This window comes from Triturus cristatus, chromosome 5_1 (assembly GCF_964204655.1).
Source record: "Triturus cristatus chromosome 5_1, aTriCri1.1, whole genome shotgun sequence".
Lineage (NCBI taxonomy): Eukaryota > Metazoa > Chordata > Amphibia > Caudata > Salamandridae > Triturus > Triturus cristatus.
This window is the reverse complement of record NC_140587.1, coordinates 96,382,430-96,454,518: the sequence shown is the minus strand read 5'-3', so window position 1 is coordinate 96,454,518 and position 72,089 is coordinate 96,382,430. Positions and strand designations below refer to the sequence as shown.

The window sequence follows — 72,089 nt, the reverse complement described above, 5'->3', positions numbered from 1 at the left end:
GCGCATAATATCTGTGATATCCTCCAATTTCTCATATGTGGGGACCCCTTTGGATCTAAAATAAACTTTTTTATGGTTGTTGCATGAAACAAACAATTCTCTGCAAATAGTAATAGACTCTCTCACATCAATCACATAAAAAAGAAATGAAACACAACGGTATTTACAAGAATCTGTTTAGGAATTATTCCAGGCAAACAGGGCAAAAACAGAGCTGTCTCTATCAAGGGGCCCCTGAAAGGCTGAATTGCAGTGCATGTAAATGTGTTCTTTTGTAATTTAGGACAAAAACCTTGATGGGGCACGACATGCTCATACTTGTGTACAGGGGCGCAACTAGACCCGAACTTCAGGTGGGGGCTAACACTCCCAGCCAGGGCAGGTCCTAGCACTGGTCGCACACAGTGCAACAGTCTTTTTTGGCGCCCCCTCCCCTATTTCCTCCTTCTCCATGAATTTCCTCACTACCACTCACCAACAATACACCTAATCTCTCTATAGCACCTTTCGGGCAAACATTTCATTTTTTTATACCACTACTCATTGTTCATTCACATTCAGTTCTTTGATCTGCATGGTACACATTCTTTGTAGCAGGCACATTAACCCTCTGCGCTGTGTGGGTGGTAGGAGTACCCATGTGAGTGCAGGGTGAGCCATGCGACAGTTTGAGAGTAGGGTAAGAGGAGTGACTGCAGGGTGCGTGAGGTGACCATATGAATTTGCAAGTGCAGAGTGGGACGAATGAATGGATGGGCTTATTTGAGTGAGACTGCAGATAAAGCAGTGAGGGGGACAGGTGAGTGAAGTGCCACATGAGTGCAGATTGAGTAGTGTGCTTGTGTGACTGCAGGGTGAGGTACAGGGTGAACAGCGCAAGTGCATTGTGAGTGCAGAGTGATCACTGAGTGCAGGGTGAGCGGGTGAATGGTGTGAGTGTATGGGGATCAGTGTGAGTGCAATGTGATCGCTGTGAGTGCAGGGTGAACGTGAAAGTGAAGGGCGAGACTGAGGAGTGAGTTGTCTGAATGCAGGGTGCATTCCCAGACACTTGAAGTAACTCAGCTTTTTACTGACGGCAGCGTAGGGTTTCAGATATGTTAAACTATTGCTATTATGGCATTAACCAGGGATCGAGGGTGGAGGAAATAAATGTGCTGATCTTGCAACAAACTTCCAGTTTTATGATTAGGGTTGCCAGCTCATTATTTTGATGTCCCAGGCCGTACAAATATAAGCAGTCACCTAAAGCTGTATTGTCAGCACTTGTCTGTGCATACTTCGAACAGCAAATATAAATAGAAAGCACTTTTAATTGTGTTCTAGGGCAGCCTGAATGACCCATGACTGATAATAAAAGGGAAGCCCCAAACCTGCCAGCATCTCATGATTTTGCTTTATCTATATAGCTCAAGTTGAGCCCACCCCGAGTATATAAAACCCATAACGTTTTTCCAGAACACATCCATACTGGATTTAGCTCCCCATGTGATCTGTATTGTGCAACTTTCATAACATTCTTAACTCAACGACTCCTTCCTTTTCTCCCCTGCCCATGCTCGAGTTGATGCCACAGATGATCCTTCCTTTTTAGCTACACTGACTAAAGGCACCTATTAATAATTCAAAAATCCCACTTTTTTAGTCACACAAACAATAAGTACATATTAATGTTTATTATATTTGTTCCAGTGTTTCTTTGTGCATATTTTATTTGTTTCAACGTCTCACTGGTTATATTGTACACCATTCATTATTAATTCGTAGAGCTGAAATGCTTCAGCTGCAGTGGGAGGCAAGGAGTCTCCTCTGCTATGAAATCGAACACAAATGAACAGGACTGTCTGTTCGTTTGCTTTCGGTTTTAGCAGAGGAGAGAGACTTCCTGCCTCCCACTGCAGCTGAAGCATTTCAGCTATACAAATTAACCCCCTCCTGGGACGATTAATGCGTCTACTCTTAACATAACATAAGCACGGGCATGTAGTGCCTCTTCAATTTACCCTCCCTCCCGCCTCCAACCCTCTGTTACCGGCGTTCTACAAGAAAAAGAAACCCCATTTGAAATGGGTGAAGACTTGCGAGGCGTGACAGTGAGGCGAACAAAAGTAAGATTTTAGGGTGAAGTGTGTGCCCCCTGAGATGGTGTTGCGCCCCCCCCGGGTGGGGGGGTACGCCCCACAGATTGAAGACCTCTGCTCTAGGCTCTACCTAAAAAGGAACCTGCGTGTAGCACAAAAAATGCATTGGAAATATATTGCTTTTTACTTGGATATGTTGTGGGATACTGGGAAATAAATGCTACTAGTCACCATTGACATAGAATCATTATACACCAGCATCCCCCAGGAAGCAACACTGGTGGCAGTAGCTCGCGCCCTGGGGGAATGCGAATGGTTCTATGATGTCCCACAAACTTTTGTCCAGCAGTGTATAGAATCGGCCTTAACGGTAAATATTTTTGCTTATAAGGACCAGATGTATTTGCAGGTGTCCGGGACTTCAATGGGGGCTACTTTGGCCCCAGTCTGGCCTGCACTTATATGTGGGCCAGTTTGAAGCAAACCACATCAATCATACCACTAATCTCTTCCAGGGGAACATTGTCCTCTGGAAGAGATATATTGATGATGTGCTGTGCATTTGGTCAGGCTCTGAAATTGACCTCAATAGGTTTTTGAATTGGCTGAATAACCTTGATGACTGTCTCAAGTTTACTTGGACTGTAAACAGGTCAACAGCAACATACCTGGACCTGGACATCAAGGCGGTGAATCACAAACTAATCACCAATGTTCATCAAAAACCTACGGATAAGAACTCGCTTTTTCATTACAGGTCTTACCACCCCAGAGCCCTCAGGGACAATTTACCTGTAGGTCAATTCTTGCGATATCGTAGGAATTGTTCCTCAACTGAGGCATATGTGGAGCAAGCAGATGCTCTGTCTCGCAAACTGGAAGAGCGAGCATATCCTAGAAAGGTCATTAAACAAGCAAAGAAGAGAGCCCTTAACACTCCACGAGCTGCATTGCTCGAAAGAACATCTAAGACCAACGGGGATTGTATTCCTGTGGTCACCACATTTGGACCTTTATCAACGAAAATCAGACAAATAATCAGAAAACACTGGCACCTGTTGAACACCCCTACCATGACCATGACCATGCCTCAACCCAGATTTGCCTTTAAGCGATCAACCAACTTGCGAGACCGGTTGGTGCATTCACGACCCAAACAGGAGATCAGAGACACAGGGATCCCTTTCGGGACACTATCAATGTGGGGGGTGCACAGTATGTGAGCTCACTGCACCGGTTAAAAGTGTTACCTTGGTGGGAGGCAAGACATGGTATCTTACTGAGAAAATATATATAGGAAACAATTATTAAAATGAATGTGGCGATGTACCAGTAGATCAAATTCCAGAGTCAAGTATAACTATCACACTTGAAAGTTCAATTTACAATTCATTCTTTAATATTTTTGTGAAGTTATATACTTTTTTTTGGCTTTTCTTTTTCCTTATTTATCTAACACAATGCTCATGTACGTGACATTATGACATCCTAACATGATATAGCAGATTTATACAGGATTAATTCATGATTTACAATTTATCAGACATTAATTTTTTCTGCTTTCAATTGTGTTGCAAAAATATCAAACAAAATTAAATTAATACATAATAAACATGGCTATTTTTGTCTATTCCAGTCTACGCGCGTTTCGGCGATCAGCCTTCCTCAGGCAGCCATGATATTCAAGAATTCCTAAAACATAATCAAGAAAAAGAATAATCTATGACCAATTGTACATCTACCGCATATTCAAGTGCAATTTATATTAAAAATGGCCCTATATCGACCCTATACATATATACATTTATACATTTATATACATTTCGATCTCATCTTCCTATTTACACATAGATGTTTAAGATAATAATCATCTCAGATCAAAAAACCAAGTGTGTCTCAATCGAACATTTCTACAGCTGTAATCCATTCCCATGGCTTATGCTAACGACAAAAATATTACACCCATAGCAGCTAGTGACCCAGTACACCTAGTATACCTCGATTGAGCATTACTGCAGTTTTAGTCTATTCTCTTGGTTGGTACTGACGTCAGAAGTGTTGCGTTCATGGCAACTAATGACCCATCAATCGCTTCATATGCCTCAAAACTACTAGAGACTTCAACATAACTTATAAACCAAACTAACTGTTAGCTTCGTACTTGGCTGTCAGTGTTACCTGTTAAGTATTCAATGTGTCTGCTATCAAGGTTCCCTCTGCGTAGCAGATGTTCTTCGCTATATTTTTGGTGGCGTTTTGAATAACCGCGTACTATATATCCATGTGTTTTTGTCGTGGTTATTCTACTGAAAAATAACCGATAAAACAAATTGGTATAGTATTTAACACCAGAATGAAACCTAAGGTTATCTATCTGGATAACTTAAAAGCACTTACTTAAGGCAACCAAGTTGTTGTACGCGTCTTATCGTGTTGTTCTGGGTTCAGCCGAGTAAATACTGTTGGAGTTGCTCCCTTCAGAACTTGCAGCGTGTATACGCGGGTTCTATTCAGGGAAATATAACAAGCGATGTGTTTTCGTGCATTATCGTCTAACCTTGTTGCTATAGTGTACACCTGTGCACACGCGTTAATCTTCTCTTACCCGGTCAAGTCGGTTGTTTTTATTTTGCGCCGCTAGTGTCGTCTTAGAAGTTCAGTCTTCCAGCAACGTATATAAAGTTTAGCGATCGTGTTCCGCCAGACCTAGGAGCATATAATTGATGTTAATTAATGTGCTCCACTTCTGAAGGTTTTAGTGTGTTGCGTTAAGCTCAAAAAACGCACAGCTAACTCCCCGTGGTAGACGCGTAACACTCACCTCGTCCTCAGAGTCCTTTCTCCCCGTTGCCAGCCAATCATTAAGGTAGAGAGGGGACTGGTGATTGTAACGCTGCATATATACTCAGACATGCTCAGCCATTGGTCAGTTTACTATGACAGTTGCAATCTGATCGGTTGGCAATCAAACCTCCATTTAGCCAACTACAAGGCTTGGGAATGGTCTATGCAGATAGCAGCGGATTTTTAATGCGTTCATGGCACTATTGTAGTACATAAAACGCTCAATTTAAAGTCTCTAGTTATATGAGTGAATGAACCCATCGTTCGCCGCTGTTTATTTGAACCACAATCGACATCAAAGGTTACAAGATGTTCACTGGCTAAAACAACACTAGTTGTTATATCGTATGGCTTGACTCCATGGTATCTCACTGTTCAATCCTCTCTTATAGGCGTCCAGTGAGAATATCCAAAACACTTCTCTCCTTTTTCGGATCTCAGTGCCTTGTGTTCCGCTCATGTTGATTTTTTCGAGGATCAGCCATCGTATATCTTTTTTAGTGTGTCTATGTTCGATAAAGTGTTGGACCAATGGCGCTTGTACCTTCTTGTTTTTAATTGCTGACCTGTGTTCCGTCAAGCGAGTTGCCATCGACCTTGATGTCTCCCCTACATATGGTTTTTCGCAAGGGCACAGAATGGCATAGATGATGTTAGTAGATTTGCAATTGGTTAGACATTGTAAGTTTATTTTAACTCCATTTATGGAGTATTGTCTAACTTCCAGAGCTGACTCACAAGCTAAACACGACCTGCATTTGAAATTTCCTTTGACAGGCGGTAGGCCATCAATTGTGGTCTGGATGGTTGTAGAAATCCGTTTTGGCATTCGTGATCTTGTTACTAGATCTTTAAGATTTTTATTTTTGCGATATGCAAACATTGGCCTCGGTAACTGTTCTGATTCTGCTCTTGTCGCATTTAAAATATGCCAGTTAGCATTGATGATCTGGCATATACTGCCATTCATTGTGCTATGCCGTGTCACCATTACAAGTCGGTTCTGCTCTTTGGGGGTTTTTTTTCTCAATAAGCTTTGGCGATCATAGTATCGAGCTCTTTTGTAAGAGTCTCGTACTAGTCTTTTGGGATATCCTCTAAATATGAATTTTGCTTTCATTATTTCTGACTGTTGGTCATAGTCACTAATGCTAGTACAATTCCTCCGAAGACGGAGGAACTGTCCAAACGGAATAGTTGTTTTCTGCATACTTGGGTGGTAGCTTGAAAAATGTAACAATGTGTTACGAGCTGTGGGTTTACTGAATAAATCCACTGATAACATTTGTCCTTCAAGTTTAATGTTAACATCTAAAAATTCAATATTCGACTTGTCACTTTTTGCTACAAACTTGATATTTGTATCACACAAGTTAAGCCATAATACAAATTGTGTTAAGTCTTCCTCAGTACCATTCCAGATATAAAAGACATCATCAATGAACCTAGACCAGCTTGTGGTAGATTCACTAAATGGGGCCACTTCATTGTAGATGTATCTCTCTTCATAGTGTGCCATGAAGATATTGGCCACCGTTGGCGCACACGAAGCCCCCATACTTACTCCTTGGGTTTGCTGAAATAGCGACCCATTAAACTCGAAAGTATTCTCTTTGAGCACTATTTCTAGACATTCTAGTATGAATTGGGCTGGGCATTCTATATTGTAGGTGTCAATGAACCACCTTACGGCTTCCAATGCTCCCACCTGGGGGATATTGCTATAGAGGGCCTCAATGTCCATTGTAACAAGAAGCTGAGTACTCTGGTTAAAATGGATTTGTTCAACTTTGTTGATGATGTCGGTGGTATCCCTTACATATGATCTTATTTTAGGGACATGTGGGCGCAGCAGAGCGTCAACATATTTTGATAGCGCTTCTGTTGTAGATCCGATAGTGGTAACAATAGGCCTATAGGGGGGGTCTGTAGTGTTTTTATGTATTTTTGGAATTCCATATATTGAGGCCATTTTTGGTTTGGCCACGTTCAAAAAAATACATTCTTTCTCGCAGATGACCCCTTCTTCCAAGGCTCGGGTAGTCAGATCCTTGATCATTTTTGTTACCCTTTTGGTGGGATCTATTCGTATGGGTATGTAGTGTTCCTCATCCGATAACATAGTCGTCATTTTTGCTACATATTGGTCCGTGTTCATGAGCACTATACCACCACCTTTGTCGCAGCCCTTGATTGTAATATCTTTATTATTCTTGAGGGTGGACAGAGCTTGATATTCCTCCCTAGAAAGATTATACTTGGGTGTTGGAATAAATTTTGTGGCTGCCATCATTTTGTTGAATACCACATGCTCGAAAATAGCGATCTCGGGTCCTACTTGTTCTAATGTCGGGACAAAAGTGGATGGAAGTGCCAAGCCTGATCTATTGGGGACAAGGGATTCTTGCTGCACCCGTCCTTCAAAAAACGCACGTAGTCTTATCTTGCGAAAAAATGAGATTAAATCTTGGAACAGTTCAAATTTGTTGGCTTTTGTGTGTGGGACGAAAGAAAGACCTTTTGTTAATAGCGATTCTGTCTGGAGATCAATCTCATAACTACTGAGGTTAAAGATTGGTATTTGGTTTACTCGCGCCAATATGTTACATAAGACATGGTATCTTAACATGTTTAGTAACTGCAATACATCTAATGTCATCTACAGACTCACATGTCCATGTGGACTCCACTATATTGGTCACACTACACGCAAGGTTAAGATCAGGGTGCAGGAACATCTTAGCACCCTACGAATAGGCAAATTGACCACGAAACTGGTGCAACATTTTCGCATAGCCAAACAGTCCGAAAGACTTGCGATGGGTTGTGCTGGAAAGACTGATGGGTGATCAATATAATATGGAGACAAGACTGATTACGAAAGAAGCACGTTGGATCTACCAGGAGAAGGTGGACCAACAGGGGCTGAATGATTACATTGAATGGCATACGGTTGTGGCTCGTTGAATCTCTATAGAATTTTAGCCCTTTGACATCAGCGTAGAGCTCCATTGTCTGTCCCGGATTGTGATTAGGGTTGACAGGAGAGGTACAGGACCTATTGCCTCTTGTTTCATAGCAATGTATATAGTATACCATTATTCGTGAAAATAGACTGTATGAGAAAAAAGATAACAGGGAATATGAATAATGTGTATGACCAGCATCCGCGACATGAGAACAGATCTAGCCACTTATACGCAAATGGAACAAACTGCAGATATAGGCACATACCTTCTTGTTTTCAACATAGGGATTCTCTTATAAACAAAACTTTGTAACTTTTCCATAATAATAATGTGTTTAAATTGTTTTCAAATATTATCTCGAGTGATCCAATCCAATTGACCCTCACAGCAATTAGTAAACGGGAGAATAGTTATTCAGCCCGGCACATACATTAAAACTTACACAACATGGCCGCTGAGTCCCTCAATAGAAGTACAAGTTAACAAGCTTCTGCGCATGCGCCAATGCGCCGCGCACATAAAAAACGAGGGTGTTCAGCTGTACTACGAGGCTGAATTCTATCCGTGGCTACAGGCTGGCGAGGTGAGCGTATGATGGAGAAAGAGAGGAAGTTGGGTCCTTTTCCGCCTTTTTGTAAATTAGGTGGACTTAGTGTTTTTAATACGCTCAGGGAAGGGGAATAGCGCTATGTACACACGCGCCGTTCCCGGTGTCTTAGAGATGGATGTAGCGGTAGCAATCTCTAGGGCGATAGAAAGGCAAACCCCAACAGTTAGGATAATGGCATCAACTGATACTAATGGGAGGTTGAGTAATTGACCACTGAACGGTGTGGTGGCTAAGATCTGATAAAGATGGGTATGATGGGCTATTAACAGTTACACCCAACAAGCAGATGATATGGATCTGGTCACGCTGTTTACTCATTGATATCGATGTATACGTTTTGATATTTTGATGTTTGCCCTTTAGATTACACACCCGCAGCTATCAGGCGGCCAATAACTGAGTGGACGAGTACACTCTTATACAACAGATACCCACCAGTAAGAGGGGTAAAGGTATGCAACAGACGAGCGACCACATGGTAAATATTCTAGTTTGTTACAGGCACCAGGTTTTAAAAGCACAAGTTAAATGCGATGGAGATGGCTGATTGCGTGTTGTTGATTGTGTCTCCCTTAGGTGCAGATAAAAAGCAAACTGGTCTAACCAAAGGGTGCAGTGTGGCCAGTCGACCCTAGCCCTGATGAAATTGCCGCAAGTTTTGAGGCAATGAAACATGTTGGTTTTTAAGTGAGCAAACACACAGCATGGAATAAATACTAGACAGCTAGTGGTGTTTAGCTCGGTTTTAATGCGGATTGATGAGGGTTTTGATCAGACCCCGTCTCTCCTTCAAGGGTTGATATTGTTCTGAGCTCGGATACACATACCGTAGCCTAGCGTTCACACACAACACTATATGTTGTTTTCATTTTCAGTGGGTTTTTGACATTGTTTTCTGGGTGGCAGCTGCTAATGATGAGAACGTGAGGTAGCAGGCGAGAACCTGTCTGCGTATCCTCCATGGTGTTACTTCCGTGAGGCACTGCCATCCTTTTTCATTAGATATTGTTTGCACACGGTTTTTCCTTCTTACACACAACAGGTAGAGGGAAAGTGGGGGAGACACTTCATACAGACACAAAAAGGTTTTTTAAAGATTTGAGTGATACAGGACCCTATCTATGGACGGCATAAAAGATGGCCGCCTTATGATTATTTGAAACAAAGGTGTTTTGAATGTGGAAGGGGTACTGATGAAAGTTTCTCACTTGATACATCCATGAGCAGGTCCTCTTTTGTAACTAGTTGATGAGTGGGGGCGACCTGCCCATTTACCCCCTAAGCTCCTTATTGTTGATGGTTCTTTCTTAACGGACCTTCCCTCAGGTGTTCTCCTTATTGGCGGGGACACGAACGCAGTCATGAACCCGGAACTGGATCGTGCCAGTTCTCAGATGGGCCAGCATGGAGAGCGAGGCCTGGTGGACTTTGTCACAGCTCTGGGACTGTGTGATTCATGGCGGGCACACAACCCCTCGCTCACGCAGTACACGTTTTACTCGGCACGCCATGGGTCCTTTTCTAGGATAGACCATTTCCTCACCCGCAACGACCAAATAGGAGATTTCATCAACACCAAACATTTGGCATGGGGGATTTCAGATCATTCCCCCATATGCATCGCTCTCAGAGGTCCGGTGGTTAACAGAGCGACATTCCAGAGGATAGACCGTTGGCGCCTCCGAGCAACAGGGGAAAAGCTTCGAGAGGGTTCGAAGCTATATTTTGAAGAAAATCAGGGGTCTGTGGAGTCACATATTACAATGTGGGAAGCCTACAAGACGGTGCTGAGGGGACTGGCGCAGGCGCAGATTGGTGTGCAGAAAAAAGGAATCTATGCAGATCCGACGGCTAGAACTAGAGACTGACCAGCTCGAAGGGGATAGTGCGACGGCCTCGTCTGTGGATTTACACCACAGACTGACGTTGAAACAGAGGGACCTTAGGGCCCTGGCAAAAGGCGAGGCGCGGGTGTATGCGTTGGCCACGCAATACGGCATATACGATGTTGGCGACAAGGCACTGACACTCCTGGCATGGCTGGAACGCCGCGATAGATCGCTCGTGAGTGACTGAAGTGAGAGACGCATCTGGGTCTCTCCACTCGACAAGCATGGATATAGCAGAGGCCTTCGCAGTGCACTTTGAGCAGGTATACTCTCCAGTATGCACTAGGACAAAGGACGACTGTGTGGAATTCCTGCGAGACTTACCTCTACCCACGTTGTCCTCAGAGGCGTGTGAATGGCTTGAAGTGTCGCATGGAGGAGCTCGGCAACGCTCTGGGCTCCCTCAAATCCGGGAAAGCATTCGGGCCCAATGGGCTCCCAATAGGGATCTATACAAGGAAGGCCTCGATTGTAATAGCTCCACTTCTTAAGATGTTGACTGAGGAGAGCAAAACCGGGAGGCTCTCCCCCGATCAGAGGGAGGCTATGATTGTAGTGATCCACAAAGCTGGAAAGCCGCCCAACCAGTGTAACTCGTATCATCCTATTTCTCTCATCAACGTGGAAGCCAAGGTCCTCGCTAAAGTATTGGCGGATAGGCTGGTGTCCGTCATAGCGGAGCTGGTGCACGTGGACCAGTCCGGGTTTATGCCCCGTAGAAGTACCCGCCATAATCTACGACAACTATATGGTGTGCTGTATATGACAGAGGATGCTGGGAGTTCACAGACGGCATTGATGGCGCTGGACGCCTCAATGGTCTTTGACAGCATCGAGTGGCCCTATTTGTTTATGGTTCCCCAGAGGCTGGGTTTTGGTCAGAATTTCTGCAACTGGGTTAGACTCTTGTATGAACTACCCACGGCCCGAGTGCATGTCAACGGGGCAATATCCAGATCTTACCCCTTGCGCAGAGGTACCAGGTAGGGCTGTCCCCTGTCTCCTCTCCTTTTCGCTCTCGCGTTGGAACCACTGGATCCGGAGGGACCCCATGATTTGGGGCATTGCGGCGCCGGGGGTTTGGGAAGAGCGCATCTCCCTCTACGCTGACGATATTGATTTGTATCTAGCGCGAACATATTACTCAATAGCCCGAGTGCTGCATATTTTCGAACTGTTTGGTAGTTACTCCAGTTATAATATTAACTGGTTGAAGTCCGTGATTTTTCCACTGTCAGGTCGCCCCCCAGGACTCCATCTCGGTGCTCGGCCCCGGTAGTATTAGGGGGCAGTAAATATTTATGTGTTTACGTCACGCGAGACAAGAAGGTGTTTCTTGATAGGAATCTCGAGTCCCAACTGAGCCGCCTGGGAGCGGACGTGAGCCATTGGTGAACCCTCCCACTTTCCCTCATAGGTAGGTCGGCATTATTTAAAATGCTGACACTACCGAGACTCCTCAACATTCTACAGAATACGCCATACCCTGCCCCCCCCCCCCCGGCGTTTTCAAACGAATAGCACAGGCGGTAAGAACATTATTGTGGGAGGAAGGGCCCCCCGAGGTCATATTCGACCCTTGCATGCCTTACGAACACATATACATAGAGATACGTCTATTCTGGAATACTCCCCGCTGGAGGATAGGTTGTTGCTCGACCCCATCACAGAGAAACAAAATAAAATACAGTAGTATATACAAATACATTAGTATGTTTTATTAAACAAATTAAAAAACAGTTGTGTAGTTAAGTAGAATGTTGAAGCCATTTCATAACAAAAGGGGCATTTAAAAAAGCAAGCAAACATCAACACTTTTTATGCACTGAATGGCATTATTCTGACTTTTTATTGCTTAAAAACATCTTTAACACAAAGTAATGGGAATGTAACATATCTCCAATTTTCTTGTCTAAAGCCTCCTCTTCTCTCTTTCTAGATGTTGAAATATATATGTACCCCTAAAATAAGTAACAACTGTACATGCCCAAAGCATATGTGTCGGTCATTTTTTGTTCTACATGGATAACTTATTTTCCCCTACTAAGAAGGCTATTTCCCTGCTCTCATACAGTTTTGGTGGAGCCAAGGTTCTCATTTTGTAGATAAGAGCAGTTGCAGCCAATTAGGAGCCTGCCACTTGGCGCTTCACTGTACCACCAAGCTCACTTGAATCATCCACTTTCCAGAATCTTGCTGATTCACTTCCTGTTTGTCTATGCCACTTACCAACTATGCACCTTGGGTTGTATTTCCACGTTTTGCTCAGGCTAAACTTAGAGATTCAATTTACCATGCCACATAGCTGTAAAAAAAAACGTTTCCAGCAGTGAGCTTAAGAAATGTCTTATTAGACCTGTTAGATTGCGCCTAGAGTTGGGCTTCCTGGTATTCATTTTGAGCATTATACATAATAAACATAACATCACCAAATGTAACAGGTGCATGGCGGTGATGTTAGCACGCCTGGTTAAGTGGACGTACTCCTTACCCCGAACTCCATCCCACAGTTTCACTGAAACACAGTGGGTATGATTACACACAACACCCAGTATTTCCTAGTCCATTTTCTCGCTTGATACGGTTTTTTACTTGCTTCCTGGAGCAATTGCTTGGGGGCTCAGTAACACACTACCAATAAATTAAGGGGCAGATGTATGATCATTGTATTTTGTGAGTCCTTAATAGCGAATTTTACCGATTCGCTATTAAGGACTCGCAAAATGCAATGTATGTAGGTTTCACAATTTAAATAACGATTCCTACACATTCCTTATTTGCGACTCGCGTCCCATAGAAATGAATGGGGATTGCATGCGCAATTTGCGAGTACCCTATAGGTACTCGCAAATTGCGTATGCAATTTCAAGGATGCCAAAAGGACACCCTGTTGCACCCCTGAAATATGCATGTGTGCACATGTGGCGCACATACATGCCCTAAGGACACCTTGTGCGTTGAAAACCACACGCACCTCACTCACTGTTTCTTTGAATCCAGCAGACAGACAGTTCTGCAGCAAGAGCACTGCTTTTGCTATTATCGTTTTTTTTCATAGGAAACCACACATATGCCACAGACTCCTGAAGTGTATGAGGAATGAGATGGAAAGTTTAATCAAAGCCAGAGGGGAGGTGAACGTTATGGAGTCGATAAGACGCTGGCCCGGCAAAGGCTCTCTAACTTTGCTAAACTTTTTTGCTAAACGTTTAGAGAATCTCGATCACTTCCATTTTATTACAGAGTGGGTGGGATACAAGATCCCAGCGCCTAACAAATACTGCTCCGTAGTTTTCACACCACTTCTCCCTTCCTCCTGCCCACGCGATCACAAAACAATTACAAATAACGAGTTGTGAGGGGCGGGAGGTGTTGCTGGGGGGAAGGCGTTGCTGGGGGAAGGCACAGGTACTACAAGCAGCGCCGTGTCCCAGGAAGCAGCGAAGCGAGGGCAGAAAGAAAAAGTAGTTCACTCAAATAAAACATATGGACCATAGTGAAATGATCAAGTAGAAAGGGCAATCGCCAGGGCAGAATCAAAACAGCCACAAGGCGGGACAAATGTTTACTATCCACCAACGAAAACGATGGAATATGTATAGACAGACCAAGCCAGCAATGTAATGCAGTGGGCGTGTAGTGGATGTGTTACAAATCCACAGATTGAATACTCCAGGCCTTGCAGAGCAGCGCATGCTCGCTAACTCTAGGCTCGACCGAAAAAGGACACTTAACTTGGTGATGCATGAATTATAAATAATCACTGTAACTCGATTTGCACACATCACTTGTGTCCAATATAGTTCTATCAGTAAAACTTGTGTGTCAATGCAAATTTAGTGGCCATTTCAATGAAAAGTGTGCAGTATGTAAATGATACTGGACTAACACATGAAGATTTGGTTATATTAAAAACTGCCTGCCTCATGTCCACCAAAGCTAGGCGTGATGTGAAACTTTGTTGCTCTAAAAATTGGGCGCTGTATTAAAAGGTCTGGGAAGTACTGAGTTAAAGCATCTTAAGACATAGGATTGGAATGAGCAGAAATGACAAAGGTTGAATGTTGAAAATTATTACTTACAGAGAACTTTAATATACAGAGGATGGTCAGAACTACTTGATAGTCACATTACAGGCTGGCCGTGCAGAACTGGATCATGCTTTTCCCCAGTTGGTTGCCCAAGACTGAGAGCATCCTTTTAGTTTGGCACTTAAATAACTCTAGTCAACAACTTGCTGAACTTAACTCGGATCTAACACACAGAAGTTAAGGAAGACTAATCTGGAATTGTTTAGAGTCAGGCTCCAGCAAGTCAGATCCAACAGTGAGCATTTGTAAGCTATACTGGGTGATCGCCCAGAAAAGACTAAGAGAAGATAAATAGCAATGGAGTAACTTATGTTTTGCTTAAATTATCTGTATAGAGCAGTAGTTCTTAACTTTTAGACCTCTGTGAACCCCACTTAATCTTTACTGGAATCTGGGGACACCCCACTCAATCATTGCTTTAATACAGGGACCCCCACTGAGTCATTATTGGAATTCAGGGACCCCGGTTGAACCCCAAAAACAATACAATAAATTACAGAAACAAGCATGCATCAAACAAATACACAAATTATAAAATAATTTATTTCATTCACAAACATACATAAAAAAGAAATCAAAATATTAATTTAGGTGGGAAAGTTGGATTGCTTTTTCTTTTTTTTTTTAAGTTCAACTGGGGCCACCCATCATCCATCCTATAATCTGTTTGATGCCACCTTAATTGGTTCGCTCCAATTTCACATTTCTTCACATTTTCAAAAACTTTTCAAAAATTTGAAATTTGCATTTTGCTTCTTTATTGATATACACTAGATTAATCTGTTAATATTTTATTTTCCAAACAGTTGTGGACAACTTGATTAAGCTTCACAGAACCACAGGAGACCCCGAACCACAGGTTAAGAATCACTGGTATAAAGGATTGGTTCAACTTGTCCTTACCCAGATTATAATATGTTCTTTAGATATCAAGGTCTGCTTTGTAACTTTATGGAAACTTGGGATTAATTGTTGCCAAATGAAATATAGCTCGTGGTTGGGGGGCGGTGTTACCTCTGCGTATCAGGGACTGGGAAGCGGTTATGGACACATGTATGAAAGCAGAAAAGGCAGTCTACTCCAATAGAGGCTGCCCAGGGAAGTGGGATAAGTTCTGGGGCAAATGGAATGAGGTATGTGGTGGGTTGTGCACGCCCCCTTGCCCACCCCAGCAGGGCATTCAGAAATGAACAGAGGGCTCAAAATTGAAAACATCTTGCCATGAACATAATGTTGAGTTACTCAACTGCATAAATCACCAGTATTGATGGCATAGAGATGATTTTCGGGGTGGCACCACGTTGTTGGGTTGGAATTTATTGAAAGAAATGTATCCTTTTGACAGATGTAGTCCTCCAATTCACATTACTTCTGTACCACATTGCCATTAAGACTTGATCCACCGCAATAGTGGATTGTGTTGTAACTAAAGTTTAATAAATAAAACTTTTTTTTTTTAAATATGGTCATAAAACTAAGTTGGAAGTGAACGGTTATGCCAGTCTGGCTTGAGGAGTTCCCAGAATCTAAGACTCCTCCTGCCCAGTCACCATTAAGGAGATATAGTTCTATGTGTAGGTAGTCTTTGTAAATATATCAACTAACACCTTCCTCACAGGAATACATGTCTTGTATGTTGATAGAGAAATCTCCTTATGAGCATAAGGCGGTTTCTTGAGTAGTTCCATGCTGTGTTCATATTCTGCATTACTAAACTGTGAGGCTAATTGCAAGTTGCAGCTGGTCTTTTTAAACCATGAATTGTGCCCCAACTACATCCTTGGACCATATCTCAGGGCTGGCAACTGCATAAGCCCTTCTAAAATATGAAACAAGGTGAAGTATGGATACAGCAATGTCTTAATAAACCTGTCCTAGTGAAGCTTTTCTTCCAATTTGTACACTAGTGTGGTTTGTATCCAGTATGGATCATCTGATGCCTGTAAAGAAGTGAGGATTGACTGAATCTTTTCTCACACACACTACACTGGTATGGTTTCTCCCCAGTATGGATTCTCTGATGCCTATAAAGACTTGAGCACCGACTAAAGCTTTTTGTGCACTCAGTACACTGGTATGGTTTCTCCCCAGTGTGAATTCTCTGATGGCGTACCAGATGATACCTTTGAGCAAAAGTTCTCTCACACTCTGAACACTGATAAGGCTTCTCCTTAATATGTATCATCTCACATGTGCTGAGTTCATTGTTTCGACTGAAGCTTTTCTGGCACTCTGTACATTGATACGGTTTCTCCCTGGTATGAATGTTCTGTAGTGGTTGGAGATGAGATAGTAGACTGAAGCTTTTGTCACACTCAGTACACTTGAATGATTTCACCGGAGCATGAATTTTCCCATGACGTAATAAACCCGATTTATCAATGAAGCATCTGTCACACTCAGTACATTGGTACGGTTTCTCCCCAGTATGGACTCTGAGATGCAGTACTAGAGATGACAGAAAAGAACAGCTTTTCTGGCACTCTGGACACTGAAATGGTTTTTCCCCAGTATGAATCCTCTGATGAGAGTATAGATTACCCCTTTGACTGAAGCTTTTGTCACACTCTGTACATTTGTATGGTTTTTCTCCAGTATGGATTCTACGATGTGTGTAAAGATTTGCACTCCTACTGAAGCTCTTGTCACATATTTTACATTGGTATGGTTTCTCCCCATTATGGATCCTTTGATGATATAAAAAGGTTTTTCGATAAGTGAAGCTTTTCTGGCACTCTGTGCAGTGGTATGGTTTTTCTCCAGTATGGACTATTTGATGCTTCACCAAATCTGACTTTTCAGTGTAGCTTTTCCCACAGTCTGTGCACTGGTACGGTTTTTCCTCAGTATGGATTTTCTGATGCTTCCTCAGATCTGACTTTTGAGTGAAGCTTTTCCCACAGTCTGCACATTGGTGTGGTTTCTCTCCTGTATGGACTCTTTGATGATTTACTAAAGATGACTGGTTAGTAAAGCTTTTCCCACAGTCTGCACATTGGTGTGGTTTCTCGCCTGTATGAACTCTTTGATGATTTACTAAAGATGACTTGTTAGTAAAGCTTTTCCCACAGTCCGTACACTGGTATGGTTTCTCACCAGTGTGGATTCTTTGATGCTTCCCCAGATCGGACTTTTGAGTGAAGCTTTTTCCACAGTCCATACACCGGTACGGTTTTTCCCCAGTATGGATTCTTTGATGCTGCACCAGATTTGACTTTTGAGTGAAGCTTTTTTCACAGTCTGTACATTGGTGAGGTTTCTCTCCTGTATGGATTCTTTGATGATTTACTAAAGATGACTTGTTAGTGAAGCTTTTCCCACAGTCCGTACACTGGTATGGTTTCTCACCAGTGTGGATTCTTTGATGCTTCACCAGATCTGACTTTACAGTGAAGCTTTTCCCACATTCCATACACTGGTAGGGTTTCTCCCCAGTATGGATTCTTTGATGATTTAATAAAGATGACTGATTAGTGAAGCTTTTCCCACAATCCATACACTGGTATGGTTTTTCCCCAGTGTGGATTCTTTGATGCTTTCCTAGATCTGACTTTTGAGCGAAGCTTTTCCCACAGTCCGTACACTGGTACGGTTTTTCCCCAGTATGGATTCTTTGATGCTTTACCAGATCAGACTTTTCAGTGAAGCTTTTCCCACATTCCGTACATTGGTGCGGTTTCTCCCCTGTATGGATTCTTTGATGATTTAATAAAGAGGACTTGTTAGTGAAGCTTTTCCCACAGTCAGTACACTGGTATGGTTTTTCCCCAGTGTGGATTCTTTGATGCTTCCCCAGATCAGACTTTTGAGTGAAGCTATTCCCACATTCCGTACAATGGTGCGGTTTCTCACATGTATGGATTTTTTGATGATTCAATAAAGATGACTTGGAAGTGAATTTTTTTTCACATTCTATACTCTGGTACATCCTCTTTGGGGCCTGAACCCTTTGGTGCAGGAAAATATTTGAGCTTTTAGTGAAACTCTCCATGCAGTCCATATGCATTTTCTCCCCAGTATAGAGGTTTTGATATAGCAAAGCCATCAACAGTGATTGTTTTCCCTCACTCTGGTACAAGTGTTAAGAGATAAATCTCTAATGTGTGAACTTATTGAAGCGTGGGGTAAAGGTTAACTGGCACTCTGCGCACTAGCATGCGATTTCCCCACAAAAGAACTGATCTGTATACAGATGTGATCTTCAAGTGTTTCCTCACACTCCTTACTGTGGTACCATTCTTTTTTTACCACAGTTGCTGCGGATGGTGTGCTGCTGCAGTGTTAGCGCATCATATCCTTCAGCAAGTCTGTTAATCAGCAACCATTCAGGCTATAAAAGAGAAGAACTTCAATTGTAAATTGGTAGTTAAAAAGGGGCCTGGTGTTCACTTATGTACCAAAAATATTCATGTCTTAAATTTCGTTACAATAGTTTACGAGTACCCTTTGCAGATTTTGACACAAAAAGACATTTTGTTTCTACCTCAAACAGATCAAGTTACAAAACAAAATGCGGCAACACTTGCTGCAGTGCAGCAGAAGGCACATCACAAAGACTGACTGTTTACATTTCGGATACTTATTGTTGTATTAGGGCGTTAAACTAGCACTAATAAGGTGAAACGTTTGTCCAGACAGTGTTGCGTGTAAAAGTGACAAACTAACAAACTGATACAATCACTAAATGTGCTGCATTAAGCCACATAATTTGCATTTTCTAGTCACATAATTTAATAAACCCCGCTCAATGATTTGGTTATCCTTTTCCGTATAATTCCAATGGCCCTGACTAAGTCATATATAAAACATGCAAAGTTGGCTTTTCTAGAAAATGCAAGGTCATTGTTTCAGCTTATTTTTTCCAAGTGGTTTGCTGCCATTTTTATGTATATGAATGAAAGACAATGGTTGTGCTGGGTCAAGTAAGGACAAGGTAGTGAAGGGTTGAGAGTACCCTTTATATGAATGATGGGACTGCGAGTCCTCATGGAGTGCGTCACCTTTTATTTTTAAAATATTTCATTCATTGTGAAACACTGTCATTGTAGATACATTAAAATGCAGCACTGTATTTAGGTCTCATTTTCTTGCAAGCAAGGTGCTTAAATTGCAATTGCATTTAAAAATGATTTGAGCATTATTCCATAGGCTATATCTGATTTTCTTTAAATCAAACCACAAACTATATATAGCTTTAAAACATGTACACCCCTCACTCCCTGTTCGTGGGCCCATATTAATCAAATCAGAATTAGCATGAGAAAACATTTAATAACCTATTCGATCAGTTCTCAGGGGACGGACATATGCATGCTCACTTTACTTATTCACCCAATTAATATTTATTCTGCTTTGTATCCCAACCTCCAAGCATATGTAGTTTACATATACAAACATAGTTTCAGATACATACATAGTTTACATTTACAAGCAGATTAGGCTTTAATTTATGACATTTGTGTTTGGAAAAATAATTTTAACATGTCATTCTATTGTGGTGCCATCAGCCACTTCCTCAATACCAGTCTTTACCCTCTGTACGGTGCAAGGCATCTGAAATGGTGTCTGGGGTTCTTTCAAAGAAGGGTAATAGCTCTCTTACCTATTATGAAAGCCAAATCAATAATCTAAAATCCACTTTCCCCTTTTTAGGTCTCTGGAATAACCCCAGAATACAAGCCTCTGTTTGTATAGTTGGCAGTTCGGGCTGGACTGTTCCCATGAGGCACAGGGTCAGACTGATTTGCATATGGCCATGTCTGAACTGGGGTGGCAGAGTGAGCTAAAGAACGGTGATGGATCAAACCCGGATCTGTTGACTGGGTGTGAGTGTTTGATTGGTTCCGACGCTCCGTCCATCACCACCCCCTTTTGTACCGCTTTGTTCGCCATAAGTTGGCAGGGTATGCTCAGACGTGAGTCCCTTGCTCACTTTGCCACTGGATTCAAGCAAGCCTGGCTGAAGACGGCTGAAATGTCAGAAACCGGTCCTAGGAAGCTTGTTTCTGGTCCAGGGAAGGCATGGCTTGGCAGTTCGGGCTGGACTGTTCCCATGAGGCACAGGGTCAGACTGATTTGCATATGGCCATGTCTGAACTGGGGTGGCAGAGTGGGCTAAAGAACGGTGATGGATCAAACCCGGATCTGTTGACTGGGTGTGAGTGTTTGATTGGTTCTGATGCTCCGTCCATCACCAACCCCTTTTGTACCGCTCTGTTTGTATAAGGGCAGTCCTATAGCATGAGTCTGAAGCCAGTTTGCATCCCATAGCAGCGTGGGCTTAAGCGAGGGTCGGAGTTATCTTGTTCATTTTCTGCTGGGTGAGGTAGGCAATCTTTTAACATGTTAAATTGTATAAATGAATTGTGAAATCTGGGAGATTTTACACGGGCAGGCAAGGGTATATTTTGCCATTCCATGTCACTGAAGGCACACTTGGTCTGTTTCCCATGTGCCCCAAAGTTGGACGAGAGGTATGCCTGAATGTTTCAGTACTGCTTTACAGAACCAGATGACCAGAGATCTGGCATCCCTCATTGTTCTTCTGTTTGTAATCAAGCATGCTTCAGCATTGTGTCCCATTGCCATTTAATTGCATTCGTTTCTCTCCCATACAGTAGGAATTAGAAACAGGACAGCCAACATAGCTCTTCTAATAGATGGAAACGTCAACTATTTATGTGAAGCCTGCCATCTCCCATTGCATCAAGTCCTTTGCAGGAAAGATGCCAGCTTATGTGTGGAACTGCTAAAGAGGACTCACAGGTGCATATAGCTTATCTGCACAGGTTTTGATCAGACTTTGCTTCAAACCACACAGCGTGGTGCACGCTAGGACAGGAAGGCCTTTGGCAGTTAAGGCACTATAAAATTAGCTGAAAGGGACTATACTGTTTTTGTGCAGGAGCATAACCATATTCATCTCAGTGACTATCTGCTAACCAGTAAGTCACCCATTGGAGCTGGGCTTCCAGATAAACATCTTCAAAAACAGGGCCCTTCCCGCCCTTATCTTTGCTGTTTCCTGTCCAGGAAGACATGGCTTGGCAGTTCGGGCTGGACGGTTCCCATGAGGCACAGGGTCAGATTGATTTTCATATGGCTATGTCTGAACTGGGGTGGCGGAGTGAGCTAAAGTATGATGATGGATTAAACCCAGATCAGTTGACTGGGGGTGAGTGCTTGCAATGTTCAACACTCCGTCCAACATCCCCTTTGGTTTTGCTTTGTTCGCCCTAAGTTGGCAGGGTATGCTCAGACATGGGTTCTTTTGGTCACTTTGCCACTGGATTCAAGCTAGCCTGGCTGATGACGGCTGATTAGCCAGAAACCGGTCCCAGGATGCTTGTTTCCGGTCCAGGGAAGACATGGCTTGGCAGTTCGGGCTGGACTGTTCCCATGAGGCACAGGGTCAGACTGATTTGCATATGGCTATGTCTGAACTGGGGTGGCAGAGTGAGCTAAAGAATAATGATGGACTAAACCCAGATCAGTTGACTGGGGGTGAGTGCTTGCAATGTTAAACACTCCGTCCATCATCCCCTTTGGCTTTGCTTCGCCCTTATCTTTTGGCAGTTTTAATTTTGCTAATTCCACCCGTCTTCTGTTAAGTTCCATATCAGACCACTTCGCATAAAGTTAAGTTCACAAAGATTTTGTTTGCGGAACAAGGAGGGAATAAACTGTACAGAAGACATGGCAACAATCATTTTGAATAGATCGAATGATATGGCCCATAGTGTAAAAACGGAGTATGCACAAGATGCAACCCGAGATCTTGGTATGTGAACCACAGATCCTAAATTCTCCTCTGAAAAAGCACCCTTCAGCTGATATATTATGACACCCAATTATCAGGCAAGAACTCCTATCTATTGCATCTCCTGTACCCCTAAAATAACTCTACACTTTGGTAGTGTAGGGATGTTGGGAATATGCAGAATTTACTCCAATTAATGCACAGACTTGATAGTTCTTTAAAGGAGCTGAGACTATTCGAAGTATTTGAGAGATCACACTCAACATCCCTAAAGTAGCAGAGCATCTCCATATAATGAGGTCGCATGATTAGCATCTCCCAGTTGAGTTGCCCATTCATCCCCCCAAAAAGCTAGTGGTTCAGTGGCTAGGGAAAGGATCAAGAGGGGCACCCAACCATGCTGACTTATCGTTACAGACAGAAGACGCTTATTATTCGGATCTTAAGAATAACGCTACACAGGGAAAGGATCTTATTGTATTCCTAACGCCTTATCTGATACTTAACGCCCTGAGGAAGCCCCAGGCCAGATGGCCAGTGAAGGGGCGAAACACGTGTTGGCTGTAAAATGGTTTTCCTTTATCTCGAAGCACTACAAAATAAATTTGGAATTTGTTCCAGAGAACAAGTGATTTGTCTTACTCGTTCTGGCACATCGACAACATCTTCTCCCCACTTAATACAATGCTGATTTGAATCGTCCAGATTTAACACTGGCCGTTGGCCTGGCATGGAGGATCTTGATCCAGTGGAACATTTGCCTATCACTCAATTTACCAGTACTTTGGACATATCACGCCAGTTACACATCAAAAGCTGTCTTCAAGTCCAAAGCCACACAGGTCATGCATGGCCAAAGACCAGGAGCCTTTTCTAGAATTAAATAGGGGCCTCCAATATTCAGAAATGTGTTTAAAGGGATGAAGCCATTTTGGTCTGCATGTATTAAAGTGTTCAAAAAGGGTAGTAGTCTGTGTGCTAAGATTTTACCAAGGATACGGTATCAGTATTTAAAATCTGAAATAGGTGATATGAAGCTAAATTAAGGGGATTATCTGGTTTAAGGGGACTAGTATTGCTTTGTTTGTTGTGCTTGGTACATACCCATAAAATGCAGTTTCCAATATTCTGACCAATTTGGAGGACAAAAGATCAACATACACAAGTCTTGCTTCGCCTAAGGTGGTTGTCACCCCTCGTGCACCACGTACATCACAGATTGCAGAACTACATCATGCACACCTTACTAGGGTTGGTATCACTGGGAGAGTAGCCCTTTTAGGATCATGAGGTTCAAGTTGTGTGTCACTATGAGACTAACCACCCAGGCTGGAGTCTCCAACATAGCTGTGTATTCGGTAGAGCTTTTTGAGAATGGAGTCGGATATACACCTGTGCTCTCTAGAACTCAACACTATTAATACTTAAGAGTCCTACAATGTGACCAATCTATGACCACAGGCTGGACTAATGAAGTGGTTTCATGGCACATACTTATGAACGATTGACAACTTCACACACCTGAGATCCAACTTATTTTGGGCTTTATAGAGCCAACTTGCAGCTTGCTAACAATATGAAGTGCTGAATTACCTAAGTTTTGGTGGGGTTAGGACTTTAAATTTATCAAACACGCACAGAAAGCTTATTAGTGTTAGTAAGTAAAGTTAATCTAATCTGTAGGTTCTGAAAGAAGGTTTGGATGGGTGGGATATTAATCACAACTAGAAATCGGACTGCAAATATCAATGGGAGCAGAAGCCAGAGTCTAGCCCTCTGTAGAACTTACTTTGGTTGCTGAGTCCATCCCAATCGACCATCTACTGGAGTTAAGGTGCAAATAGAACATGAAGTTGGTTCTCAATCTGGTTTTCTTTATTAATTGCGTTCTCTGCTGAACCACACCGCTTGCTGTGGATTGTATTGTCAGTGTGGGTTTCATGTCCGTTTGCAGTTTAATTTGTGCCAATAGAGAGAAATTATAACAGAGAGAAAAAAAGTATAAATCTCACCAAATCAGGGGGTACTGTGGGATTTCAGGTGTGTTGGGGACTTGATTACAGAGAGGTTATGGCCTTACTGTTTGGTAATCAGAGGCTGTCCTCCTTTACCATCTACTGGTCAGAAAATGTATGAAATGTCTGCCGATATCTAGTTTGCTGTATAGGCCAAATTCCAGATCGTTCCACTTGGCTTTTAACAATTTACGGTCAGGAAAATAAGTACCTATTCTGATTGCGTGATTACAATTACACATACAAATGTTTTAAATAATGTGCTTTGGATACAAATGCCCAGAAAAAAATGGATGCCACCTGCCTTTATTGTGACCTGTGTTCCCTCTAAGCTGTGCTCTAGCACACTCATCATAACGCGCAAAGAGAGGATGACATTGCACATAAGAGGGCACCCCCTAACACACAGGGCAAAGTGAGGGGGGGGCAACTAAGGGCTCAGAGTAAGTGCCATGCTTAGGTGTTTATGAAGCCAGCACTCCAGGATGAGTTAGCACACATGAAGAGAAAGACGGTGCTAAAGGCACTGGTTAACGTGCAGCACCTTCTTTTAGGGTGCAGCACCTTCTTTTAGGGTGCAGCTCCTTCCTCTAATGTAAACAAATGCAGTCAAAGCACTTCTAATTTACTGTAAGTAGGAGTCCTGCCTGTGTAAACAAGTAAGACTGTTTAATCAGCAAATTGAAAATGAAATTAAATCCATTCACTTGGTCCTCTTCCATACGCTGCATTACAAATGTTTGGTGTTAATATTTCAGGGGACTGTACCAATTAGTGCATTAAAAGAGTTGTTGCTAATTTACTATTACTTTGAAACGAAACATTGGTCTTATCCATTGATATGGAAAATTGTAAGGTGTACTTTTACATTAAATTGTAGCAGATGACATAAAAATTAAAAACAAACATGAAATATTAGTTTATCATCAAAAGAATCCCCAAAACATTTGTACTGAAGGTTAAGTTGCTTTAGCCGCTGTTTTGCCATCTCAGTTCCCTTTAAGCATGACGTGCTTTAACTTATGTGGGCAGAAGAATGTGGTTAGGGGAAAGTTATGCAGGAAAACTGGCCTCAGAGACCAATACTACATATTGTTCCTGATTACCAGTCTAGAAGGGTGGAGGGGTTCGTTGAGACCAATATGTTCCCAACGGGAACAAGTCTTATATTCAGCATTGTGCTTTATGTATTGTTAAACTCTTCCTCTTAAAACAAACAATGCATTATGTGAAATTCCTTAATATCCCTTTTTTGTCATCCATATTTATTGCTATTTTAAACGGCGTTATAAATATTACATTTATATGGTTAGTCAATACAGAAATATGAACTGTGGCCTATAGACTCGATATTTAGGATCAGGGCTGAACTTGACAATGCAATATTAAATCTCAGCTTTCAGTGGGGGGTCAATTTGCTTAAATCGAGGGCTTAAATTTTAAAACTGGACCCATTTTGGAAGACCCACAGGACAAACTTGCTTCTGTCTTTAGTTTGTAGCCTTCCAATACAACGCAGCTGTGTGGAAGAATAAAGACATCTTGGGGAGTTTCAGAAGTTGACCTGGGAATGTATTCTGTCCGTCGCTTGCCATTGGCTTTGTGACTCATGTTGTCCTGCTTCCCATTGATGGTATTATTTGCTTTAGACTGTCCAGGTTCAGTTCTGATGAGAACGCTGTGTTCACAGTATCCTCCCAAACTAATTTTCTGTCAAGAAGTCTTTAAATCTTTTGTTCTTTTTTCCTCACGTTTTCTAGGCATTAAAAGACAGAAGTCAAATGTCGAGCTGTGTTTTTGTGGGATCCTGCTTATTGTGCATCCAGCAGACTTTAAAGTGAGAGGGTTTATAGGAAAGAGGTATGCAGCGTACTTTCTGCATGGAGCCTACTTGTGCCCATTTTAAAATTTTATTTTCCAGATAGCCATCTCAAAAGATCTTATTTGTAAAATTAATTTGCTTTGGTGAGTCAATTTAATTTGGGAAACTCACTCTTTAGGAACACAGTACAAAAACCACATACTGTTGCCTCACAGAAAAATAAGTAGAGGGAACTGATAGGACCTCTGTTTAGTCTACTGTAAATGGACCACCCGTGCAATCACCTACACATACTGATTTCTCATTTTAGGCACAGCTTCAGCCATGCAGCTCTTTAGAAAACCCTTACTTTTCCCTTCAATACAACAAAAAGGGAAAAGTAATTCTCTTAATGTTGCTTGAGGGGGACACGTACTTCCAGCAGATCATCTCAAGATGCAAGGCCCCAACCTGGAGGTAAAAGTACCTATCTTATCATTCTTATTGCAAATAAAGCGCACTTGTGTCTCACCCACAACATCAAACTATTTGAGGCGCAGTCCACCCAACTCCTCTGATCACTTCACACATTTGACTAAGCTCCCCTACTCACCTCTGCCCTGCTACCATAGCTTCCCCACCAATAACTTAGCTTTCACCATACCATCTTCACACCCACCCACAACAGCAATCATTTCCACACGCCAAACTTCAGTCTTCACCTCTCCCAGTGTACAAATCTATACTAATAGAGTCCACACTTTGCATGCCTGCGCCACTCTACCCAAATACATCATGGTAGAAGTAATTCTAGGCAGTCTGTAAACTCATTTAAGCTGTACTTGGTGATAAATTCAAGCGTAGCTAGTTGTGGACATCTTCCAACATATAAATGTTTAATACTTTTGTTACTTATCAGAAGACAGGATTGCGCGATTTGCTGCTTACTATTTTCTCAGGTCAAATACTTAAAGCTCATTCTGTTGGCTCAGACAACCTCCACCAACTCTTTTAGTGGGTAGTAGCTTGACGGACATTCAAACAGAAGGACGGCAAGCCTACACAAGTTATTACAAATGCAGCTTGGCAGAAGTGGTTCACAGCAATCTGTTAGCTCAAACATTTTTCAGTATTCACTAACCAATTCAAGACCAGGTTGTGCTGCACACTTCGCGACATACAATATGTGTGTCCATCAGAAGGGGGTGGTCTATATTGGGTTGCACGAGCGGTTGTCTTACGTTCCTATGGTCAAAGACTCAACAAAGTGCAGGTGCTTATCATTGACCCAGACAATCTCCTCCTGTCACATGCTTTCATTTTTTCCTGTCTACTCCCCATTCATTGTAAATATTTTTTTTCTTTATCATAAACAAATAGGTCGTATTGTTTTGATAGCTCAACAAATAGTTCATATGAGTCTTTTGATTTAAGCAGATAGTAAGTTTAAATTAGGGTGCAACAGAATTCATGGCGATTTGTGCATTTTAACTCACAGATCACAAGGTCTGACTGTAATGTGAAATGTTTATTACAATGAACGCATATCCATCTCACAATGTGACATCTTCAGATTTCTGGGGTGAGAAGGGCTCATGATATGCAGACAACTCAGTACTGAAGGACCTAGACTAGCCGCTCTAGTCTTATCTGTTCTCGTGCAGTTTAGAATGCCAAAACAGAGCTACAAATTGACCTTGTATAGGAAGCCAAGCACAGGAGAAAACTAGACTGGAAAACATCTTGTAAGAATGTGTGTCTGATGCCATCAGAGAAACTCATTGGGGCTCTTTGTGATGAACTGATTCAGCTCCTCTAGGGCCTAGAAAGGGATGGATTCCCGAATCGATTTATTAAAATCGAAAACCATTAACATGTTGCCATTGTTTTTAACAATGTTTTATTGCCTATTTCATCATGACTGGTCTGTTTACTCTGGTTATAAAATGTATTCATATAATCTGCACTAGGGTAGGGCATGAATTTTCATTAAAGCCTTTCAAATATACAGTGTGGATTTCTTGTGTGTGTACATCCATGGAGAGTACAGTTCTGGAACTCACTAATAAAATAATTCTCTAGTTTCACAAGACTGTTTATTGCATCACATCCATTATCCTAAAGTATGTGGTGGGCTTGAGTTTTGAATACCCCAGGTGGAAATACACAGGACCCTAAGGTTTATTACTAATGTAGAAAAATCCTTTCTAATATCGGTTACCCTCCCTCTCCTTACGAGCTCCCTATTAATTGTAGTATGGAGGTTGGAGAACAGTCATTATTGTAGTCTAAGGAAACACAGCATACCACTTTAAAATATTTTACCCATGGGTGAATTTGGATTCTGTACATCCAGCCGATCCTGCAACACCACACTTCACTACATACAGAGCTGGTGCTTTTCCAGAAAGGTATGACCCTTATTTTTCTGTTTTTAACCTGTTTTTTGGGGGGTATTTTGTGCCAGCAAAGACAGCATCAGGAGACCTTCACGAGATTCAGACACAATTTACAACCAAATCTCAATGAATTGCAAAGCAGTAGCATGCAATCTAGGTAATGAGTTAGGTGAGACAGCCACCGAGACATTGGTGATGAGCAGGAGCTAAAGGGGCATTATGCAGCTATGTGCCTTTGTGTCTACTAGACTAACTGGGATGCTACCCCTGAATTAGGGGAGGTAAATGACGATTCAGACCCAAAGGTAAGGCAAGACCTGCCAAGGGCACTTGTGTAAGACTAGGGCAAGGCTCTTTCTGTTGTGCGGTCGGCAGTGCGAGCTGAACTGAGGTTTGGGCTAGCAGGTAGAGGCCGTGGGCCAGAAGGCTGAGCGGCAACAGATCAGGGGAGACTGAGGGCGCTACAGAGCACAGGCAGAAATCCCTAAAGGAATTAATGGGTATTAAACCTGTGCCACCTGAGGAGTAAGTGAGGGAGAAGGTATATGCACTGCTGTAGACCCCATCGGGTTCATGGGGTTAAAAGGTTGTTTCAAGTAAGTTGTTGGAAGTACTCGAGGAGGGCGCCCCAAGCCGATTAAATTGGTTGCTTATGAAGGTTTCAAACTTTTCCATACCACAGAACCTCTTCTTCGACCATCCCCAATTTACGCAGCGCCCTGTGCTGGGCAGCCACCGGAGGGGCCTGTTCCGCCCTCCGCTGTAAAATGAGGGCCTTCTTAGCTAGCAGGAGAGTAATACTGGTGAAGAGTGTTCTCACCCTATGCTGCTTCCCACGCTTAAAAATTGCCAAGGCATGCATATTTCAAGGTCAGTGAGCTCTGTGACCTCTAGAAACACATCATGGACGGAGCGCCAATAGGAGGAGAGGGCAGGACCACAACATATGCTGCAAATCAGCGGATGCCAAACTGCAAGGGCAGCAAAGGTGTGCAGGTAAGACCAGTGGAGGATCGAGAACAGGATATTTCTGAACATTTTGAACAAAGGCATTTCTAGACACTCACTGGAGAAAATCCAGTACCTGATCCCACTCAGTGCCATGCAGAGCCCGTTCTATATCATTCTTCCATTTACACCGCAGGGGAACCAGTGGAAACCCAGTGTGCTCCCATATGGCCCAATAGATCAATGTTAATAGGTGGCTCCATACCTTCATGTGTAGTAGAATCTGTGTAACTGGATAAGTTTTAGGTTTCTAGTCACATGTGGACCAGAGGACATGGCCTGTGTTTCATTTCTGCCTGAATATGAGAAAATGTTGAGGGATAGCATGTTCAGAGATAAGTTTGTCAATTGTTAGGAGTTGGCCTTCTACAAAGAAGTTACAGACCGTGTTCAGGGAGGGGTGGGTGGTGTGGCATACACCTGGACAGGACGTGTGAGATAAGAGACTCTGGGCAAAACACTTGCAGACAACCATGACTTGCAACTCGCATGCAGACTGAGGCGTGCTTTTGGGGAATGGGTAGTCTGGGAGCGTGGATGGCTTGAGGGGACCGGATCCCATGTGTCTGTCCACCAGTCACAGAGCAACTGCGCCGCCCTTCAGTAAGCCTCGAACGACGGGGCTCTGGGTCCAACTCTCCCTACTGGTAGCAGCAGCTTCTTCAGTTCAATTCATTAGTGCTTTTGTTCCCAGATAAGTTCTCCCAGCAGAGTGTGTGGAGATCCTGGTAAAAACACTGTGGGGGTGGTTGAGAGGAATATTTACAAAATCATGGAGCAGTGTAAGTAAGGTTATAATTTTGGATAGGGCTATTTTCCTGCAGGGGAGCAGGGAGGGGGGGGGGAGGAAGGAGGGGTGTTGTTTAAGTTGTTGTTTATTATTTCAAAGGTAGTTTCAAAAGAATATTCACAGCCGAAGCACTTTGCCACTGGAAAGGGGCCTCTTGAACCCACAAAGAAACAAAGATTCCTATGTTGATTGACCGCTCACAGACTCTAGGATCCGGAATACACAGCCCCTCCCAGTCACAGCCCCAAGACCCGCACACACTGGGGGCCCCTCTAACGGTTATATCCTGGAATGTGAATGGCCAGGGTAACAAAATAAAGAGGGGATTAGTGCTACAATATCTTAAAAAGACATGCCCCATCAGTAGTCCTAATACAGGAATGACATCTGGTCGGCACGGCGACCAAGGCGTTGGACAGATGGGGATTTCGTATGGCGGTCCATGCTGAGTTCACATCGGGCTCAAGAGGAGTTGGGATTTTCTTGAGGAAAAGCTGCCCCCTAATAGTAACCGGGACTTGGACGGACGATAAAGGGCGTTTTGCTGCACTATCCTGTCAGTGGGAAGGGCGACTGTACAACCTAGTGACAGTTCACATTCCCCCGGCACTTCACGGCCTCGGCTTCCCTGCCCTAGGTCAATTTTTGTTGGCACTCCCCATATACGAAGTTGGGGACAAAGCGGGTAGGCTGCTAGCCTGGTTGGAAAAAAAAGAATGGGCCAGTCGCTGTGAGGCACAGATTCGTCTTCGCTCAGGAGAATTGCTGAGGTACCCTAATGACATAGTCACCGCATTCGCACAACACTTTGGAGCAGTATACTCCCCCATAGCAATGACCTCAGAAGAGGAAAGCCTAGCATACATCATAGACATACCTATGCCAAAACTGGCACCGCAAGATACCCAGGCGTTGGAAGTAGGCCTTACGTTGGAGGAAATCACTGCTGCCATTAAAGGGCTGCAGTCCGGGAAAGCCTTGGGTCCCAACGGAATCCCAATAGAACTCTATAAGTAAGAGTCCGACATGCTGGCGCATGACTTATTGAACATGTTCAAGACTAGTCTAGAGGAAGGGATACTCCCTAGGGACCAACGGTTGGCCACTCTTATTGCAATCCCGAAACCAGGCAAACCTCCGCAGGGCTGGTCCTCTTACCGCCCAATCTCACTCCTCAACGCAGAGGCGAAAATACTTGCCAAAGTGGTAGCCATCAGGCTACAACCTCATCTCGCGACCTTAATACACCCCGACCAATCTGGCTTCATGCCAGGCAGAAACACAGCAATCTGAGAAGACTTCAGGGGGTGCTGGCTAGGTTACCTACCATACAGGAGGAGGCGGTCATCCTTTCTCTGGATGCAAGTATGGCCTTCGACCGGGTTGAATGGCCCTTTCTTTTTGCAGTTCTGCAACACCTCTGCTTCAGGCCCAATTTTTGTGCCTGGACCCGGTTACTATACACGAAACCATTGGCACAGGTGGTGTTCAACGGGCGACTGTCGGAGGCGTTCCCCTTGGGGCGTGGCACCAGACCGGGGTGCCCCCTGTCCCCGTTGTTGTTCGGTCTGGTACTGGAGCCACTGGCGGCATGGATGAGGTGACACCCGGCAATACGAGGACTGCGCTGGACGGAGGGATGAGAAGATAGAATATCCCTCTACGCAGACGACATCCTGCTTTACATGGCGAACCCCCGAAAGTCCATTATCTGCCTGCTGGACATCTGCGAATCATACGGCAGAGTTTCCGGCTACACGATTAACTGGGCAAAGTCGGTACTGTACATACTCAAAGGTCCCCCCCCCTCCCCCGCGCGTAGAAATATCTCTGGCAACGGAGGGATTTAGATATCTCGGTATATACATTACACCACACCCACACAGTTCTACGATCATAATCTCCTGCCCCCACTGAAGAGACCCCGCAGTGATGTGAGATGTTGGCACTCCCTCCCCTTGACACAACTTGGGAGAGCAGCCCTGTTCAAGATGATGGCCCTGCCCAGATTCTTATACGCGCTACAGAACACCCCTTCGCCTGTTCCAGACTCCTACTTCAAATCAATCGAAGTGGAAGTGGGATACCTCCTATGGGAGGGAAGGCCCCCACGGATAGCGCAGTGTAAGCTAATTCGGAGTTGGTATGACAGGGGTATAGACCTTCCCAACATCAAGTTCTACTACTGGGCCTCCCAACTCATCGTGATTAATCAATGGCTCCACGCCCCACAAGACGAACCTGCATTATGTATGGACAGGCACACTCTCGGTACAGATGGGATTATAGGAGCCCTGTATGACAACAAACGGAAGCAGGGACTGATGGGTCCTACAGCACACATTATACATGTCTGGTCAGTGGCACAGCGGGCGCTAGGTGGGGAGGGAGTGATGACAAAACATACACCGCTCTGGGACACCCCCAGGTTGGGTACACTACACACCAGTAAAGGATTTTCCTGGTGGGACCAAATAGGCATCTCCATGGTCGGGGAAGTGGTGACGTTTGCCCAGCTACAAGCAACAAATGGCCGGGACTGAGTACTTCAGATATATACAAATAAAGCACACACTCACAAAGGCGGTACCCCTGGGACCTGACCTCACCGACGCCTCGCCACTAGAGGACCGACTATTGACAGACCACCTCACCAAAAAAGCGACCTCCCTAACATATCGTAAATTGATTAATAACCAAACAGACCCTACCCAGACTCTCAGGGAGAAATGGCAAGCTAAGATAGGCGAAATGGACGAACAAGACTGGCAGGAAGCCCTCGCTTCCCCGCGAGAGGTAGCAATCCCATCAAGGATGAAACTAGTGCAACTTAAAATATTGCACAGAACTTACTATACTAGGACCACACTTTATAAGATAGGAAGGGCGGAGTCTCCGCTTTGCCTTAGAGGCTGTGGGGCCGAAGGTACCTTTTACCACACGCTATGGGACTGCCCCGCATTGCTACCTATTGGAGGGCGATAATTGACACACTCACCAGGTGGTGGACATGAGATCTCCCTCGAGCCGAGGAAATGCCTACTCAATGTGTGAGAACCAACAGACCTGAACCACGCAGAGCAAAACTGGGAGACCATGGGTATGGCATTAGCCAAACGGAACATTGCTCGACAGTGGGGAGCTCAGATGGCCCCCTCTCACAAACAATGGTGCTGTGATCTAGACAGCGCCATGGTGGCAGAAAGAGCAGTCTTCGTTAATAGAGGCGGTCCTCAAAAATGGAAGAGGGTGTGGGGCAGATGGAACGAATTTCAATGGGAATATATGTGCTCCTCCACCAGAGGACTCAGATCCGGACCAGAGTGACTAAAAGGCGTTGGAAGAACATTGGGGGGACAACCCACTACATCTTTACTGTTTAAGGGGCGGAGAAAAATGGCAAAAAATTATTTGTATATGTGTAGCGCTCTCTGTGACAAGGGAACTGAAAACAATTGTACTGTCCGATAACATGACTTACTTAATTGTATTTGGCTGTGAACTACTGTTAACCTTAATAAAAATGTTCACAAAAAAAAAACCTGCAACTAAAATCTAAATATAAATCTGAGGGTTCTGTTAAGGAAAATCTCCGGAAACTAAGAAAAGGCAGAAAGCCAAACAGAGAACTAGGATTGCATATCCTTTACATCAGGAGACGTGGATACAATTTAAGGTACCGCGAGAAACGCAAATTTGGTGTCAGTGTGCCGATAGCTGTTCTTCCCATGACTCTGGAGAAAGTAAGGAGTGAACAAACGGAGTATCATTAATAACGAATACATCAGACTAAAGAAAAAAACCATGTAACATTGAAATAAGCAAAAAAAGTCTACCAGGAACGGTTCTTGGGGTGGTAGCTTAAACAGCTGTAGCGAAATTGGAGCATGGTGAGAAAGGCTCGAACATATAGTTTTGAATCAAGGATGTTGGGCGGGAGATTTCTAAATACCAGGTAGATGTCAATGCAGGACTGTGCCCTCAGAACGTGCGCCAAGAACATGAAATTTTTTCATTGGTGTACTGACATTTCTGTATGTCAAGTAGATTGAGATCCTAATAAGGCCTTGGAAAGTGCTATGAGGTGGGGCGGTGTGGTGGGGGCATGAATGTAGGACCTGACTGAGATCCATCTAATTGAGGCTGAAGTACGATGTTAAAGTCTCCACCTAGAATTAGTTTCCCCTCTTGTGAAGTGGGAGACTTTAGGGAAGAGGTTGGAGAAGAATTGTTCTTCGTTTTACATTCGGGCCATAGATAGTTATTTTCGTGTCTACAAGTAGGCCTAAATTCCACTTGATACTCGCCTCTCTGATCTCCTTAAACCGTGTATTTGCTTTCCACGGTAAAGTCGAGGCCCTTATAAAAGTAGAATGGCCACGCTGCGGCCTCCCCCGAACCAAATTTATTTCAGTACTTGGAATGGAATTGTGTAGGGAACCAGCATGAACGTAATCTCTGGGAGTCCTCCCTCGTCAAGCAAGTCTCTTGCAAAAGGGCGACATCGGACTCTTTTCACTGAAGGATCGCCCTGCGCTTCGCAGGGGAGTTGCGAGCCTGAACATTCAGGGACACTAATGAAAGAGGAGTCGTCTTGTTCCCAAGTAATCACCCCGGCATCACCATTGAAAAGGGTCTACATAATGTATTTAAATGTTGAAGCAGTATCTGGTCACACCATAGGCTTTTTAACCTTTTGGTGCTTTATACTGACCTGTAGCACAGTTAACCAGCACTGTCAAAAGCCTGCAGTCTGCACCTGTGTATGTACTACAGAGTCAGTCTGCACATCAGAGAGAGACTGCGTCCTTAACCTCAAAGAAGGAGGAGTGACACGTCCCTTGGGAGAAGAATCATGCACCTCAGAGGGAGCATGTGATCTGCACCTCAAGGAAGGATGCAGCACTTGCACATCAGAGAGGGAGGCAGCATCGTGTGCCTCAAATTTGAGGATTGCGTCCTGCACAATATAGAGGAGTGTATGCCCTGAGGCCTAGAGACAGGTTACACTTCCGAGAGCGAACAAGTGCCCTGCATTTGGGGAGGACTCTTGTATTCTGCTCTCAAGAGCAAATGCATTTCAGACAGGCAAGAGGAGAGCCTGCGGGCTGCACCCCAGGGGGAGAAAGCATGCACTCTGCTCCTAAAACAGAACCTGTGGCTCAAAGAGGAGCCTTAAGCCAAGCACCTCAGAGAGAAGGAGCAGGTTTTGAACTGTCAGACAACCGGCACATCAGAGCGAGAAAGAAACTGGTGGTGGGCTCTGCGCCGCAAGGCAAAAGTGTGTGAGAGAGATTTAGAAAGGAAGATTTAAGTGTGTGTGCTAGAGACTTCTTTTGAATCCCTTATAGACAGACTGCACCTCAGTGAGGGGGGTGCCCAATAAACAAGAATCTGTTTGTTCTTCCATGAGCACTTAACACTATGCAGGCCTATCTCATGGCAACCAATGGTGCCACTTTTTCTGTAACACTTTTTCTTTGCTATTTTATTGAGCTCTCAAACAGCGCAGCGGGGACACATCTGCTCTCTGCGCCTGGCCCAATATATTCAGCCTTTCTAAACGTGTCAATTGTGCATTTTTAATTCACCCTAAAAAAAATACCCAGAATTCAGCCTATATTCAAAGACTTTAACATCTTTACGATGTTAGCAATAGTGGAAAGGACGCAGATTATCATCGCCTCTCTCTGGACCTTTTTCCGACCAACTCTTTAGACTGGCTCCCATAGCCACCAGGGCACAAAATAGCAACTAGGCAAAAGGCGGGTGTGTGTCACAAAACAAAGGGCAGCAGAAGGATGAGAAAGCAAGACCATAGGCGGCGGGAGAAAGCATGGACATTTGAGGAGTGGGGGGAAGGGGCACAAGCACTGATGTGGGGACGGGACGGGACGGAGCAAGCAACACCAGGGACAGCACAGCAGGATTTGTTTTGGTGGAGGAGAGGCCAGGGTAAGCAAGGTCCCAGAGCTGGAAAGACAGACTGCAAACACATGCACTTACATTGAGTACAAGAAGGTAAATAAAACAAGCATTGGCATAGCCAATAGGTCTCACTTTTGGGACCTTATAAGTATTTAGTTATGCAGCACAATATCCTTGGTGCAACATTAACTGTTGCATGGCTAAACACTTATAAGGTCCCAAAGGCGAGACCTGTTGGCTATGCCAATGCTTTAGTTAGTTGAAGTGACTCTCACACCCTTTGGACCCCTGTGACATCAAAGGAAGTAACATACCTCTTTTAGGGTGTGGGTTAGATCCCGATATATGTTTCACCGGTCCGAAATAGAGGCGGAGGCCATGCCGTTGGCCATCCGGCGGCAGAAGTTCTCTCATCATTTTTAGAGATCTCCCACTGCCTGGTTCTTTGTTCTGTGAAGGGGGTCATTGGTGCAGGTTTGATGATCAGGCACCATATGTAGAGTATCTGCTCATGAAAACAAACTCCCAAAGTAGGATCATGTTCTGCCAAATTACTGTAGAGCAGAAATCTTAATACCAATGGTACAGAAAGAGGAAAGTGATGAAGTTTGCGGCATAAGAGAGTGCAGTTTCAATTTAATGAAGAGCACTAAAGCCCAAATTGAAGGGTAAGAGGAGGTTGCTAGCCAAGAAATGTGAAGTAAGCTGATTGGGAATTTGTAAAAAATATGTTGTGCTTTTTTTTTAAGGGTGCTGAGATATTGAACGAGAGTTAGAGGGGCAACATTGTTTTTAGAAGTACAGATAGTACCACGGTAGATGTGAATAATGGTGGTTACGTTTCAGATAGGAAGGAGTGACTGAAAAAAGAGAAGACCGAAAAGGATCTTGGAAAACAGTACCAAGGGTTAATAGTTTGTTGGGGAAGGAGTTTAAAGGGCCAAATGATGGGTTTACTTATTTGGGTTGAGGGATAAGCTCCAGATGTGAAATAGTAGAGGAATCAGACAGGACAGAGGAGAGAGGTTGCAGGTAGTGGAACTGAAGAATGGAGAAGGTGGAGTGGTAAGTAAAGTTGTCGTAACAGTGATGATCTTGGAAAGAAGCATAATGCTAATTTTTTAGCTGGAAGTGAAAGGTGACTGACAAGTACACGTGGTGGACAGATTAAATTACTGATTGTGAGGGGCGAGTGACAAGTGTGTGGTGAGACTAGATCACTGATTGTGCATGAGAAACTTTGGCAGTGGGCAGTAGTGACAAGATGTTCTGGAAAAGTGTGTGAAGAAGGTTTTCATCAAGCAAACATCAGGCGTGACCCAAGACCGCAGAGTTGTAGAGAGTATGTGTGAAAGCAACAGTGCCTATGAAAACATGATTAAGGGCCTTGTTGAATTGGCTAAAGTCCTTTGTGTGTTAAAGCGGAGTGTGTAGGGAAGCAGGGATGGAGTCAAAAGCATGTTATTTTTTTTGGAAGGGAGAAGAGGCGATAGGAATGTAGACTGACCACAATATGCATAAGGTCAGAGGGGGAAGCGATGAATGACAGGAGGAGAGAAGCTTAACTTGCTAGAGATCATTATGACCAATAGTGTAGCACCAGAATACTTGAGACACAGCTCATGCTACCATCATGCATACAATGTGTCCAAGACATACATAACAAAGGCTCAACCACTTCAGTGCACAGACGTAGTATCTCCAAAGTCACTCTTCTGAAGTGCCCATCAACCACTGGCCTAAAAAATGCTGGCGAAGTAAGGCATTTAAGAGGGTGATCCTGATAGGGAAAGTGGTGAATGAACAGTTCTCTTGGGGCTGGTATAGGTTTGAAATGCGTGTGACTCCATTAAAGACTATGGAGTCGTTTTGTCAGACAGGTGAAAAAAAAGTAAAAATCGGATCACGCCTACCCCAAATGCGGGTGAGTTGACAGGTATGGAAGCGCAGTGCTGTCATCTGACTTTAAGAGGTAGATAACAGCTCTATGTGGGTAAATACGGAGAACTGTTTTATGTCTCCAAAATGCGTTCTAACATAGAATGCCCTTTACAGAATATATACAACCTTGAGCTTGCCTGCACAGAACGTGTATCACGAATTGTACTCATTCGTGAACCCTTACCTGCGGATATTATGCAATTTGAAAATGTGCACAACCACCTGAAAACCCATTCTTCATGTCCTGTCATGGTCAGCCCGTGATTCCTTCAGGCTGTTTCTGCAACCAAAGCGTTACGCTTGCCAATCGTTTCAATCACAGATTCAGTCACCTATATATACTAAAGCAACCATAGCAAAGCTACTTCTCTACGTCGAGCGATGCCAACTGCTAGAAGAATACAAGGGTTAATTTATATCAGAATTGCAAGATCACTCCAACCTGTGAAGAGGCGGCACCACCATCGTGGTTTAGATCACCGGTTATATCATTGCTGGTTTTCCCAACCTAAGATGGCAACCGCCAAGGAAAGACTGTCTCTACACATGCTATCCTGTAGGTTGTCACGTGGGTATAAAGCAGGTGCTTGTGGCCATCAGTGTAACCACAATCCTCCGCTCGTACTGGGCCTCGGCTATAACACAATCTGATTACACTAAATCTGCCTGGAGAATGTCTTCTCACCTGTAGCGATCCCTCATCCACAGACCACCAAGTCTTCCTGTTTTTTTCAGCGCGACATAAGGCTCACTAGCTTGGGCAAGGGCAAGTCATCCAATGAGAAAAGCACGTGAAAAGAAAAAAAAGGATGCAAGTGGTGCGCGCGACGGCAAAAGTGAAGGCAGGGGTGCGCGCGCGCGACGGCAAGCACGCAAGTGGTGCGGCAAAAGTGAAAGCAATCGCGTTCCAGATGGTGCTAAAAGCTGGCGGCTGCGCACGTGCACGCAAGGCCAGCAACAGCGTGTGGTAGCACTTCGAAAACCCCGCTTACTAAATGTCTCGCAGAGCAACGCATGCGCTGGCTCAGGCGAGACCTAAAAATATTTTTAAAGTACCTCTCGAAGCACATAGCCAGTGAAAGGGCACTGGTCCCAGACAGGAGACTGTACTTGGTCCACAAAATGACCAAACAAAGGAAGTGGAACCAGGAGGCACTAATGAATGACAAGCAAGGAAATGAGAGTGACAAAGCCAAGCAACTGTAAGTAATGGGTGGGCTCCAAGATCTTTTCTTTAGGTCAAGCCTGGGCAGCGTGCATACGCTGTCTGCAAGACCTGTGGTGATCAATCTACAGAGGAAAATTCAGCCTCCTGCTTACCATTGTTCATGTATGCATCGGACTTCTTTGGTGTGTCCTTATTGGTTGGCAGTCCAATACATAATTTCCGCCTTCCGCTTGGGAGCACTGGCCAACTACAGTTCCCTTACGATGCAGCTGTTTATTTATTCCTTTGGGGACCACTTCGGAAAAGTGTTAAACTTGCAAATATAGCCCTGGAACATGCAGGCTGTCTGCCTCTTCCTCGCTCGCCAGCTCTTCACTCCCCTCCACTTTTTATTTTTTCAGTTTTACTTTCAATAACGTTTTTTTTCTTCTGTTATGTGTCAGTCTGCGCAGCTCAAAACGCGGTCAGCATACTAGTGCACAAAGCACAGTGCACCACACCTATTCACTTTGTGGTGTTTAGGGCAATCCGTTTCCGCTCTGCTCCTCGCTGCCGATTGAATCAGAATATCATAAATACAACACGAAGAACTGCGCCTAATCCTATGATTCAACATGGTACTATCCAATGACAATCTCCGAGTTTCACAACATCTTTTAATTTTATTCACACTTTGCTCCTTTGTGACTTAACATTCCAGAACACATTTTGGCTTTGCCACCTGAATGATCGTTGCCAGTTACAAGCAATCGCCCTTCAGTTCTCACATTCATATTATGCCCCAGACTCAACACGTATGTGGAGTGACCAACTTCTGTACAGTCTCTATAGTACATAGGCATTACCCTTGAACTTTCGAAACCCATTTACTCAACACCAATCAATAACTCAAGCCACTCCGACTAGAATTACATCTGCCAGCAACCCGGAGGGTTTAAGTCATCGCACTCTCTTCCTACAGGTCCATACTTTTCGCGATTTATAAATGCATCCAAGAACGGGACCAGCAGAGACGACCGCTAGAAGTTACAAATAGTTTGTTCCACCAAGAGCTGCATTTATTTTTCAGTCAAAATATGCCTCATCGTGTTCCTTCAACCCCCACCACAGTTTCCTCTCAAAGTTATTGTGCTCACTTGCCGCACGACGATAATAGTTACCATCGAGACACGTGCTCAATATCAATAACACAAGCAGTATCAAGCAGAAGGAAATAATAGAAGTGATAATTATGCTACCTCATGAACCCAGCACCCTGCGTTTCTTTGTTAAATGGCATGTATGGGCAAATTAATTAAGGATACCAACAATATGTTTTTCTTTACGAAGTATTAATTGTGACTTTAATGGTTCAGAAATTATCTTTTTTTTAATTATATTTTTTAATTGCATTTAATAACCTCCAGAATCACAACAAAAGTATGGCAACAGTTATACATCACAGGAGCCATGACATTGATATTTACACATTCCGTGCAAAAAAATAATTTTATTCCATATCACATATGTAGAGTTAAATTACTGGATCTGGACAGACCAATGATAATCTAACAAAAACCAAACCATAACCCAATACTCCCCCTCCCAGGTCGCTAAACATATCAACACTGCCACCGCCCACTCCCGCAGATCTTTGGCCCAGTTTGCCACCGTAGGGGGTGTCGGACTCATACATCTAATTGCAACCCTCTGCTTGGCTAGCACCAGCCCCAGCTGCAAACATTTCTTTGTGAGCTTTTTTCCTTTTGGGCTAGGGAGGAGACCCAGTAGTATCTCCCGAACGGTGTGGGGGTATCTGCCACCCTGTAATCACTTATAAACTATCCATTACTGACCTCCAATAAACTACCAGACCAGTACAATCCCAAAGCATATGTAGGAAGTGGGCGTCTTGAAAACCACATCTAGGACAGTGTGCCAGACATTCCGGATATATTTTGTTGGTGCACGATGTTGTACTGTGTACGTTTAAACCTAGGGTTAGAACTAATTTGCTTGACCCCTGCATGTACCTTCCTCCACTCAAATACCATTATGGCAGTGGTTCACAAACTTTTTTGACTTGTGGCTCCCTTGACCGAATTGGCAGTTGGCCGTGGCTCCCCACCATTTTTTTTTAACCGGTGGGAGGGTGATGTAAGCCCGACCTCGGGAGTACTTCTTGTTGCCTTCCTTAAATTAATTGGGATGCAATGAAGGCATTATAATCATATTTGTAACAAAATAAGAAGATACCAATTGTTTAATAAAAACTCGTTATGTTTCCATGCAACTTTTTATTAACCAAACAATAGTTTAAAAACTTCTGTATAATAAAATATCTTTTTCAATGAACAGGAAAAACAACAGAGTCCGAATTTACCTTAAAAATCCTAGTGAGAATGATGTGCTTGTTTTTCCTTACATAGCTCCTGAAATCTTGGAGTTATTTTTGAGATCGCAACACGCATTTCTTTTTCAAGGTTAATTTTTGCCCTATATTTTGACTTTATCACTGCAACTGCTGAGAAACCAGCTTCAGAAAGGTACGAAGTAGCAAACGGGATTAAAACATGCAGGGCTCTCTTGCTGATCATTGGGTATTCATCTCCAGTTTGGCACCAGAACTCAAGCAGTGACTGAGACTGGAACCTTACTTTCAATGCTGAGTCACTTGAAACATCAATAAGCTGTTCTGCTTCCTCATTGTTGAAATGCTGAGGTATCTCAGCATTGAAGGGGTCTCTCGCCCATTTTATTGGCTCCACCTCATCCTCTGGAAAATATTTGTCAAGGTAAAAACACAGTTGAGACAAATACAGAACAAAAACTGTCCTCAGTTCCTCCTTTAACGCCATCTCATTGTCCTGCAGAAACTGGTCCAATGATGGAAAACATTTATAGTCACCTTTGCTTACACTGCTTTTCCAAAGGATCACTTTCTTCTTAAAGCCTGAAACTTTGTCTGACAGTTGCAAGATGTTTATATTATTGCCTTGCAAGGACTTGTTCAGTGCATTCAGTTTTTCAAATAGATCAGAAAGAAAAGCCATTTGTATTACAAAGTCTGCATCAATAAATTTGTCAGCAAAACAATGTTCATCATCGTGTAGATAGGAGTATATTTCATTCCTCAGCTCATACACTCTAAGCAGGGAGTTACCGAGAGACAGCCACCGAGAACTGCTGTAGAACAAGAGGCATGAGTGTTCGGCACCCATGTCCTCACACAGTTTAGCAAAAAATCTTGCTTTCATTGATCTTGTTTTAATATAATTTACCACTTTGAGGACTATTGTTAGAATACCATGCAGTTCTTCACTGAGGTTTCCTGCTGCCAGTGCTTCTCTGTGTATTATACAGTGTGTCCAAACAGCATTAGGCGCTTTAGATCGTATGAGAGCTTGAAGTCCTTGGTAGCATCCTGCCATTGAACGACCCACATCTGTACAAACTCCAACACATCTCTCCCAGTCAATTTGATTCTGTTGCATAAAATCATCCACAACCGTATACAAGTCATGACCTGTAGTTCCACCTTTGATTTCTTTACAGAACAACAAATCCTCAACAATTTGTTTTTTGTATAGAAACCTGACATAGCAAATAAGATGGGTGTCTTTGTGGTTTTCTGTTGCCTCATCCAACTGGAGTGCAAAGTCTTTGCCTCTTAGATTACAGATGAGCTGATCGTTAATATCTTCAGCCATATCATTTATCCTCCGGCTGATAGTATTATTAGAAAGAGGCACTTTCAGCAGCTGTTTACCCGCATCTTCGCCGAGCATGGTTGTTACCATCTGAACAGCAGCAGGCAAAATCAGCTCTTCTGCAATTGTGTGGGGTTTTTTACTCTGTGCAACTAGATGGGCCACTTTATATGAAGACAGGAGGGCGTTACTATTAATTTTGGTTTGTTTTGAGAAAGTGGATTTTTGTAGTTTGGCTTCTGCAACTTTTCTTACAAAAAATTCCCTTGGCTTTCCAACCACATTTGGGTGAAGACTTTCAAGATGCCGCTTAAGTTTACTTGAAAGCATGGATTCCACAGGCAAATCTTTTAAACAGATTGTACATTGAGGACGCTCCTCATTATTAACCTGAACACACGTGAAACCATAATCCAGATACCTGTCATCGTACTTTCTGTACTTGGCTTTTCGTTTCCTGTCCTCTTTTTTGTCAGAAGAACTTGCAACTTCACTTTGCTCAGACGAACTTGAACTTGGCATTAGAAATCTCTTCATTGTCAATCAGAAAGATGGAAATCAGTTCCTCTCGTCTTAATTATTCAGATGGAGAAGAGAAGAATTTACAAAAATATATAAGAAAGGTCTTTCTATCTGTAAAGTTCCTGGTCTTCTTTTCCTTTGCTCAAGTATTTCCAGGTTTCTTGCGGGTCTCATCCACAGTCTCCACAGAATATGCCTGAAGTACAAAACATCCAGGTAAGACAAGTATAAGAACTAAAGTTATTCTCTTTCTAATGATGGATCTATTATTTCTGTTATTTTGCAATAGTAGCCCATGATGATGGTGACCACTTGGACTTATTATTCTTATTGGTACCCCGCACAGACAGAAAGAGCATTCAGTTTTTTAATGAAATCTAATTTAAACGGAGAACAAACATGCCAATACAGCACATATAACAGAGCTCACACATGCCTGCATGCAACAATGCTGTAAATACAGCCGACCAGAGACAAGCTGTAGCCGCAAATGCAGCAAGGCACAAATAATTTCTGCAAATGCTAAGAGTACACACACATCGAAGTAGCAAATGCAGCAGAGCACATTCAAGTCATCGAAGCAAACACAAGAGAGCACACACAGATACACTACCATTCACACAAACACATGCAAATGCTGAAAATACAGAGCTGCACACACATACACCATCGCAGCAAATGTAACAACACCCACACCAATTCAGCAAATGCTGTGGAGCACACACACCACTGCAAAATGCTGTTGAGCACACACACCACTGCAAAAGTGCAGAGGAGCACATGTAAGTCAATGAAACGGCAGCAGATGCTACAGAGAGCACACACATGCTCCAGTGATGCAAACTGTGTGCCTGGTCCCAAACCCTTATGCCAGCTGCTGTTTTCAGTAGCTTCTTAGGTCTCGCCTGAGCCAGCGCTTTAGCGCTGCTCTGGCGAGAGCTTTAGTAAACGGGGGATTTGGAAATGCAAACTAGTGCTTTTCAGGCCTCCAAATGCAGTGCATGAGCGCCGGGCGCGCGCACCATTTGGCAGCCTGCCTGATCACTTTCGCGGCCGCTTTGATGTTCTCAGTGAGCCGTGCGGCCACTGAGAACATCAAAGCGGCCGCGAAAGTGATCACCATTTGCCACCCCCTCCCTTATCTCACTTCCTGCTTGTTCTTCTTCTTCAACAGAAATAAACAACTCCTGTTCCATCCACACTCTATTACTGAGCAAGGCTTCTCTTTGTGCTGCTGTACCCTGCTCTGTGGCCCTCCGTTTCTTTTCGCCCTTCTATCAGTGGCTCATTTCCACACCAATGATACGACCCTATATTATACTCTATCCACGCTTGGAGCACATATAACCCCTCGCTTAAATCTATTCGAAGATTTTTTGTTCACCTCATACAGACGCTCTAAAGCTGGGTGTTTGTATCTGTAACGCGAAAGCGAGTTATGCTTCAGTTCCGCTATCTCACCCTGTCAAAAAGTCTCTAAAAAGCTGCCACAACCACCAGGCTGATTGAATCTGAAAAAGATTCTCTAAGGGGGAATATCGCACGCATTGCTTTCTGGGGTAATGTTTCACCCGCCCCTACCAAGAATTGCGGGGTTTTTTCTTCTACTAAACCGCTTTGACACCATTGGGCAATGTAGGCTTTATTAAAAACAATATTCTTCAAATAAATAAAACCTTCCTCCAAGGGTATCAATCGAAATGAGATTGGTGTGTGTGGGGGAACTGCATCTCCTGGTGGCGCCCAAGAGCGCGCGCCTCTTCCTCATCAACCCATTCACCGTATCCTGGCGCTGCGACGGCCGCGCTCTAATTACTGTAATCAGCAGCGGCAGCGCGCGGTGAGCTGGCGGGTAACAACAGCCACGCCCACCCAGCGCCTCCGGTGGAAGCCCTCCCGGCAGCAGGCACATACAGAGAGGAACAAGATACAACTCCACGTACAATCAACCACATAATGACTCGTGTAATGAAATCACACACGGTTAATGAAAATGTCGTTGAAATAATCACAGGGTTCACAGGCGCTCACTTTAACGGTCTCCCAGGCTGGCTGGCTCCCTTCCTCCCAGGACAGTGCTTCGTCGTCCTCTCGCTCCCTCCTACAACTCTGTCCCTTCCTGGGCATATGTTCCCTTTCTCTTTTTTTCCGTCTTGTTTAGAAGTTTCTGCAATTATTGTTTTGTGAATGGATCTTTCAGGGGGAAAACAGTTCAGTGTCCTGATGCTGACAAACCTTCCATCATGCGATGGCCTGGTTGAATGTTCTCTGTTTGTGGAAGTTAATTGAATTCCTTCCTTAAAACATTTTTTCTAATTAATTCCTTTCTTCCCAAACGTTAACCATATGCAGCATATTGTACAGTGCTCTGAAACCCAATATACATATTCTCTGCTATAGAAATCTGTGTAAATAAATTTCCCCTTTTACAATGTTGACTTCTGGTGTGTGCATACTGAATGTCCTTGCTTCTCTTGGTCTCGTCTTTGAATTTGTCATGTCTTCTGTCACACTGTGTTATATTTCCTTACTTTCATGTTTCCTTCTTTTCTATCACCTTGATCTTCAGTTCTTTCCACCTGCTTCCTTTTCTTTGCTACCCTCTGTACACTTGTCTCTGTGTATGGACAGCACCTGCTTTTACAGTTTCTCATTTGTTAGGTCTCGCCTGACCCAGCGCATGCGCTGGTCTGGCGAGACTTTTTGTGAGGGCTCAAAAAAGTGCTACCACTGTTGCCTAGAGCTACAGTGCATGTGCGTGGGCGCCTCACTTTCGCGGCCGCTTTGATGTTCTTCCTGAGCCCGTTTTTTTTTCCTGTTTATTACTTGTATGTAGTAATGGTGGCACCCGATCGCCGCCATTACTACAGAGCAGTAATAAACAGAAACAAGCATTGGCATAGCCAATAGGTCTCGCTTTTGGGACCTTATAAGTATTTAGTTATGCAACTGTTGCATGGCTAAACACTTATAAGGTCCCCAAAGTGAGACCTATTGGCTATGCCAATGCTTGGTGGTACTGAGACCCGCTCTGTGAAAATGGAACATTGAGTTTGGTCTGTTGTAATGACTAAGTATCACCAGCATTATTTTTACACTAAAAAGGCGGGCTTCACAGAGCTCCTTAAAGCAATCGTGAGAAGACTTATGATTTCTTTAACAAGCTCCGTGGAGCCTGCCTTTTTACTGTAAAAATAATGGTGGTGATACTACTATTAAGAGCAGTAAGGCGCTACTTTGAGATGCTGCACACATAGCTTTAGAAAAGCAAAATCTCGATATAGCACCCCGTGGCTTTGAAAACAGTTATATGAATCTCTGCGATTTGCCTTTTTCAATCAAAGCCAGGTAATGAATGACGAAAAACCTCTCACGGTTAACTGACTCTTTCACCTGTGGTCGGGGGAGGAAATGAAAGTTGGTAAGACTACGGTACAGATTTCAAACACAGCAATAAAGGCCAGCTCTTTAGGCGCACACACGCTGAAACTACGCAGTTAGGCACCAAGTAATCCCAATCAAATGCCATGCCGGTTTTCTGGCCAACCTCCATTTTATACTTGAACTGGATTTTACACCTGTACTGTTTTACACAATCTTGTCAGTATTTAAAATCTAGTTCAAATAAAAAACGGAGGTTGGGCAGAAGATCGGCACGGCATTTGATTTATAGTAGTATCACCAGCATACTAGTATTTTGTCTTTCTATTGGAACTGAGTAATCAGCGCATTAAATTGCGTTACAATCGGTGAATCATTACTAGGTTGTACCTGGCATACACAGGTATTCAGTATCACCAAATTGAAGCCAGTCAGAAATGTAAATCCATTAAATCAGGGAAGTCAATACTCAATATCTTACGGATGCAGCCCAGGCATATCAGTCTCTTCTTGACCAAAATCATCATGCCAACGCTGCCCTCCCCGAATTGTTAGGCGGGAGCGCTCTTGCATTAAATACATTAATAAAAACCAATTCTGTTGACCAAGTCTCCCGGAATAAACAAACGTCAAAGCCCCCAATAATGGATAAGCATTGAGTTGCTCATTGAGTTTTTACTTTAGTTCAGCCAAGTTCAAAGTGACCAATGAAATCATGATTAAGGCGCTTTTATGATTTCTTTAATAATTAATCAAATGCCATGCCGATCTTCTGCCCAACCTGTTTAACACCCGTATCACCAGCATTATTTTTACTGTAAAAAGGCTGGCTCCACGGAGCCCGTTAAAGAAATCAGACATAAAATAATCCAAGCCAAGTCCTTCTCTCTGGCTTCTTGGGTTAGTTAAGTATCACTGCTGTAATCCTGCAACAGACTGAACGGACCACACAAGAATCCCTCCCATGCCAGCTCCAACACCAACGGCCCTAGTCTAACTTACTTACCTTACTTGGGAAGAGGGTCCTACGAGGCACGGCAGAACACGGCGGGCAGCAGTAACGCGCCTCAAACGGCCAGAGCTGCGTATGCGTGCCGTATGCGTATGCCAGTAATGGAGACTACGCCTGTGAACGCACTTATGACGTGTATAAGTACGCACGTATGGCGGCAGTGCGCTCTTGGGCCAAACCATGTTCCCGGATTTTGCAGGTGGAACGTATTTTGCGCTGCGGCTGCAATAAGCTTCACTTTCCCACATCGTGAGCGCGCCGTCCCACTTGACCGGAGCCAAAAGGGGGAAAGCCGGAGTATCGTCCCTAAGTGCCCGATAAATATGCCGATAAATATGCCAGAGTAATTTATGCCCTCCCGTCAAGGTCACAAGTGCCTGAAGGGTAGACGAGATGGGAGGCTCCCGTGGGAACATCGGCCACAACTCACGGGTTACCGCTGATATTTTTCCGTATTGAAGGTATTGTCCTTTCCCCAACCCTAACGCGGACTCTGCCTCCTCCCTGGTAAGGAACTGTTGGTTAGAGTATAGGGCCCCCAGCACACAGCATCCCCCCTCCGTCCACTTAGTAACGGACATGTTACAACCTATCCGTTTAAATGGTACCACCACCCATAGTGGTGCGTCCGGAGCATAAGGTGCCCTTTTCACCACAGTTTTAAGTGCTACCTACCATGTCGTGGCTACATGTTGAATGTATGGAAGCCGATCCGGAACCCTCCAGTCCAACATACAAAGTTCAGGGAGGGGAATTCCCCGATGTGTACCAGACAGTAACTGCTTTTCCCAATTATCGTGGTCATCAAACCACTTCACAGTATGTCGCAGCTGCGCTGTCATATAATAAAGATCCAGTCGAGGCACCTCGAGTCCCCCCCTGGTCCCATGTCCTCTGTAATGTGTCCAGTCTCGCCCTCTTTCTTTTAGCTCCCCACAGCAGCTCCAACAACAGTTGGTCCAGGTGTCGAAAATACGCCTGTGGTATTTGATAAAGTGAATTTTGCATCACATACAGACAGCGGAGAAGAATCACCATTTTGGTCAATGCAACCTTACCCATCAGGGAAAGCGGCAACTCACGCCAAATCGCAAACGATTTTTGGATGCCCTTCACACATCTCCCCATATTGCGTTCCAAATAGTCGTCCCCTGTATGCGCCAGCCTAATCCCCAAATAACGCACTTCATCCCTGACCCAGCTCATATTCACAGACCTCCCCGCTAGGTTAGACATCCCATGGGGAAGAGCTTAGACTTCCCTGGGTCAAGCTGCAGTCCCGAAAGCCCTCCAAAGTTGGCCAATACGTCTAACAGCACAGGGACCGACTCCTCAGACTGGCAAAGATACACCAACGTATCATCGACTTACATGGACACCGCATGCGTATTAGCTCCCAACTGAATTCCCCAATCCTGCATCCCAGTTCGAAGGGTAATTGCCAGAGGCTCCATCGCGAGGGCGAACAGAAGCGGCGACAGGGGGCAGCCCTGTCGGGTATACCCCTTAGGAACTTGAGCCCATCAGACACTTGATTATGCAGGCGCACCCTTGGCGTAGGGCCAGTATATAATTTTATCCACCCTATATATGATTCTCCCAGCCCCATCTTGCTAAGGACTTCCCACAAGTACTTCCATTCAACGGAATCAAAGGCCTGCTGTATATCTAGGAGACATAAGGCCCAATCCTCCTCACGCAGATGAGTGCTTGCCATATGTGCGCAAGTCTACGCAAATTAAATGTGGTGTTTCGCGCCGGAACGAAGCCAGCCTGGTCCGGGTGGACCAATCAGACCACATACGGCGAGACGTGGCACCAGCACACCACTCAGTATCTTTTCGTCGGTGTTCAGGAGAGAGATGTGTCTGTAAGAGGATCTCTATCCGGTATGGGGATCATAGACACCAACACCTCCATCATGGTGGTAGGGAGTGCCCCCCAGGACAAAGCCTCATTAAATACCTGTAAGAGATGATCCACCAGCCGCGGAGCAAATTTTTTATACAACTACACTGGGAACCCATCACTCCCAGGGCACCTCTCTGACTTCAGCCCTTTGATTACAGTCAGGAGGACTTCATCCTTGGTTATTGGAGCCCCAAGGGCCTCAGCTTCCTCCTCCCCCAGCGTCAGAAGCGTTATCCCATCTAAAAACACCTGCATTGCATGCGGCCCGGCGTGAGTAACAGTTGTACAAGTGCGTTTCAGGTGAGCCACGAATTCCTTAAGAATCGCATCCTGCGTGTATATAATGTTCCCATCGATAGTTCTGAGCTGCAGAATGGGCACATGCTCCATCTCTGTCCTGAGCAGTCGTGCTAAGAGTGCTCCAGTCCTATCCCATTCCATGTGTAATCTTTGTCTATAGGTAGTATATTGATGTTTCTCTAACCTAGACCAGGCCTCAAGCAACTGTCCGCAACCCGTGTCCATTCGTCCGGGTTCGAAGGCGCCTTATAAAGAGCATCATCCAGGGTTTTCAGTTGAGCTTCCAAGGCAGTAATATCTCTGCTAAGCTGGTGCTGGACCCCAAACGTGGTCCGCATACATATCCCCCTAAGAACCACCTTCAAGGCTTCCCACTACATGGACCTACTGGCCGTTGATCCCCAGTTTTCCCTAAATTAATGGTCCAGAGCCTCCGTAACCACCTGTGCATATGGGGGGGTTTGCAAGCGCCTTCGCCATAAGGGAATGGCTGGTTGTCCCGGCCCACTTCTCAGAGTTAACAGCAGCGGGGCATGGTCAGAGATATACTTAGTTAAATAGGAGACATCCTCCTTATTAGCAGAGACCCGGGGAGAGGCAACAGTTGTCAATTTGAGTAAACGTGTTCGCAGCAGGCGTGTAACAGGAGAATTCTCATTTAGTTGAGTGACGCGCCCGCCACTCATCTCGTAACTGCATACCTTGCAAAATAGTTGCAAGTGACCTTGACATGCGGGCTTAGTATTCTCTCTCGATGGTTCCACTGGTTCAGAAATTATCATGAAGTTTAACTTGAAACACGATTTTGGTGACAGACCACTTCAGTGGCACTCTCTTTGTCTTGTAATTTTCGTACTTGTTTTGTTTGCACAGTCTTGTAATGTTAGTTTTTCTGTGTATGATTCAGCTGTTAATTTGACTTGTTATACGTTTCCAAGACAAAAATCCACATAAATCTAACTTTGATCAACTGATTAATTGTTTTTAATATATCGCACTTCACACTAAGTTACCTAGTTATCATGTGAGGTATAAAGCCAATATGTTAATTTTTGAGCCCTTACAAGAGATTAGGGGGCGCTCCATTCGCCACGGGCATGTATGTGTGATGAGCGACTTTCTGCTTCTCTGAAATGTTTATTTTTCCTGCTGCTCCTTCTTTGCACTTTCTGTAATCCATCCCCTTCCTCAATCCTGTCACCTCTCACTCTTACAAAAAGTAGACCAGCAGTAACATGCACAATCAAAATAAGGCCTTATGAGAAAAAGTTATTTCCCTTTATGTTTTTTTACACACTACTCCCCTATAACTGAGCATTGACAAAGCCTCTGGCCTGCTTGCCAGCAAGCAGGGACATGTTTTAGCTGCTTATCTAAAACAAGGTTACTTTTACTCAAATAGTATGAGTGGAAGAAACTATGGACGCTGTTCAAGTATAGGCAAGGTTACTTTTACTCAAATAGTATAAGTGGAAGAAGTTATGGACGCTGTTCAAGTATAGGTATTGCATTTAATAAAGTTACAGCTGTTCACACTGAAAATGACAATGTTTTGCCATCTAGCATTTCTATACCAATGGCAATAACGCTATGCAAATCTAATTACTCCACTGCAATAAAAATATCATTTCCAACACCAACAGCTCTAACTTTAACAAGTGCAAGACCTATTGCATTGCAAATACTTGTTTTATCAGGATGCTAAAGGATTTGACTTGGTGTAACATGTAGAGTGGTTGCAAAGCAGTGTTAAACAGAGGGCTTGGGTTAGAGGCTCAAGCCAGTAGCAAGGATATATGTGAGCCTTGGTACTTGCAGGTGTAGTGATGGGACCTGTATGAATGTGTAGGGGTCATTCCTGAGTGGCAAAAATGTGCTCATCTGAGTTGATTATAGGTGGGAAGGGTAATTTCATGGTACTCCCTGAGAGCGGACATCATGTTGTGCTGAATGCACAGCTCACAAAGGAAGAGTATCACTAGTTGTAGCGATCCGTATTAGAGTGAGCAACATGTAAGCCAGTAAATACAAACTAAAACAATTCCTAAGTAGCAGCAAGACGAGGACAGACCACGTAACGTAAACAATTCTCTTGTTGCACCGTTATGTAAATTATAACAATTCATGGGTAGCAAGCAAGGTCCACGGTAAATCGATTCACAGGTACACGTACGGATAAACAGTAAATAGGGAGCAGCATGTGCAGTGTAATCGAGGCGACTAAACGCACTCCTAAAGCAATGCAGAAGTAGCAGCCCAGAACAAAATAAAATCGCAGGGAGCAGCGTAAAGGTATGTTAAATAAAGAGTTCACATGCAGCACCTGATGCAAAATAGAAAATTTCCCAGATGGCAACGAAGTGCTGTATAAGAACTTGACGCCTCTGGGCCTGGAGGTGGCACTGGACAGCTCTAGGACGGGCTGGGGGTTAAACGGACTGTAGGTGAGCCCTTGAAGAAGGGGGAGGGGGAGGGGGGGGGGGGGGAGAGAGAAGAAAAGCTAATGGAGGGCTGCAGGGGACTCGGGTTGCAAGTGAGGCCAGCAAAGAGGTTCGGTTAAGCCAGGATGCTGCGGACGGGCTCGGAGAAGCCCAGATGCTGCGGACGGGCTCGGAGAAGACCAGTAGCTACTGAGGAGCTCGGAGGAGAGCCGAGGCTGGAATGAGGTCTATGGACCACAGTACCTGCAGGGAGATCGGGAGGCTGGGAAAGGGTTTCAAAGCACCACTGACGCTGGGTCGGTCCGTGGAGGGCGCGCGGGAATGACGAGGCTGAGGGGGTGCGGGTAAAGGGGCACTGAGGCTGTACGGAGGGGCAGGGAGGTCGGACCCTGGTGCTGCTGGTTCATACCGGGACGAGGGGACCCCCAAGGCTGCAGCGGACTCGGAACACTACCGAAGTTGTTGGAGAGGGGGCACACCGGGGTTGAGAGGTTGAAAGACAAGCAGGTACTAACCAGAACCGGCGTCACCAAGGTTGTTTTTAACTCTGCCTCGTGTGCCTGAAGCAGCCCAAGGAAAACATGGTATTGGGCATAGAAAGAGGACACGTTGTTACAAAATGAAAGTGATTATTCCAAGATGGCGGCGGGCTCGGCTGAAACTGATTCCTCTTCCGCGCGGGCCATCTTGGAAAGGTGCAGGTAACTTGGAGAAGAGAAGCCGAGGCAGCAAACTGAGCCACGAAACTTCTCTTTCCCGCCCGCAACCATTATCATACATGTCAATAGACCCGATTCAGGCGGTGGACTACCGATTTTTCAAACCAAAAATGGCTTCATTTTAGCTGTCGCCCGCCTGAAATTGCATTTTCTACAATAAAAGCCAATGGGAAATTTTCGTTCTTCCGATTTTTTTTTATTTTAAATCTCCCACGTCCCTGTCCTAAAATGTTGGCATAATGAACCTTTGTATGGGTCTTTTAATCACTGAGAGACTGTTTTGCAGATCTTAATACAAGCTTTGCTTGTCTTGTCACTCTGGCTTTTTGGGGAAATTAGCACAAATACAATTTAAGCATACAAACCAAGATTATTTTTCGTTCCACCATCTTAAACTACAACCCATAAGGTATTTATAAACAGTATTAAACAGGGCCGGCTTTAGGGCGGTGCGACCGGTGCCACCGCACCGGGTGCTGACTTCCCATTGGGGCGCCTGGCCTCAAGCAATTTTCAGTCAACAATTAAAATGTCAAGAAAACTCCAGTGATTAATGTTCTTCCAGGCAAGATCGGAGATTTGTCTTAGTAAAAGTTTTGACTCGTGGAAGTTTTGAAGGTAGCGCAGAGGGTTAATATGCCTGCTGCAAATAACATGTACCATGTAGATAACAAAGTGAATGTAACATAAACAGGTCAGTGGGTTACTGCTTTTGTCAGAGACTTCCTTTTGTTAGTTGCAGTTTACAGTGAGCTATTAACTGTCATCAAAGAACTGCCTGCAGACTTCAAGGTATAAATTAGAGCTATGGATTTTTTCCCCAGACTTTCATTATTGTAATGTTGCAAAAAGGGTTCATTTTGGGTACAAATCAGTTCTTGCTATTAAAGAGAGCCCCAATCCATTGTGTTACATTTTAAATTCAGAGTTTATGCTTCTCCAGACCAAGTACTCTGCAACATTTGCTATACACTGATTTACAGACCTACGATTGATTGTCTCTGTGTAATGCGTGTGTTATCTAAAATGCTTTGACACCCTTCACTTTCATGGGTGACGCTATCAAATTAATTAAATGCATCTGAGAGAGAGGTTATGGAGACTGTTAAAGGGTGGTAGTGAGAGTATCCGTGACTGAGGTGGTCATTGGGGGCGCCACAAAACATTGTCGCACTGGGCGCCACCAGTGAGAAAGCCGGCCCTGGTATTAAATGAACACAAGTAACTAGATTTGTTGAAGAAATGTCTACGGCCCACGTAATGGCCTAAATAAGCGCAGGCTCTATTAATTGCCTTTAAATCACACTCCAGTAGTTTAGTTGACCTCCACCTGTGTTCAACAGTTTTGATCCAAATGATCTCAGGATACACGAGGAGTGTGTTGTAAACCATAAAGAGAGTTATGAGTAGCAGAATGTTTGCAAACTAGAACAGCCATAGCTGCCAAGCTTTCCATTTAATTATGTGTGACATTTCAGTGCTTTGTGTGTGACATTTTGAGAGCTACTATAACAAGAAACAAAAAAGCAATCAGGCCCATGTAATAAGAATATGTTAACAAATGAGCCCATTTTCATCATGGTTATAAATTTGTGAAGGGGAGGGAGCTTGACAGGAACATGGGGGTTAACTTAGAATTTGCACGGGCTGCAAAGGTGAGAGGAAATCACCTGGCTTAGTTACCCAATGAGCAAGACCAGACCAACCACATTGGCGTCACAAAGTATAAGCATGGTGCAAATGCCCACCTGGTTAAGAGTTCATGCTCTCATACATGCCAATATTTTGGAACAGTAAAGGAGATATCGAAAACATCTGGGAAATTTATTTTCCCCATTAACTAACATTGAAACAAGCAATTTCAGGGGGAAACAGCAAAAATAAAGCCATTTTCGGCTTTAAAAAAATCAGAGTATCCTGCTTGAATTGGGTCTGTTGGCATGTATGCACTCTGAAGACTAATATCAGCTGGACAAGCTTCCACAGGGTGGTTTTCTAGCTCATGTGTAGCTTTGCAATATCATTATCTAATGCATGTGTGGTAATAATGTAGTCTCAAACAGTTCCTTCATTCATCCTTATTTATTGCGCAAACAAGAAGACGTGAGGCTCCGTCGCCTGTTTCCCTCCAACTGACATATCACAGGCTTTTGGAACCCTCAAATGATTCCATTAAGGACTATGGCAACTCCATGACTCAACATTCCCATTACAACATATCCCCTTTCCTTATACGTTAATAATACAAGAACATACTATTACATGAATACAATTCCTAGTAAACTAAAGCTACACATTACTAAACTAGACTACATATAATAACAATTAAAAGAAAGGTAATTGTCAATTCATGACTTCGTCACTGAACTTGCCTGGCATACAGTGTTGCCTAGATTGACCTTGTATACCAGTAGTGGGTAGGGATACCACTCATCACCATGCAAAATCCTGGCCTTAAATTTGACAGGTCTGGCCGCAAACTGCTGGCCTTAAATATCTCTGGTTTTAAAAGGGGTGACATGTAGGGCTGGTCCTAAAAGTGGCAGGTCTGGCTTCAAAACATGGATAGTTGTGTATATGTTTAAAAGTGCGCAGAAAAGTGCGTGCATGTAGGAGGGAAATATCTGGGCATGTTTTAAAACTGTGGGGGTTGCAGACAGCTGGTGAGTGAACAGCTACCGAGCAGTCCTGAGGCCACGTGACCGTGTTGTGTTGTAGAGGTGTACGCCTCTTTTAGGGGTTGTGGTTTCTTAGAATACATATAAGCCTGGGGCAAGAGCCGTGTACAGCAAGCAGACGTTTGAATACGAAAAGGGGTCCACAGCCAAAATGAAGAGATACAGCCCGTTCGTGAACAGACCTGTGGTGGATGGCTCCCAGGCAGTTATCAATAGATATTACCGCAGCTTAACACCTCTGGTAATGGACGAGAATGCTCAACAAGAAACACCTAGGGATATGGGCTGCGACGTTACTGGTTTTGGAAGCGGCCTGTGTAGGCCTATGGAAGAACTTAGGCTCAAGGATTACGGATGCAGGATGGGCACGGTTAAGTTCGACAGCAGCGAAAGTGAGGGCTCGTGTAGTGGCAGTGTGCTTGCTGGCCCCAGTTCAGTGGACATGGAGGAAGATGAAGAAGTTGTAGCACCTCCTAACACACCCGTCTATGAAGACATGGACCTTCAGGAGAAAACGGCTGCTGAGAAGGCCGGTCTGCAGCAGCCTGGGACAAGCGTCGAAGATGTTGGGGCCTTGCAGGACATTAACGACTCGCAAGATTTCAGAGCCGTCGCAGAGGGCCGTGATAATGCAGAGGTTAGTAGGAAAATGTTATGAACCGGTAGTTACAAAAATGATGTATTTTATTTCTTCAACTAACGTATTGTCATTCTTGCGTCTTTTGACCCCTAGAGAGCAAAACCCACTGGATGCACCTACTTCATAATGCACTATGGTAAAGAGGCTGTAACACCTCCTAACACACCCGTCTATGAAGACATGGACCTTCATGAGAATACGGGTGCAGATAAGGATGGTCTGCAACAGCCTGGTACAAGCGCCGAAGATGATGGGTCCTCTCAGGACATTAGCGACTCGCAAGATTTCAGAGCCGCCGCAGAGGCTGGTGAAAATGCAGAGGTTAGTAGGAAAATGTTATGAGCAGATAGTTCCAAAAATGATGTATTTTATTTCTTCAACTGACGTATTGTCATTCTTGCGTCTTTTGAACCTAGAGAGAAACCCCAAAAAGGCCTGCGTCAGAGTGGCGGCCTGCATCAGAGTGGAGGAGAGCGTCAGAGTGGAGGCCTGCAAAAGCGAACAATGTAATTTTCAATTGTCTGTGGTGTTCAAAACAAGCTGAAAGTTCCACATGTCAAAACCGTGAGGGCTGCGATAAGTGTGTATGCGGCTCCGACGCGTGTGAAAAGGAAGAGCCTGGAACGACCTACGACGACAGGCATGCAGTTAAGGCTTTCGTCGCGTCGGTGGTACTAAACTGTGTCAAACGTGACTATTACAACCTTTGTCAAGATCATCAAATCAAAGATCCTCAGCAGGCGGCGCACGAATGCTTGTGTGAATCATACAGAACAAGAACAATACGATATATTTGTACTTTGCTAGACCCTTACAAGGTGTATAAACTGCTAAGGGTTGTGTATGGGTTGTACAATGAAAAGAAATATGTGCACCCTGATAAGCTGAGGATCTTGACAGTGGCACTCAATGAGATCCGATACGTCTTGGACCCGAGCATAAAACTAACCGTTATGCAGGGAATGGACACTGCTTTCAATAGAAGGATGATAGAAAGACTCATATCAAGGCGTATGTGTAATCTATATAAAAATAATAGACAAGCAGGGTCTTTGGCCCCCCGAAGACTGATTTAAACAAGGTCTTATGTAACGTTACATGATAGCGTGTATTTAGAACAAACTAGTAGAGTGTTAAACCCAAAAGGGTGACTATGTGTTAAGCCGTACTTACTATGCATAATATGAAAAGATATGAAACCATTGTCTATGATTTTGCTAACATTCCTTATTTTTTAATAAAATGTTCTTACACAAAACAAGCGTCATTCATTGCATGGTGTGTAACGGCTGATAACATGCAGGGGGGCCTGTTAAGAAAACTGTAGGAAGGTGGATATCTGACTATGGTTACCCCCAACTTTTTGCCTAGTGTCTAGCTGGTTTTTCGACTTAGTTGGCCTGAGATCCTGCCATTCAGGGTCTCAGGCTGTCTGCTCTCTCTTTAAAATGGACTCCATGTACCCTAGGTACATAGCCAATTGGTAAGGATCACCTTATTGGACCCTGTACAGTGTACCCTAGGTACCCAGGGCATAGGTGTACCCTAGGCCTACCAGGGGCTGCAGCATGTATTATGCCACCCCTGGCCTGGCCTTCCATTTTGACACAACTGGCTGATCACTCAGCTGGGGCAAGGTCGTGTAATCACCCCTTGCTTAGGTGTAGTATTCCTATACCTAACTTACATATAGACACATGTGTACCTATCAGCCACTCCTATGGCAGGCCTTAACAATCCTGGAGGCAGAGTGCTTGGTAACATGTGAGATGGTGCTCTAGCATGAGCTGAGCCTGTCTGCAGCTTTCGGAACCATGTCCTTATAGCTGTTCTTTGATATAGCCTACCATATACTCTTAAAGTGCCTTATAATCTTAAACGGTTATGGTAACTATGGTTTGGCTTTATCGAAACATGTCGTGTAAGGTGTCTAACACTGTGGAATAATACCCCCATACCATTTCTGGACATGAGGATATTATTCCCCCCTTCTAGAGGGAAAGACATGTTAAAATCATACTTTACTGTTAGCCTCTGATCAAAGCCTCAGCATCACAAAATGGATGCTGCTGCCACGACACAAGTCTGACCTCCTGCTGCTGGGAGTGATCCCAGCCAGGGAGGCCTGGACAATAGGTTTCCTGCTTGGGGAGGTGCTAGCACCTCCCCAGACAACCTTTAGTGTATTGGGGCAGGGTGGGCTGAAAGAAATGAGACATGCCTGGGGCACACAAGGTGTTCCTTGCATAGTCCAGTTCAAACCGGCGCTGGGGCACTCCAGCCCCAGCTCTGGCGCGAAACTGGACAAAGGGAAGTGGGTGTAACCACCCCCTCCCAGGTCCCACCCATAAGGCGTGACCTAGCAGGTATCCCAGCCCCCCAGATTAGTATAAGAGTGGGAGTTGGGCCTCAAGACTTGAGATTATCCTGAACCTGCAACTTGAACAGAAACTCTGGACCTTCGACATTCGACGAAAGAAGAAGACTGAAGAATATCCCTTGTGGCCAAGGAGTGGCTACCCTGTGCAAACAGGCACCATCAAGAGACTACCCTTTGCTTTGCTCAAGTTCTACGAGGGACCGACTGCAGAGCCCGACCAGAGCCTTGACTTCCAGACTTCTCCGACCCTGATCCACATCCACAGCAGAGCTGAGATCCGTGGAGGCGACGAGAGACGTGGGACCGGCTACCTGGGAAAAGTGGCTAGTATCTTCAGCGCAGCTTCTGAGGCACCCTCGAAGTTGTGCACCGGGGATTGAGAAGCCCCAACCCCAAGCACCATCTGCACCGAAGATCAGCCCCCACACTCCACGAGTCCTGCGTGGGGCCCTTCTGCATTTTCCTGCTTGCCGCGTCTGTCCGGTTGCTTGCCCGCTGGCTAGTGGCCCTTGTGACGACGCATCCTGAAATCTTCACCGCTGGTTTGGCTCCTCCAGACTGGCTCCTGCTTCTTTGAAAAAGAGAAGCACCCCAGACCTTCCTGGTCTGCACCAGAAGCAAGTCCTCCATTCTTCGTGGGTTCCGCTTGCCAAGGCTTGGTGAGTCCTAGTCCAACTTCGACGCCGCCGACAGCAAGAGCCTTCGTGGGACAGCTCGCCTCCTGGTCCTGGTCGTCCTCGACGTTCCCTGGTCCTCGTGGCTGCAGCGACAAGCTTCACCTTCACCTGCAATCTTCACGACATCGCCTGGTTCCTTCCTGGTTCCACGTGGTCACTGGCTAGTGACCTTGACTCTGTCCCTTCTGCTTGCAGGTCTCCTCTCTTCTTGATCCCAGCCTTGGGATCCACTCGGACACTCTTCACTGACTGCCTGTCAGCATCTTTCTTCAGGCATCCATAGGAGTCGACGACGAAACCCGACGCAACTTCACCCCTATGCACCCGCAGCCTGTGGGCTAGGTAACTTGGGTACTCCGGTGCTCATCAGGATAGTGACTATCCTAGTGTCTAGTTTTCCAGTCTCGACTTCCTAGCTACTCCGGAAGTGTCCTAAATCTATCTATTTCTAAACTGCACTATTGCTATTGACTTTTACGCATTATGCGTGAGTGTTTCCACTCTGCACCTGAATCCCGTGGGCCTTCCACTTCCTAACCTTTGGTAGTATAGTGTAGCCCCAGCGATTCCCTAGGCCTAGGCCTATCCTATTTCCGTGACAATGGTCCTTATACCACTTACTTAGTATATGGTTTGCGTGGCCCCTAGGGCCTAACTGTATTACTTACCTGTGTGACTTAATGTATGCATAAATAAGACTGTGTTGTACTTACCTCTAATCTCATAAAGAGTGCTGAGGGTTTGACTAGAATAAATACACTTTATTTTATATATATATCTGTTGTGGTGTCCTTTCATTTGGTATTCAAGGGATTATATATGGTATCACAGCTGGCTTCACATGCAATTCAGAGTTTAGCCTAAGACTGCTCTTGTCCATGCTACCACTAGGATAGCTGGTCTATAAGGTTGACTTTCAACCAATCACCATAAGGGTATTTGGACTGATATAAGGTGTACACTAGAACTAGTGACATCATACATCAGGCCAACTTCTCACATTGGTGAGCAGCGGTTGGGATCTGAGCTTGCTGTTGTAATACCATTGTAATCTTGAGATACTGAATTGAAAGATCACACAGATATTGTCTAGGTACATATAACATAGATTATAATACTTAAGTCCTACTGGACTTAGTGGTTGTAGGTTGAAGGGAGTAACACACCCTGACTACAACTACTAGAGAGGTTTAGTAGATACAACTAGTGTAGGTAGGTGCACACACCACACCATCACTAGAATCATGTCCCTGAATGGAGATCACACTGATACTCCCTCAGGAGAGGAGAATCCTAGACAGATTCCCTCTAGATATGATGCATTCACTTTCCAGGAGATGAGACAACTGTGTACCTCCAGGAGATTAAAACAGGGTTCCAACCCTACCCTTCGACAGCTAGTGGAGCTTCTGGAGGCCTATGATGCTGAAAGAGCTGCCAAGTATGGTGCCATAGCTGTAGATAAGGGTCTACCCACCACAGAGGAGTCAGATGGGGCTTCAGATGAAGAGGTAGACAGCCAGGGCCAAGTAGGAAGACTTAGCCAGGCTAACCTAAGCTTACATGGGAGTTTGCAGGGGGTCCCCCCATACAGACCCCCAAGTAGGCTTATACAGAGAAGCAGGAGGGACAGATCCCCTTCAAGGGAATCCATCCACTCCCATGTCTCTAGCATCTCTAGTGCTTCCTCTCACAGGGGAATGAATTCCCCTGAGAGAAAGGAGCATGAAGCCAGATTGAGGGAAGCTAATCTGAGGATTCAGATGGAAGAACTTGCCCTTGCCAAGGAGAAGCTTGCTCTGGCTAGAGAGCAAAAATTGTGTGGGTCAGAACCCACTGGTGGCAGCAACATTCCTAGAGATAGGGATAGGTCTTATGACCATAGAAACCTAAGCAAGATAGTCCCCCCATATCAGAATGGGGATGACATCCACAAGTGGATGACTGCTTTGGAGAGGGCCTGCAAAGTACAGCAGGTACCCCAGAGTCAGTGGGCAGCTATCTTGTGGCTCTCCTTTTCTGACAAAGGTAGAGACAAGCTCCTCACAGTCAGTGATGAGGATGCTAACAATTACAAAGTCCTGAAGAGTGCTCTGATAGATGGGTTTGGCTTAACCACTGAGCAATATAGGTTGTTGTTCAGAGACACCCAGAAGACACAGACACAGGACTGGTCTGATTTTGTGGATTGTGCCACTAAGGCTTTGGAAGGTTGGTTAACTGGCAGCAAGGTGCAGGACTATACAGGATTGTACAACTTGATTATGAGGGAGCAGATCCTTAGTAATTGTCAGAACCAGCTTCTCCATCAACACCTGGTAGACTCAGATTTGACCTCTCCCCAAGAATTGGGAAAGAGGGCAGATAAATGGGTCAGGACCAGGATTAGGCCTAAAAATCAGGGTGGTGACCAAAAGAAAGATACCACCAAGCCTCAAGAGAAGGGTGGGGATAAAGAAAAAGAGAAATCTTCCTCAGGGCCCCAAAACTCCACACAGGGTGGTGGGTCCCAAACTCCCTCCTCTACCACAGTTAAAACGCCTTACTGCCATGAGTGTAAAACTCCTGGGCATTGGAAAACTGACAGCAGTTGCCCAAAGGCTAAAAACAAAACTGTTCCTCCAACTACTCCTGTCACACCACCTATTACTGTCAGCAGTAATCCCCCAGGTGGTGGGAGTGCCCCCAAAAATTTGGTTGGGTTTTCTTGGGGAACACAGGGGGACTCTGGCTTAGCCAATTCCCCTACAGCAGCTACTCTTGTCTGTGATGGTGGCATGGGGTTTGCCAACTTCACTGCCTGTCCCAACACTTTGGGTAGGTACAGACAGGAGCCCTACATCAATGGTAGAAAAGCTGAGGCCTACAGAGACACTGGAGCTAGCATCACTATGGTGGCCCATAGGCTAGTTCCCTCTGAGCAGCTTTTGCCTGGTTTCTCATACCAGGTAACTAACATTGATGGCAAACAGAACAGTCATCCCATGGCAGAGGTATGTCTCAGCTGGGGAGGTGTCACTGGCCCTAAAAGGGTGGCAGTGTCTCCGACCTTGCCTGTGGACTGCTTACTGGGGAATGACTTAGAACTCTCAGCTTGGGCTGGAGTTGAACAAGACACCCATTCCAAAATGGTAGGCCTTTCACAAAAGGGTAGTGGGGTTGTGCCAGTCACAACCCCTGTCCAAGTAGATTTCCTCCCTGAAAAGGTTGGAAGGGCAGTGGTAGCCACAGCCCAGGCAAAGACAGACTTCCCTGTAGAGATTGGCAGAGCTGTGACAGTCACAGCTCAAACACAAACTGAGTGCCCCCCTGAAAAGGTTGGCAAGGCTGTAATGGTCTCAGCCCATACTCAGACTGACATAGGTGTAGTGAAGACTGAAACTATGGATCACTCCACACAAACAGAGAGTAGTGGGGAGGAAGAAAAGTCTCCCTCTCCCCAGACATTAGGAAAAGGTCAGCCTCCTCAGGGGTCTGACCTCACCCCTTGTGAAGGAACTGCCCCAGAGGTAGCCAGACCTGACCTGGCAGAGCCTCTGATGTCAGTGGCCCCTTCCAAGGTGGGACCCAGTCTGGTGCAGGTAGCCTGCCTCTCTCTACCCTGCCTCAGTCAGCCCAGGGCTGCAGAGGTCAGGGAGGCCAGTGGACCCCAAGAGGGCCCCTGTCCACAAGAACCCCCCCATCAAAAGAATGAGGATTGCCTGGCTAGTAGCCCTAGCCAGGTGATGGGTAAAAACATTCCTGAGGGATCCCCTTTACAGGTAGTTAGGGACCTCCCCCAGAGGGATTCTGTTGGGCACAGGCAAACATGGGACCTTAGGGCCCCAAACCTGACCTGTCCCTCCAGTAAGCCCACAAAAGGGACCCAGCCTCCAGCTTTAGGTAGCCAGAGGCTGACCCTGAGAGCACAGTGCAACTCAGTGAAAGAAAGAAAGGCATCCATGGTGGAGGATGATTGGAGAAAGCTGAGGCCTCACTTTGAGGACACTCACTTCAGTACTCCATCTCAGCGCCAGCCTTTTACTTTGCAAAGACACACCAAAGGTAGAGATTCCCTATGGTGGAGACCCTATGATACCTTTAGGATGAGGGATTGCTTAGTGGACCATGAGACAGGGGGTAACCATGCCAGTGCTGGTTCTTCCTTATATGGCCACTTAGGCAATAGAGGCTTACCTTGTCACGGCCAGCCTTATCTCCTTTCGTTTGGGGGGGGGGGGGGGTTGTGTAGGAAGGTGGATATCTGACTATGGTTACCCCCAACTTTTTGCGTAGTGTCTAGCTGGTTTTTCGACTTAGTTGGCCTGAGATCCTGCCATTCAGGGTCTCAGGCTGTCTGCTCTCTCTTTAAAATGGACTCCATGTACCCTAGGTACATAACCAATTGGTAAGGATCACCTTATTGGACCCTGTACAGTGTACCCTAGGTACCCAGGGCATAGGTGTACCCTAGGCCTACCAGGGGCTGCAGCATGTATTATGCCACCCCTGGCCTGGCCTTCCATTTTGACACAACTGGCTGATCACTCAGCTGGGGCAAGGTCGTGTAATCACCCCTTGCTTAGGTGTAGTATTCCTATACCTAACTTACATATAGACACATGTATACCTATCAGCCACTCCTATGGCAGGCCTTAACAATCCTGGAGGCAGAGTGCTTGGTAACATGTGAGATGGTGCTCTAGCATGAGCTGAGCCTGTCTGCAGCTTTCGGAACCATGTTCTTATAGCTGTTCTATGATATAGCCTACCATATACTCTTAAAGTGCCTTATAATCTTAAACGGTTATGGTAACTATGGTTTGGCTTTATCGAAACATGTCGTGTAAGGTGTCTAACACTGTGGAATAATACCCCCATACCATTTCTGGACATGAGGATATTATTCCCCCCTTCTAGAGGGAAAGACATGTTAAAATCATACTTTACTGTTAGCCTCTGACCAAAGCCTCAGCATCACAAAATGGATGCTGCTGCCACGACACAAGTCTGACCTCCTGCTGCTGGGAGTGATCCCAGCCAGGGAGGCCTGGACAATAGGTTTCCTGCTTGGGGAGGTGCTAGCACCTCCCCAGACAACCTTTAGTGTATTGGGGCAGGGTGGGCTGAAAGGAATGAGACATGCCTGGGGCACACAAGGTGTTCCTTGCATAGTCCAGTTCAAACCGGCGCTGGGGCACTCCAGCCCCAGCTCTGGCGCGAAACTGGACAAAGGGAAGTGGGTGTAACCACCCCCTCCCAGGTCCCACCCATAAGGCGTGACCTAGCAGGTATCCCAGCCCCCCAGATTAGTATAAGAGTGGGAGTTGGGCCTCAAGACTTGAGATTATCCTGAACCTGCAACTTGAACAGAAACTCTAGACCTTCGACATTCGACGAAAGAAGAAGACTGAAGAATCTCCCTTGTGGCCAAGGAGTGGCTACCCTGTGCAAACAGGCACCATCAAGAGACTACCCTTTGCTTTGCTCAAGTTCTACGAGGGACCGACTCCAGAGCCCGACCAGAGCCATGACTTCCAGACTTCTCCGACCCTGATCCACATCCACAGCAGAGCTGAGATCCGTGGAGGCGACGAGAGACGTGGGACCGGCTACCTGGGAAAAGTGGCTAGTATCTTCAAGCGCAGCTTCTGAGGCACCCTCGAAGTTGTGCACTGGGGATTGAGAAGCCCCAACCCCAAGCACCATCTGCACCGAAGATCAGCCCCCCACACTCCACGAGTCCTGCGTGGGGCCCTTCTGCATTTTCCTGCTTGCCGCGTCTGTCCGGTTGCTTGCCCGCTGGCTAGTGGCCTTTGTGACGACGCACCCTGAAATCTTCTGCGCTGGTTTGGCTCCTCCAGACTGGCTCCCGCTTCTCTGCAAAGAAGAAGCACCCCAGACCTTCCTGGTCTGCACCAGAAGCAAGTCCTCCGTTCTTCGTGGGTTCCGCTTGCCAAGGCTTGGTGAGTCCTAGTCCAACTTCGACGCCGCCGACAGCAAGAGCCTTCGTGGGACAGCTCGCCTCCTGGTCCTGGTCGTCCTCGACGTTCCCTGGTCCTCGTGGCTGCAGCGACAAGCTTCACCTTCACCTGCAATCTTCACAACATCGCCTGGTTCCTTCCTGGTTCCACGTGGTCACTGGCTAGTGACCTTGACTCTGTCCCTTCTGCTTGCAGGTCTCCTCTCTTCTTGATCCCAGCCTTGGGATCCACCGGACACTCTTCACTGACTGCCTGTCAGCATCTTTCTTCAGGCATCCATAGGAGTCGACGACGAAACCCGACGCAACTTCACCCCTATGCACCCGCAGCCTGTGGGCTAGGTAACTTGGGTACTCCGGTGCTCATCAGGATAGTGACTATCCTAGTGTCTAGTTTTCCAGTCTCGACTTCCTAGCTACTCCGGAAGTGTCCTAAATCTATCTATTTCTAAACTGCACTATTGCTATTGACTTTTACGCATTACGCGTGAGTGTTTCCACTCTGCACCTGAATCCCGTGGGCCTTCCACTTCCTAACCTTTGGTAGTATAGTGTAGCCCCAGCGATTCCCTAGGCCTAGGCCTATCCTATTTCCGTGACAATGGTCCTTATACCACTTACTTAGTATATGGTTTGCGTTGCCCCTAGGGCCTAACTGTATTACTTACCTGTGTGACTTAATGTATGCATAAATAAGACTGTGTTGTACTTACCTCTAATCTCATAAAGAGTGCTGAGGGTTTGACTAGAATAAATACACTTTATTTTATATATATTTCTGTTGTGGTGTCCTTTCATTTGGTATTCAAGGGATTATATATGGTATCACAGCTGGCTTCACATGCCATTCAGAGTTTAGCCTAAGACTGCCCTTGTCCATGCTACCACTAGGATAGCTGGTCTATAAGGTTGACTTTACAACCAATCACCATAAGGGTATTTGGACTGATATAAGGTGTACACTAGAACTAGTGACATCATACATCAGGCCAACTTCTCACAAACACTTTATTATGATACTAGGGGAGTTGGCAGCTTGGGGAGTGCCGAAGCTCTATATAGAAGGGCTGTGGATGAAAAGGAGTCGGTAAGCAGAGAAGCTGTGAAAACGTGGTTATCAGGCGAGGAGGCGTATTCACTCCATAAACAGGCCAGAAGACATTTTAAGAGACGCCCGACAATTGTTAATGCGCAAATAGATTATCAATGGCAAGCGGACATAATAAGTCTTCAAGATATAGCAAAACATAACAATGGCACTTGTTATATATTAACCGTCATAGATGTGTTGTCCAAGTACGCCTACGCAGAGGCGCTGCGTGATAAAAGTGGGGCTAGCGTCACAGCCGCTTTTAAAGCCGTCTTCGATAAGGGGCGTATTCCTCAAAAACTACAAACAGACGCCGGAAAAGAATTCTTAAACAAGGCATTTCAGAAATTATTAAAGCAACACAATGTTCAACATTTTGTAACACACAAGGAGGTAAAAGCAGCTGTTGTAGAACGGTTTAACAGGACTTTAAAGTCTAAGATGTGGAGGTATTTTACAGCCCACAACACCTACAGATACGTTGATGTTCTGCAGGCTTTTTTAGCTGTATATAATGCCAGTTATCATAGGACCATCAAAAGGGCCCCCGAAGATGTAACACCTAGTAATTGGTTATCTGTTTGGCGAAATGTGTATGGCCGTAATTTCGATACAAAGGTGAAGAAGCCTGTTTTTAAAAAAGGCGATCACGTAAGGATTTCAAAATTGAAAGGCGTCTTCACTAAGGGTTACCAACAGACTTTTAGCGATGAAATATTTATAGTGGAAAGTGTGGAGCTTAAGGAAGGGTTGTATATTTATAGGTTAAAGGACTATGATGGGGAAACGGTGTCTGGGGTTTTTTACAAGGAATAGTTACAAAAGGTGCCAGATGATCCGAACAGGGTGTACAGGGTTGAAAAGGTTCTGAAAAGGAAAGGTAGCGGGGCTAAGAGCCAGGCATATGTCAAATGGCGGGGATGGCCTGAGAAATTTAACAGTTGGGTGTTGGCCAGTTCCTTGAAGGGTGTGTGAGCTCAAAACAGCTGATACGATGGAGACAAAACCCTTTTATATAACCTTACCATCCAACGCCTCTAAGGGCATGTTCCCCAACAATCAGATTTCTAATTACACCGTCAAATTGGCTAAGCCTGTGGACCTGAAAGGGGACTGGGAGGTTGCCCTAACAGAAATCCAGTACCCTAGAACATGGAATACCTTTACAGCGGCCGAAACCAAGTTCCACATCAAGCGTGAACAGGACCCCAAGGGCATAAACGTATCCTTCCCTCACGGCTACTACCCAAGCGTTTCAAGCGTTGTCGAAGCCATCAACAAATCCATAGCTGCCATAGAACCACATCCGAATATTCATCTGGTGCTAGATAATGTTAGAAGGAAGGTGTTTCTTAAATCCATAAATCGCAATACCCTGTTTAACTGCTCCGGTAAATTAAGAAGGGTTTTAGGTACAGTACAACATGTGAAAAGTCCGGTGGAACAAGATCACACGTGCCCCGATATTAACGGGGGGTTCTACACGCTCTATGTGTATGGTGATATTGTAGAGGCTCAGAGGATCGGGGATAGTTACTCGCCACTGTTAAGATGGGTTCATGTACAGGGTGATAATAATACCATGGTGAACATCCAATTTAACAAACCTGACTACGTCGCTGTTTCTAAAAACCATTTTGACACTATTTCAATTATGATCTACAATGATCAGTCTGAGCTGGTGGCCTTTAAATACGGAAAAGTTATTGTTAAGCTTCATTTAAGGCGTAGACACGACAGGGGATATTAAGCAGCAGGAATGGTGGTTATGAAAACATACGGGGACCCGTCCATGTACAGGGACTATTACAGAAGTCAAGCCGGTTATGGAGGACCCCAGTACTTTCAAGGCTCACCTGTTATGTACGGGGCTGGCTTAGGGGGATTCTTTAGGAGTCTGTTTAGAAGAGCTATGCCTTTCCTGAGAAGAGGCTATGAAATTGCAAAACCGCATGTTAAGACGGCCGCTACGAGCATTGCCCAGGATATGGTGGGTTCTGTTACATCGGCGGTTGCAGAGCGCATGAACAAACAGCCGCAAGAAGGAGCGGGGCTGTTGTATAAGCCACGTGCGAGTGTCAAAAGGAAGCGTGGGGTTTCCAGACGCAGGGGCCCACCAGTCCCCTATAAAAAAAGGAGGAGCTCTTCAAAACGCACTCAGAAAAGAAGAGCGCCAAGAAGGAAGAGAGCTGCCAAGAAGCGAAACGGCTCTAGAGTAAATATTTTTTAAAGCCTCGTAAACAGCACTATGGCCTTCGTACATTGTGGATCAGGAGAATGCGCCAAATCAGAGTTAGACTTGTTTACTCTAAAACCTACGCAGACAAGCATCGAAAACAGCTTCTTCATGGAGGTATCACCTTTAGCAGCATTGATGCTGTTGGCCCCCATAGAGTTTTTTGTGTCAGGGTCCACGGATATGTATTTGGATCTCAACAACACGCTGCTACATCTTATGTGTAAAATCGTAAAAGCCGATGGGACCGACATTGATGACGATGCTAAAGTGGCAACGATCGCTTACCCGCTAGCTACCCTGTTTAATCAAGTGGACATCACCTTGGGTGATCGACTCATCACCCAGAACGATAACATGTACGCCTACAGAGCCTACATCAAGAGCATTCTAAATTACAGTAGCGACGCCCTTGACACGCAACTTTCAGCGGGTCTGTTTCACCGGGATACATACGGGCAGTTTGAAATCACAGCTCTGGATGGAGCCAATAAGGGTTTTATAAAAAGAGCGGGGCAGGCAGCAGGTAGTCGTACCTTTGACCTCCTGGGTCGTATACATTCAGACCTCTTCTTCCAAGATAAAATGCTCATCAACGGAATTGATCTTAAGCTCAAACTCACTCGCAACAAGGACTCATTCTGCCTCCTCAGTGGGGATGCGGAACACTACAAGCTGAGCATCCTGGCCGCGAGCCTGTTTATAAAGCGAGTGAAAGTGTCCCCGAGCATCAGGTTAGCGCACGCTGAAGCTTTACAAATATCCAACGCCAAGTACGCTGTGGAAAGAGTATCTCTGAAGGTATTCAGTATACCGGCAGGAACCCGCTTAACACAGCAGCAACATTTATTTCTGGGGCAGCTACCCAAACTCATCATCATAGGCTTTGTGGACAATACAGCTTTTAGCGGCACCTATGCCTCAAACCCCTTCAATTTTAAACACTACAGTATCAACTACGCGGCGCTGGTCCACGAGGGCAATGTGATTCCTGCAAAACCCTACACACCCAGTTTTACAACCGCCAACTACGTCAGGGAATATCAAGGGTTGGTTTCGATAACCAGGAAGCATCAAAGGGACTGTGGTGTGACCGTGTCAGGAAAGGTTATGGGAGCGGATACACGCTGTTCGCATTCGATCTGACACCCGACATGGAAGATGGTGATTACTACAACCTGGTAAAAAACGGGAATCTAAAAGCTGAAATACGTTTCGCCGAACCTCTGAGGACGAATGTGAACATGGTCGTATTCTCGGTATTCGACAGCATCATTCAGATCAACCACGCCAGACAGATTTTGTTCGACTATCTTTAAAACATTTGTGAAATGGACACTGTGCAGATACGGGACTTCTTAAACAGACATAAATACGCTAGGAAATACTTTTTAGGGGTTTTCCCTAGCGATGGGTTACCAACCGAAATAGGGCCAGAAAGACCTAGCACCCAAGTCTTTAACACTTACCCTCATGACAAGGGTGGGACACATTGGGCCGCCTTGTTTATAGCTAGGGACAAGGTTACAGTGTTTGACAGTACAGCAGAGTTCCCTGAACACCGTATCTATACACGGCCCATATTCAAGTTTGTGAAAAAAGCTGCAGCTGTGGTGGAGTATAACAAGCTGAGGGTGCAGGATTCCATGGCCATCACATGCGGGGAACACTGTCTTTATTTTATCAGTAAAATGTCAGAGGGTGTTTCGTTTAGAAATTTCTTAAATCTATATTCAAGGGATCTTGTTAACAATGACAGTATAGTTGTGAAATTTGTAAAAGAAAACACAAGGGCGTCGGTCAGACCTGTGAAAACCGAATATGTAGCTTGTCAAAACTGTAAGGGTTTATAACAGTCGTATGCTTAATGTTGAACGTGTAAAATAAAGACTTAGGGCCATATGTAGGGAACATACTATTTACCGATTCATAAATACCGAATTTTACCGATTCGGTATTTATGAATCGGTAAATAGTATGTAGGTAAACAATCGGTAATTATTACCGATTCTGTAAATATCGGTATTTACGAATAGGTATTTACCGAATCGGTAATAATGCATCCCTTCCCATTCATTCCTATGTGCCTGGAGGCCCATAGGAATGAATGGGAAGCCATTTACTATTACCGATTCGGTAAATACCGAATCGGTAATAGGGGAAGCATAATCATGGGTGGCAGGGTGTCACATTGACACCCTGTTGCACCCCTGATTCGTGCATGTGTGCACATGTGGCGCACATACATGCCCTAAGGGCATGTATGTCTGCCACATGGCACTTTTAAAGCAGCCAAATTTAGCTTTTTGAAAGGTATTCGTTATTTAACATCAACCTGTAGTTGGTGTTAAATACCAAATCCTTACTACTGAATTTCACTCACTTGAGTGCTCCCTACATATGATTTAAGGATTCGGTAATTTACCGAATCTGTATTTTACCGATTCGGTATTTTACCGATCCCTTACCGATTCAGTAAATTACCGAATCCTTAAATCATGCCTCCTACATCTCAAATGCCTAAATACCGGTCGTAACGGGATATTTACCGAATTTCGGCCGTTACCGACCGGTATTTAGCTACCTACATGAGGCCCATTATATTTTAAAAAACATGTATTCAGACTCCATATATTAATATACATGCACCTTAAATGTTTTAAAAGACGACTGAGACGGATTGAAAAGTTATAACGTGTTTATTACAAACAGGTTGGTAGGTGGGTCGTTAGTTTCACAAACTTTATTGAAGAAACCATTGAAGAAGAAAAAAACAGACACGTTTATACACATAATACACACAATTATTCAAAAAATCTGTAGAAACATCAAGGCGTAATCCACGTGAGGGGTTTGGGCATTGTCTTTTTGCGTGGTGGCACCGCAGGTGCAGGGGTCGACCATGTAGGGGATAGCCTTCGAACTTCAGAACTTATAGGCGATGGTAGTAGGGGGTCCTTCAAATTTTCTAGCAGTCGCCGGTGTTCATTATTCCCAACGAGCGTGGAGGGTATATTGAGTTCAGCAGCGGCTTGCAGAAACTGATCCCAACCACGAGGCGCATTTTGAGGCGTTAGGATTTTGGGGTGCGTGAGACCTTTGACTAGATCGTACATGTGCGACCCTGCAACCGGTTGTCCCTTGTAGAGAAATTCACC

General features: G+C 44.8%; 1 protein-coding gene across 3 annotated transcripts; it reads right to left on the bottom strand.

The window, feature by feature from the left end:
- Positions 1–15,009: 15,009 nt before the first annotated feature.
- LOC146830305 (zinc finger BED domain-containing protein 5-like) lies at positions 15,010–54,231 on the bottom strand. Of its 3 annotated transcripts, XM_085604490.1 has the most exons (3): positions 53,065–53,131; positions 41,656–43,700; positions 15,010–18,814 (listed from the first exon to the last, which is right to left on the bottom strand). In XM_085604490.1, the coding sequence occupies exon 2, from the start codon at positions 43,517–43,519 to the stop codon at positions 41,666–41,668; it is 1,854 nt and encodes a 617-aa protein (XP_085460616.1). In that variant the 5' UTR covers positions 43,520–43,700; positions 53,065–53,131; the 3' UTR covers positions 15,010–18,814; positions 41,656–41,665. The 3 variants fall into 3 exon arrangements, with proteins under 3 accessions (XP_085460616.1, XP_085460613.1, XP_085460615.1); XM_085604487.1 differs by lacking the exon at positions 41,656–43,700 and having other exon boundaries at positions 53,065–54,231; XM_085604489.1 differs by lacking the exon at positions 53,065–53,131 and having other exon boundaries at positions 41,656–42,097.
- Between the last annotated feature and the right edge of the window lie 17,858 nt (positions 54,232–72,089).

Bases quoted from the DNA above. Each gene is read 5' to 3' on its own strand.
- LOC146830305 (XM_085604487.1), bottom strand. From the start codon at position 18,529: ATGGCTTTGCTATATCAAAACCTCTATACTGGGGAGAAAATGCATATG.